The 71,312-nt window shown below is 34.9% G+C and overlaps 6 protein-coding genes and 1 long non-coding RNA gene across 7 annotated transcripts; 3 read left to right on the plus strand and 4 right to left on the minus strand.

Moving 5' to 3' along the window:
* Positions 1–11,058: 11,058 nt before the first annotated feature.
* On the plus strand, positions 11,059–13,375 carry LOC136806830 (uncharacterized). The gene is made up of 4 exons (XM_067063409.1): positions 11,059–11,122; positions 11,730–11,776; positions 12,046–12,105; positions 12,824–13,375. The coding sequence occupies exons 2-4, from the start codon at positions 11,749–11,751 to the stop codon at positions 13,069–13,071; spliced, it is 336 nt and encodes a 111-aa protein (XP_066919510.1). The 5' UTR covers positions 11,059–11,122; positions 11,730–11,748; the 3' UTR covers positions 13,072–13,375.
* A 2,742-nt stretch (positions 13,376–16,117) lies between these two features.
* On the minus strand, positions 16,118–26,964 carry LOC136806816 (uncharacterized). The gene is made up of 6 exons (XM_067063396.1): positions 26,735–26,964; positions 24,443–24,642; positions 23,945–24,114; positions 21,123–21,425; positions 17,031–19,591; positions 16,118–16,791 (listed from the first exon to the last, which is right to left on the minus strand). Exons 1-6 carry the CDS (start codon positions 26,819–26,821, stop codon positions 16,534–16,536), a joined length of 3,579 nt encoding a protein of 1,192 aa, XP_066919497.1. The 5' UTR covers positions 26,822–26,964; the 3' UTR covers positions 16,118–16,533.
* Positions 26,965–30,724: 3,760 nt separating this feature from the next.
* Positions 30,725–32,232, minus strand: LOC136806826 (tachykinin-like peptides receptor 86C). The gene has a single exon (XM_067063407.1). It carries the CDS (start codon positions 32,058–32,060, stop codon positions 30,972–30,974), a length of 1,089 nt encoding a protein of 362 aa, XP_066919508.1. The 5' UTR covers positions 32,061–32,232; the 3' UTR covers positions 30,725–30,971.
* Positions 32,233–35,712: 3,480 nt separating this feature from the next.
* Positions 35,713–45,745, minus strand: LOC136806822 (glutathione reductase, mitochondrial-like). The gene is made up of 14 exons (XM_067063403.1): positions 45,483–45,745; positions 41,980–42,006; positions 41,009–41,097; positions 40,646–40,715; positions 40,098–40,230; positions 39,594–39,648; positions 39,300–39,399; positions 39,019–39,108; positions 38,519–38,680; positions 38,307–38,348; positions 38,007–38,076; positions 37,528–37,659; positions 36,952–37,085; positions 35,713–36,051 (listed from the first exon to the last, which is right to left on the minus strand). Exons 1-14 carry the CDS (start codon positions 45,654–45,656, stop codon positions 35,902–35,904), a joined length of 1,428 nt encoding a protein of 475 aa, XP_066919504.1. The 5' UTR covers positions 45,657–45,745; the 3' UTR covers positions 35,713–35,901.
* A 1,146-nt stretch (positions 45,746–46,891) lies between these two features.
* On the minus strand, positions 46,892–48,539 carry LOC136806825 (protein phosphatase 1 regulatory subunit 12B-like). The gene has a single exon (XM_067063406.1). The coding sequence runs from the start codon at positions 48,477–48,479 to the stop codon at positions 47,316–47,318; it is 1,164 nt and encodes a 387-aa protein (XP_066919507.1). The 5' UTR covers positions 48,480–48,539; the 3' UTR covers positions 46,892–47,315.
* Positions 48,540–58,960: 10,421 nt separating this feature from the next.
* On the plus strand, positions 58,961–63,054 carry LOC136806840 (ZP domain-containing protein-like). The gene is made up of 8 exons (XM_067063418.1): positions 58,961–59,015; positions 59,426–59,496; positions 60,427–60,665; positions 61,007–61,175; positions 61,512–61,643; positions 61,685–61,718; positions 61,966–62,261; positions 62,703–63,054. Exons 1-8 carry the CDS (start codon positions 59,005–59,007, stop codon positions 62,912–62,914), a joined length of 1,164 nt encoding a protein of 387 aa, XP_066919519.1. The 5' UTR covers positions 58,961–59,004; the 3' UTR covers positions 62,915–63,054.
* A 2,434-nt stretch (positions 63,055–65,488) lies between these two features.
* On the plus strand, positions 65,489–66,839 carry LOC136806831 (uncharacterized). The gene is made up of 3 exons (XR_010846613.1): positions 65,489–65,644; positions 65,873–65,943; positions 66,579–66,839. It is a non-coding gene; the product is annotated as an uncharacterized lncRNA (long non-coding RNA).
* Positions 66,840–71,312: the final 4,473 nt, after the last annotated feature.

Here is a 71,312-nt window from a genome sequence, read left to right on the forward strand (position 1 = left end):
AAACCATGAGAATTACTTGAAATTTATTTTACGGTACGGAAAGATAACATTTCGCTGGCTCCTTGACCCGGTCAATATTGTTTCTTAGCGAATTGGAATCAACCAAAGTCAAAGCGAATGCGTTGCTTTAGTCCTGTTTTTAGCTCAGTAGATGGGAAATCAAGATGGGTAACTACATAGATGCAATTCTCTTAAGGGAAGGCTTTTTATGCTTTTGACTGGAAGTAAGGTGGATATTAAAGGTTGAGGTATGAGAAAGAGTATGTCAAGGAAGGTTGTAAAATAACATAAGATGCAGAATTCTTGATACAAAATTAGGGAATAAGAATTGGTGGCTCCTCCTTAGTGTTCACTTAAAATCTTTCGCTTTTTTTAAAGCGGAGCCACAACCATCTGTCTATATTGTCCAGCCAATTAGTAACTCGCTTAAGATAAACACAACAACAACAACAACAACACGACGTCATACAGCAAGAATCTTGAGATCACAATAAATGATTTGACGTTTCAAATCGATAAGAAACTCACTTCAAAATGACTTTCAAGTACTTTTTGAGAACATATAGCACTCTGGAAAAGAAAGCAATGGATAGCGCCAGTAAATAAAACCATTTTCCTCTCCCTCTGACTTTTTTTACGTTTGTTTAACGTCCAAAAGATGTCATTTAAAGATCTGACGTCCCTTGATAAACAAATCTGACTAACATTAAAGAGAGAGGTAGCTTTAAGCCTTTGGCAGACAATGTCTAGTCCCTTTGGCGTGAGTTACATTTTCTGGTAATCGATGCCAACAAATAATAATGGCAAATCTTTTAGATCAAATCGTTTTAAATGTTGATCTCCAATTTTTGTGTAATGACAACAATTTCATGTAACAACGTGAGAGGTTTTTGTTTCTACTGTTTGTAATAACTTCTATATTGTGAAGTAAAGAAGTGGTTAAATATGCAATTGTTTCCAAAATATTCAAAATTAGAATTTCTAGCATCTAATGGTATTTTTGTCTCAATCCTACGTCCAATATACAATAATCAAATTGGATTGAGAAAGTAGGAACTTCACTTTATGTCCATTTTCATAATCTCCAAGCAGATTCCGATTACTCCGCGCTGACACCGCATGCTTTCTATGACTCCATAAGATACACGTTATTCTTTATAAGGAACTTTGACTTGACTCCGAGCCTGGGATTCCCAGGGGTTTTGCTTTGTCATTGGTAGGCTGGCGGATTAAAAATAAACTCTGGCGATTTCTAGTTTCTAGGCCGGCGATGTGTTAGCAAGCGCAGTGTAATGATTAGTGTAAATATGTACTTGAGGTGGCGAACCGAACTTTCAAAACGGCGAATTGTAATTTTCTTCGTGCCCTGGACCGGTGAAATTAGATTGGATTTGCTAAGTATGTAACTCATGTATGAGTATGAGTATAACAACGGACTACAGTATAGAAAAGACGTTTATTGAATGTTGTTTCATCAATATTGTCATCTTTTTGGTTCGGGTTTTGTTAATGTGTGCAAGTCTCCAAATTTAACTCTGCTGATCCTTAATTTGTTTTCTTAATTTCAACATGAGCTGCTCCTTAACAATCCTTTATTTTTCGGACCATTTTCAGCCTCAAGTTCCTTATAAACATGTCCTTATAAAAAAACGTTTAATCTCTCCAGGTTAGAAGATTACTTTGATCTTTTTATCCATGTCTTGGATGAACATCAAATAAGCTTTCGAGCGCGGTGATTGGCTAAAGCAAAACAATCGTACCAAATCAAACTTCAATTATAAACATAAATATTAGAACTAAGTCTTAGTCGTTTTCAAGCATAAGGAAGTGTAAGGAAACGCGCCGTTTTTTTTTGTTTTTTTTTCATGGTTGGCAAAGGAGCGGAATTGGCCCTTTTTTCGGACAGAATTTGGCGAAAATTTAGACGGAATTACGAAATTGGGTTCCCAGACGGAGATGGAAAATTAGACAATTTAAGTGCTGAAAAACAAAAAAAAATCAAAATTGGCGGAATTTTTGACAAAAATCTTGAATTTTTTAAAATGAATTTTCGTTGGCAGAATTCTGGTTCATTTCTAGACGGTTTGACAGAAATTTGAGAAAAAATTGGCGGAAATACGGAACCAGGTACCTCCTGAAACCAACCCGTCCTTTTTGAACGTTCAAAGCGTTGAGAATACGAAGAGTGAAGACAGAATAGAGATGATCTGTAATGGAGGTTGAATTTATGTACAGGTCTTTATAACAGCCAGCACAAATCTGTTTCAAGGAAGATTACTCATTTTTGGAACACCCAGTATACTAGTTGAAAATATAGAATAAACAGAAACCCGGGGGGGGGGCACTCGTTCTAAAAACGACCATACGTTCGGCCCAAAAATTGAACTTCAAAATCGGACCCTTGCAGTGCAGAAATAAGCTACGAAATTTGACACAGATACAGATAAGAAATATGCACATCACGCTATTGAATAATTTCCTTTCATACGAAGGAAGAATTCATTTCATTTGAAAATTTTCATAAGAATAAGGTAATTTGCTACACCTACAGTGCAGGTGCAGGTAAAAGCATACCCTTACTGTGAATCAATGGTCAAAACATACCCTTACGGTGCACTGGCTAAACCTTGAAAAACCGACCCTTAAGTGCCGCACGTCTGCTAAGTCATTTACCTCGAGCTCGAGTGCCTCCCCAGGGTAGAAACCTGAGTAAATTCTGAATAAATATAAGTTCTTATTTCAAAAACTTGAGCTCTCACTTAAGAGCAAGTACTCGTGATTCTAAATCTGTTATAGTATTATGTCACCCGTCAGTTAGATCTTATTTAGGTCAAAAGATATTGGGGGTAGCGATAAGACATTGTAAGGGTTTCGAGACCAAAAAGAGGTCCCTTTAGAGGCTTACGTAATGACGTGACTATGGTTTTCTTGCGAAATTCCAATCTCCTTTTGCACGATGGTGGGATAGTACGGAGTTCTAAGATGTGAAAGATGACTTGGGCTATTTTTCGCTAATTTTGGCAATTTTCTTGATCGTGATGGCAGCAAAAAAAATGATACACGATAAGAGTACCATAATCGGGCCCTTAGATACTGAAAAATACTGTGAAAATACTAGCAACTGAAAATATAAAAAAATACTAGCAAAAGAAAAATAGTTTGACCTAGAATAATCATTTCGAAAAATGACAACCCATCCTGCTCAGATTTTGACATGTTTCCCAAGCAATTATTTTTTAGTTTAAAACCATCTGTGTAATATCTACCAAGACTATAAAAGTCATGCTTCAAGGATTTAGGTAAAGGTCAAAAAGTATCCACTAATGTGAGGGAGGTCCAATATTATTTTAGAGATAAGAGCTGTAACTTTTTTAACAGCTCAATAGATAAAGAAGAACAAGTAGGTTCTTACTTTCCGTCTCCATAGGTTGAATAAAGCTAAATAGTGTTTCTTGCATTAATGTCCGTCTCCACAGGTTAAATTTTAAAGAAGCCTAAATTGTAGACGATCCTATCGTCTATACATTATCACTGAAAAAGGGAAAATTCAGGAGGTGGGATAAATTTGAAAACGAGTTTAGTTCGGGGCGGAGGTGTTTACAGTGTAAACACTCTGTTCCAAAACTCTACCACCACTACTTCCCGTAAACCGCCTTGACGCCCTGACTCTGCGCATATATATTTCCCGTATTTACCGACCCTCTAAACGGACGATAGCATCGTCTACCCAAACCCGGGGTCATCGATGTCGGGGTCGATCTTTCATCAGCACCAAAAAGCAAAAAAGAATATATTTTTTCAACCCCAAGTAGAAGTTTTTACAATAATGACCAAAATATTGTGAGATTTTAGGAACATAAAAAAAATTTAGAATTTAAAGTTCGGGCCAGAATGGTGATTTCAGCATTCCCACTTTATTGGATATATCCTGTGTAAAAGTAAGCCATGTCATATTCGATTCTAAAACAAAAATTTAAAAATTCATGTAACAATCTTTAAATTTTTGGATGTTTCCAGTTTGAATATTTTTTTAGACTTTTAATCCCGAGAGATCAAAAGCTCATAAGTCTTTAGTTTAATAGAGTCTAAAACCCGTAATTGTAGCAAAATAATAAGAAGAGGTTTAATATCAGTAATTTACACGTTTTCGGAATTTGCTAAAATACACGATATTAAATGGTCACGGGATAAATCAAAATTGCTGATTCGCGAAATTAAATTACCAAAAAAGAATTCAAAGTTCTTGTTTGTTGTTTTAAGATTATTTGTGAAAATTGTGTTGATATTCACAGGTTAAATTTAAGAAAAAGCTAAGCTCACGAAGGTGCTCAGTTAAATTAATGCGTGTCCAAATTTTCAGTAATTTTTCGCACCCATTATCACACCTTGTTGTAAGATGAATCTGAAGAAGCATATTCCGATGTAAAAAATGAAAATAAAAGTGATTTAACAACTGGTTTTATAAATTCTTCGTTAGACACCACTTCTGCACCATATAGAAGAACTGGCAAAATGAGACTACGATAAGTAGCACCTTTTGCTTCATACGTTATCAATGGATTGGAGAAAAGAGAACGGCGTAACACACCAAATGCATTCCCAGCTTTTTTAATTCGGCAACATTCATCTTCATTATCTTTATAATCGTGTGTGATTATTGTGCCAAGGTAGCAAATCTTCTCAACTACAGGAAAGAATCGATTTCCACGGATGTTCTGAAAGATCAATGTTGTCGAAGGTAGTGGCACTTCGGTACGACTTTTCAGGGGCAGAGACAAAGAGAGCTTCTGTTTTGGTTGGTAAATCAGGATTTTCTAAGTCACCTTTATGGATTTCCAATCCAAAAAGACCGAAATATTTCACAAGTAACGGTGAAAACTCTGATAAGGTATTACGAGAATCAAAAAGCACCGCTGTGTCGTCAGCGTACTCGGAGTCTTCCACTGGAAATTCAATACACTTTATATTTTTATGCAGTTAAACTCTAACCATAGTATAAGAAAGCCGTGGCTGGAATATGTACCGCATTGTCTTTTCAGTTAATTGCTGTTCCATCTCTGTCTCCGAGCTTTATAAGAACATCAAGATGATCAGTTTGTTATTGGTAGATAGTTTTTGAAATTTTTCTCTTATTTTCCTTCACAAAAAGTTTTTTTGTTGCTAGATATCTTTGAATCTGTACCCAATAGAACACTTGAACTAATTTTGGACATATTTTAGGGGTATTTTGTGGAAACATAGTTTTTCGCTAAAATTGAAATTATAAGAACTATATTCAAGATGACAACTTTCCTGTCAGCTTAAATGGTAAATTTTGAAGGTGCTGGCTTGAAATTTTCACAGTTTTATCTTGATGTAGTTTTAAAGTTCTAAAGAGATTTCACTGAAATATTGCGAAGGCATTTCGAGGCACCTCATTAATTTTTGAGTTTTTTCAGCCCAGCCATTTTGTGCTTGTTTCAATTTCTTAGTGTTGATTTTTCCGTTACAATGATTTTATAATGCAAGTGTATTATCAAGAGCATATCATTAATGTCTAAAACGCACTGAGAAGTAATTATTAACGACAAACCAATAAAATTTACCATTAAAGATGCTACATTACTGATTTCTTGATCAACAAATAGTCATCAAATACGACAGAGATAGAATAACAGAAATTCAGATGTTATCATTCCAGCCGCGGCTTTCTTATACTATGCTCTAACTAGCTTCAATATCATTCATCAATACATTAGAATTTTCAGCTGGAGCTTAAAGATCAGAAAGTGGTTCGACCAAGACCAATATCTCATAACGATCGATGATTAAACCTACGCAAATGCTGAAACGAGCGAAAATTGTATAAACCACCGCAAACTAACAAGGCAACAAACATACAAATGAGATACATACGGACCAATATCTGTTACCAGAATTAGAACTAACGACATTCCGTTCACAGCTATAAAAGCTGCGGAATTAAACAACGAAGATGGAGACCGAAAGAGACATGATAGGAGTATGACCTTAGATATTTCATAGAACTAAACGCTGTCAAAATATTATAAGTTGAATTAAGAATATAAGTTGATCGATGGTACGAAACCATAAACCGTTTAGATTACTGATCTCTACGCTGAGCATTCTCCCCTCTTTTAGCCCAGTCTACAGAATCAAGCTTTCTCAAAGGGTTTTATCGTCTTGCAGTAGACTATGCTATAGTCTAAGACGAGCTTCATCTAAGAGGAATAAACATGAAGACGGGAGTTTATTCGGGGGTAGCTGTTGTCTTAAACACAGCTGTTGTCACAGACTCTGTCCGCCGCGCAACATATTACGTTTTATAATATACAAACTATGTTATATCATGATAATATATTTTTCGGACGATAGCATCGTCTAGTTTTGCAGATGCATCGGTAAAACGACGAAAGTCATGCTTTTCTAATATGATTTGATTTTTGCAACTTGGAGCGTGGTTGAGTCCAAGTTGCATAGTTTCGTATCCTGAAGTAGGTTGTTATTGTAATGAGGTTCATAGTTATAAGAAATGTTAAGAAGCGAGCACCAGCATCATTACGATGTAGTAAACCAATTTTTCTCAATGGAGGCTTTATCCTCCTCGGGCTTTCACTCATAGCTAACACCGAGAGACGAGTTGCAGTCGCATCCTATCAACATTATATCGTCCTTGGCCTTGTTACGAATAAAATGCTCAAGATTATTGAGCAATTCTCTCCAGTGTCTTTTTCTACACCAACGGGAGGGTAAGCAGCTTCAGAACAAAAGACCACCCGCGTCTGGGACGAATGTGTGTATTTATTTTGTTTATTTATTATCTATTATGTACAGTATATGGCCCTCAAAACGGAGGGGGTGGCCCCCAAAACGTAGGTTGTCATTAAAATGAGGATTCTGACCTGTTGATTTATCAGAATTAGACGATTTTTGCATATTTTGAAAGAATGATGGTCATACTTAAAAATGTGCCTGTTTTTTTATGGTTTGAGACTGATTCAAAAACATATTTGCGTCTGAAGGAAATATTTCAACACCAAAATTAGATAAAAATTGCATATAACTCTAGCTCCTTGGATAGTGAAAATAAGTTATAAAAATGAGGTATTGGAAACTTTCTACACCTAAATAATGCCTTTCAGAAAATACAGATATTTTGTGACTTTAGAGGATGGGTAAAAGATATTGCATTGTAATGTCACATTTACAAACGAAGAGGACAAGAACACAGTGTTGCAAGCAATAACAAAAGAAAAAGGCTTTCCTTACCGAGTGACAGAGGATTTGACCAAAAATGAAAGAAAAATAATCAAAGAATGGTGTAAGGAAGCCGAAAAAATGAATGCTAAAATCAAGGGAGACAACACAAAATGGAAAGTCCGGGGGAGCCCACGAAAAAAATTTTATTTCAAAAAGATCATTGTAAAAAGTACGAGCGGTTTATAGAGGCCCATGTGTCTTCACGGTTGCCTGCAAACCTGTAAAGCTTTATTATTATGCATCTTAAAGGTCAAGCAGTATCTTGGGGCCCGAAAATTCTAAATATGAGAAACAGCAAAAAATCTTGCAATTCCATTCCTATCAGCTTGAGTTAATAGTTTATAACAAAAAATTAACATTATATATAAAAAATTTCGCTGAATCAGTAAAAACGGCAAATTCTGTCATTTTTTTGCAAAATATAGGAGAAAAATAAACTTTAAAGCTTAATATTTTCAGTTTCAGTTAGGCTATTTTTCTAAAACTTTCACAGCATATTCCAAACATGAATGGAACTATTTTCAAAAAAGATTGGTTTTCAGAAACTTGATTAAGACGTTGTTCAATCAAAATTGTCATTTTGAAAATTTCTAAATTTTCAGTTTGGACTTTGCAACATCTAAAACCTTGAAATATTCTAAAAAAATCATAAATTTGCATCCATCGGGTCGTAAATTTAAGGGAAAACACAAATATGTTCATAGTTTCTCCCCTTATTACCACTGGGTTTAATAATTTGATTTTAACTTCACCTACGTTTTGGGGTCTCCAAACCTGCATTTTGACAACCAGGGGTATACTGTAAAAATTTTATCAAACAAATTTATGCCCAATACCCTCTAAATCACATTTCCAAACTATGGTCAAAATTTTGTATTCATACCTTAAAGATATCTCGAGAAATCGCGAAAATTGCAAACCTCCGTTTTGGGGGCCATTAGAAAAAAGCTACCTTTCTTTAACCGATTGAAAAATATTGTTGAAATTGAAAATTTTGAAAAAGAACTTCCGGGAAATAAAGAAGAGATGTTAAAGTTTTTCGTGCAGCAAAACTTTTTGTCTTTTTTCCTCTAGATTTGAGAGAAATTTTAAATTTGATCGACCTTTTGGGGGCCACATACTGTATGTATTCGTTACCATGAAGCCTCCAGTTAAAGTGGAAATTAAATTTTGATTGTTGTTTGTTTGTAGGTTGTTTGTTTGTTTGATTGATCGATCGTTTTTTAATTGAATTTTTATTACATGGGAATAATTAAGGCATATATTGGACCCCCAATTAATTTAATTGAGCTATATTTGTCACGGTAAAATTCAAAGCCAAATTTGCTTGCAAAGTTGAAAAATAAAATGATTTGACATGCTTAACTGTTGCCATTTTTAGAACAATTCTGAAACGAGTATGTTTGCCATAGCCTAATTTGGGAAACTGATTTTACTTTCATAACTGAACAGAACATAATTAAACATTACATCACAGTATAGTTTCTTACTGAATGTGATTGGCTATGTTCAATACAATATAATAGGAAAAATCTGTTTTAACGTGATTGTTATGGGGAGCTCACTCGTAGAGAGAGTGCAAGGTTTCGAGTTGACAGGTATTTTAGAGCCAAAAATCGAAAACGGAAAAAAATGGCGTTTAGAGAGACTTTTCCCTAAATGAGGCAGAAACAATTGACGTTTTTGGGACCCTTAGATAGAGACTTTTTTTCAAAATGAGAGAAGAAAGAAAAAATTTACTCATAGAAAGCTTTATGATGGTTTTTGTACCTTGTACCTCTTTGAGAGACTTTCGTGAGTGTCAAAAAGAGAACCTTATGGCTTGCACATGCCCGGAACCAATTTTGCCTAAGTACGATGTCTTTGGTACGACCCGGCCGGGGATTGAAGCCACGGTCTTGCGTACCGTAGCCGGAGCAAAAATTCGTCTCCTATAAAAGAAATACCCTGACATTTCATCGTAATTGGAACAACTTTAAAGCTTGTTGTTTCGTTATTTTTGCTTCCTTTGAATATTGGTACTACCCAGCACACAGGTGACGGTGGTAACTCCAAAGTAATCATGAAAATCTGTTTGACAAAATCTTGAAAAATCTTGTTAAGTGGGTTTGCAAGTTGGAATAATTTAGAAAAAATACCTTTCAGTTTCAGCCCAAATAGAAATTGACTTTGTTTTCATACCCCATTCAAAATTCCATTCAAAACTCAATGGGAAAAAATTGAACTAACTGGACTTTTCGACCCGGGAACGAACAATTTGTATTCCATTGGGATTTCAATAGACATTTTCATGTCAACTGTGGGAAGAAGTTCCATCGGGGCTGTGATACATGGGTTTGCAATAATTGTAATGAGACACCCTTTTCTCACAGACCCACTGGGACCACTTCCCACTGGAAAAATTGGAAAAATCGTCCCCGGTGGAAACTTACCCTTCAATATTTGTCCCCACTGAGAAAAAAAATTTTCCCTTTCAACTGAACTTTCTGACTTGAAAACAAAAGAATCTAAATACCCAGTCGCAAAAAATATGGGAATATCAATCCCTATCGAGTTTCAGTCCGTTATTTTTATCCTCACTGGCTGAAAAATTCCTACCGGGTCTGTGAGAAGGGGGTGTAGTGAGACTAGCCATTACCTGTCAACACCATTTGCCACATTGTGTCTTTTCACAGTCTAGTAAGCTAGACGACTAATTCGGACATGGTAGAAATAATATAAAGCAAAAAGAGTAATGAAGGAAACAATTTTAGTCGTCTAGAAACCTTTGTGCACTAACTCCAAACAAAAGAAAAGTGTCAATAATGCAATTACCGTATTACTTCGAATATTTGATTTTTCGATTTTAAGAGGGGCGTTTATTCGAGGGGGGGGCGTTTAAAAGAAGGGGTGTTTATTAAATTATCTTAGTCTAAAGTCGAATATCTAGAGCAAATTTACCGAATTTACCATTTGTTTTAGTTCTTTATCAGGATTTTGGTGCAAAATTTCTTTGGTTCAACGACTAAAATTGCATCCAAAACTGCTCTGGTTACAAGAATTGACTAAAATCTTCCTTTTCAAACCCAATCAACACTGGTACTGAAGTATTAAGGTCACAATTTCTTTTAGAGGGGCGTTAATTCGAAGGGGGCGTTTAAAAGAAGGGGGCGTTTATTCGAAGTAATACGGTATAATTCTTTCCCGCTCCAAAAAAAATTCTTGAAAAAAGATATGTGTGGATTTGTGTGTTAAAAGTTCTTCATTTGAGTTGATTTTGTTTTGAGAGTTTGTTGTTTGATAAAATTGTTTTCTCGCTACGCAAGTTCGGAACACCGGATTCTTCCAGTCGTTTATACAAACTAAATCCCATAACAATAATCGTATCATCATATAACGTCTATACTACTGTATTACACGCATTATAAACGACTCTAGTCTACTTTTTGCCACGTCTATACTACTGTATTACACGCATTATAAACGACTCTAGTCCACTTTTCACCACGTAACGTGCTTATTAGTTAAAGTCGTTAAGCTATGTTTTCTAAGAAAAATGATTGAATTAGGATAAGTCAAATCTTTATATTTTAAATTTCCTTTCAACCATAAAAAGTTACATAAGTCTTCCTTATCCATCTTACATAACATTAGATTTACTTTAGACTTAGAGTCATGGTATACAAAAATTGAATCAATAATACATTTTGATATCCGAACTAAATTACGTGAACAGGAAATGCCTCATTTTTGCTGGCAACACCAAAATAATCATCTTGACAAAAGGCAATTAGTGTCAAATTCGTATAAATAGGGCTGATTTTTGAAGAATTTCCATACGATCAATTTTGAAAACCTTTCTCAGAAGTTACTACAGCTACAGGTAAGAATGACTTAACAACTTCAGTGACCTTGATTTTGGTCCAATAGCAAATGGATACTAAAATTATTTTTAGCAGGGCTTTTGGTATTTTTCTGATAAAGAATGGTTGTAGAATCTCCAGCCTGGGAAGTGAATCTTTTACTCGAAACAATACTGTAGAATATGAACAGATATTTAGAATAGCGATTATCATACAGCGATTAACTCAAAGGGGGCGTTTATGAAATATGAGTACTAAAAGGGTTTTCGAGAATTTTTGTATACCACCACCCCATTTTAGAGAAGTGGTATTTTAGTACCCATGTAATAAAGTTTTAGGGTTATTTTGACACAGATACCACCCAATTTTGCTCTTCTCAGGATAAATTCTGTCTTCTCGGGACCATTTTTCTCAAGAGTGCTGATTTCTGCATATACCAACATAATTTTCATTTTTGCAAAAACTGATACTTCATAACAAAAAATCTTGACAGCCAAGGGAGAAATTTGATTGCGTTAGTCACTCAATACACTCTGTACTCGGATGATTCTACCTATTTGTGGTTTTGGATGTCTTGATAATGAACAATTATAAGATAAATTTGATTTTTCATATTTCACATTTCAGATCGACGATTAAACCGAAGATGCATTTGAAACTTATTGTTCTCACAGGTAAGCTAGTATATATTTGCAGGTGGTGTTCGATGACAAATAAGAGCCTTGTAAATAATGTTCATTACAAAAAAATATATGTTAAAAGTTTTTCTGTGAGTTGTCATAATGATAATTTTTGTTGTGAATTTATTTTTGTTGAAAAAGAATGGACCAATTTGTCTTTTTTTGTGAGTACGATTGCAAACTTCTTGACCTTAGCAAATTTGACAATTGTTTATTGAAAGGTGAAGAGGCTTTAATGTTGTATTGATTCTTCTTCACTTTAGTGTTCTTGGTGGTGATTGCATCCGCAATGTCAATGCCAGCCAACGAAAGAAGAGCTATAAGTATGTTTCATTTTCAACTTTCAATTTTACTTTCTCAATTACAGTGATTATGTTTGCGTCCGTAGCGTAGACAGGAGGGGAGCAAAATTTGTGTAGGAGAGCAGATTTTTATGACACTCTAATTATCTTTTTACATTACGAATATATAATAGCACACCGTTATGCAAACGTCATAATTATTACTTTTAACACTTGACCGAAAATCAATCCCACAATCCTTTTCGTCTTAATTAAAAAGTCGTGAAAGTCATTACTTTTTCTTTGTAGTTGAGTGTAATTTGCATGCAGGCGTAGTTAACGCGAAGGGTGATGGGATTGAATTTCGGTCAAACAGAAAAATCAATGTCTATTTTTAGATTCACTGCGGTATGCTATTACAGTGTCATAAAAATCTGCTCTCCAACACAAATTTTGCACCCCTCCTACTGTGCGTTTTTACATAAATGCATTTATTAACACTCATACCCTGATAAAAAGTAAAGAAACTGAGTAGATTTTGCAGCCTAAAGATATTCTTAAATTTATGGGTTTTTATCTAGTATGTTTTTAAAGTGTTCTTATATATTAGAGTGTTATGGTCTTATATCCTAAGAAATTACATATCATTAAAATATCCTTACAATATCTTAAAAGTTTTTCGTCTAGAAGCCTTATGATGACGTTATGTTGTTTTTATCGCTTTTGTTTATAAATTTTTGTTATCGTTTTCATGTTTCAGGACGAGCATGTAGACGAGTCAGAGCACGAAACAACCGAATCTTAAGCAACCCTAACCTAACACATGCTCAGAAACAAGAAAGAATTGCCTATGTTAGACAATGGAGATTTGACTGCACAAAATTTGTCCTGTGTGGAGCTCATCCTGGACAAGACTTTTTGATGTCATGTCCAGCAGGTCTTGGATGGAACAGATCATTCAACACTTGCGATTTTCCTAGCAATTTACCGGAATGTCCTGGACATTAAATTTTACACCATCATACAGTTAATTATTTATTTCTTTTGTAAGAAAACTGAAACTAATGTTTTTAATTTTCGGATAAATTAGGAGAATTGACTGTACACTTCTTGCACAATTTTATTTTTTTACATTTTTCATAATTTTTGTGTTATTTTTTTACCTAGTAAACTTTGTATTCTAAAATTTGGTGCATTTTTTATGTATTTTTTAACGTTTTTAACCACGCTTGTTAATATACAATACGTTTTTTAATAAAAAGAAAAAACAATGAACCCACAATGCATCAATGTGCAAATTGAGCAAAACTAATTACTTTTATTCTCTCTTTCACCCCTTCTCACATATCCGGTATGATTTTTTAGCCAGTTCGGGGTTAAAATGATGGACTGAAATATATGGGAATTTATATTCGCATGTTATTAATCAAAGGAAAATGTTCAAATTAGCCGATGTGTAGCGTATTATTGGATATTTGGACAATAGGTTAATTAGCCTAAACAAGATGATTGTTCATTTTTGTCGAACTATCAATTGTCGCGTCTTCTTTTTTTACAAATGAAGACTTTTTATGTGAGGTATGTGTGTGCCAAATTTTGTCTTCGGATCAACTCTGGTTTCAAAGATAGTAAAAATTCAACAAAATACATGCGTAAAGTCAAATATTGTTACCATCTCGGAAAATTTTATAGGCTATTTAACCGATCATCGTTTATTTAGACGATTTCAAATCAAAAATAATCGAGATTCTTTATATTTCTTTCCTGGGGAGTTGAAATAAACAAAATCTTTGTTGAAAAATGCGTACTGGGTTAAGGAAAGTCAGTTCAAGAAGAAATTATAACGCGAGACTATCTATAGTTTTTCTCCAATTGTATTTTTAATTTTTGATATAGGCTAAATAACCAATGATCGGTCAATTTACCGATAAGCTTTCGTCTAAATAACCGATCCGGTTATACAACCGACTTTCGGCTAATTTGAACCAAGGAATTATAAGAGACACTGGATAAATGACTTATAAAACGGTGGAGAGCAACCATTGTATTTCTTTTGTTTCAGAAAAAAATTGATTTTCTAGCTTTGTCCGTAAAGGACAACTGTCATGGCGGCTCGAAGATGTCTGATTTTTAAAAATGTTTATTAATCTCATGCATTTTAAAAAAGTTCTCTAGTGTTTTCTTTTCGTACATTTGCAGGGAAAAAGATTTTGAAAGTAAGGCTAGATTTTCCAGTGGGACGATCCCACCGGGTCTGTGAGAAAAGGGTATAATTCCTCAGTACCTATTTACACTATTTAAAAATTCACTCACCGTTGGAAAGATATTCCTTAGGAGAAACATCTTTAAGGATTGAAGATTTTTATAAATTCGTTGAAGAAAATAAAATGAAGATGACAAAAAATAAGAATATTTCTACGGTTTTAAGAATCATGACATCAGACTTTTTGGAATATTAGAGCCTTGCTGATTTCGAAGCTGTGTTTAGATTTTTCACTGTAAAATTGGATTACTTTGTGAATTTTGGCCGTTTTAGACCTGCTTCGAAGGCCTGTAACTTTTTATCTAACTTATTTTCTGTCAATAAGAAATATATAAGATTGGTTTCAAAGAAATTATATTCAAAATTGATATAATTGCTTAAATGCTTCAACAGAAAATTTAAAGCTAACGGTTCATTGACGTGGGGGTGATCCACGAAAATGTTTTGTCAAGGCACTTTTTCTTTTTCATGAGGCTCAAAATTACCAAAATAAGAACAATTTCACCCTATCAGAGGAATGTAAAGAGATGGAAAAACAGCTTTTCTGATTACTCAAAGTTCAACGATCACTTCTATTGAAAATTCTATTGTAAAACGTTGATTAGGTCATTAAATGAAAGTCCAGAAAAGACGGCTCGCCATACAAATCGGATGGTTTCTACATGATTCGACGATAAAAATGAAAATTAGTTTTTCCTTTTTTGCCGATTACTAGTTAAAATTTATAAGTATAAGGAGCAATATTTTTACCAATGTATAGCAAAAGAAATTCTTAACGCAATGATATTAAATTGGTTCTTGTAAAACTGTCAGAAGTCGAGTAAAATCAAGATTATAAGTTATAAGTTATAGTTTTCTCGAGCTCTAGCTTTCCATATTATGGTGGTGGTCATGATGCGGTTATATCAGTAGAATCGCTAGGAAATTCTGAGAAAGAAGATATAGGTACCTTTTCGTATACATACCCAAAATATAAGCCCTAGAAGTTTGCGCATAATCAGGCTTGAAACAAAAGGATTTTGTCACAACACGCTAATTTTTTATAGCGACAACAAAAGAAACCTATTTACTCGATATAAACTCCCTTAAGGGCAAGAGACCTGGTATATGACGAGCCGTTTTTCCATTGTTTTCAAAAATAGCTGTTTTCCATCTCTTTACATTCCTCTGACCCTATTAATAAGAACAAAAAGAATAAGATAAGAAGACTCAAAGTGCAAAAAAAAAAAAATAAGAGCAGACGAGCCCCTAGCCTGGATATCCAAGCTCAAAATTTAAGAAAAAACAAAATTTACCTCAACATACAAAGTTCTTAAATTATAGAGCTTGGTCTCCCTAGAGAATGAAAGTGAAAACCCATGTTTCCTAGCCAACCCAGGGCAGCAAAACAGAAATTAATAAAAAGCAGTCTTACAAGATCTAAAACTATTAAAAACATCCAAAGATTACACCAAAGTCCATAAAAAAGTTTGCATGCATTATCATGACCAACCATGTTTTCTTGGAAAATGAACTTGCCTCTGTTTTCTTCTTTTTCATGTTTTCGTGTAACAGAAAGCCCTATCTTCACTAGCAGCTGGAGGACTATCCTATTTTTGCTTTAGAATTGCTCAACACCGTGTAGATTGGCCCTTACGGTTTTAGCGAAGTGAGCGCAAGCAAGCGGACTGCATTCTCTTAAGAGAATGCAAATCGCTCTAGGGAGACCAGGCTGTAAATCAGAACATAAAATATCTAAAACTAGACTGTGAAATAATTTACAGCCTGGATATCCAGGCTAACGAGCCCCGTCAAAAACTTACTGGCTCTAATATAAAAAAGTGTAGAAGAAAGTCGAGATAAAAAGAAAATGTTAACTACACTTGCTAAAATCTAAAATATACGTGTTTTACATAAAATAATCAAATAAGCTAAAACTACCAGTGCAATAAAAAGTGAACTTAGGGTGCCATTCTATACCCCTTATCTTTTTCTGGCGTCGCTGCATCTGGGTAATGCCCTAAAGTTACACATAAAATGAAGATTGTTAAAAAATAAACTAAGCTAATAAACTCTAAATCAACCCCTCAATATCTATCAAAATGTTTATCAAAAAAAAACGATCAGATAATTCAGTTTAATTATATATAACCACAATCAAATTACAGTTCAAAATAAAACAAAAATGAGCATTAAATTTGTGTAATAAACACTGTAAGACCAAGTTCTCAAAGGCATTTTGAAGAATCCGATTTCTGATTTTGGGTTCCGGGAGGGCATGATTGGCAACCATACACGTCTGGACTGGGTTTCATACCGGGTGGGCAGTTCTCGCAGAAATAGCCACCCAATCTTGACATCCCTGCAGGACAAGGCTTACAAGGGTTGTTTCCAGAAGCTTTGATTCTCTCCTTAACATCAGAATACTGCTTGTTTGTGCAGCATCCTGGTCTGCTGGAAGAACGATCTCTTTGCCTTCGGTTCACCTATAAGCATTGAAAATTGTGGGTTATAGTTTCTAACCTGCTTGATTTAAAGGTATTTGATAATATTTTTATTTAGAAAGGATATAAAACAGTTTTCTAATGGTACCAAAGCTATCGTCTAGCCCTCAAGCTTTTAGGCTAAGTACTTAACTGTTTGTTATTAAAAAACAATTTGAAAAATCAGTCATTTTAAAAGCTTTATACCGTGAAAAGAAATAATACAATGTAATGAAATATACCTTTTTTGGTTGAGTAGAACAAATTTGTAATTTCGCTTGAAGATGAAAAGGAGTAGATGAATAGACATTTGGTAATTCATATTTGCTTCGAACACTGATTTTCCATGTCGAATCTGCCGATGGATAGTATGGTCCTGGTAAGGTTCCTGATTTGGTTATGCAAACAGAGTAGGTTTGATCGGTAGAACAGGTTTGGTATGGTGAATATCGGTGACCTCTGCACGATAAGAAACCGACGTTATCTTCGTAATCGACACCGAAAGACATTGGCTCGTCAAACATGTACTGGACCTTATTAAGTGTATTTTTTATCATTTCAATCTTAGTTTCAACTCTGTAAGGACCTCCTTTTGACGGGTGTTGCGGTGGCATGAAGATTTCAAATTGCTTGATAAAGAAGGGACCTGTATCTTCTTCTTGTATCCAACCATGATCTGATAACCATTTATGATCATTGGGAATCTTCAATAAAACTTCTCCTGACGTCTTCCAAAGTGTATCGTTAGATTTCTGGAGGAGTTGACTAAGATCAATTGTACCGTCTTTTCGTTGTTTACTGGTGATTGGAATTAAGGCGCTGGCAAAAGTTGGATTCAAACACATGTCCCGTTGGTAAAATGCAATCAGCCGATCGATATTAACATCATCAATGTTCTGTTTAATTTGAGTGCAGAAATCTTTCTCATGGCCATGATTCAAATACGTTATTTTATCACACGCTTCTTCAATCAGATTCCGTTTCTGGACCTTTATGATAAAGATTGATAACATTTGTTTGAGTTTGAGTTCCAGATCTGATTGAATATTATTTTCCAAAGATTTTGATAGTTCATAAGCACTTGATTCTTCTAGTTTAGCTTGTGCTAAATCCTCCAAAGCTTGTGCCATAGTTGCCTCGTTACTGTTAATTTCCTGGATAATCGTTAGGACGGAGTTCATTGTCTTTCTTGTCTCTGCACATAAACCGTCTTGAGCTTCTGATTGGATGGCATCTGTTGCAAGTATTGATCTCGATTCAATAATGACACCACAAAGCCCCTCAACAACGTTACTTAAAATGTCTCCAAGCAACGAAAACTCATTTGGTTCGATGGCAATCTCACCAACACCACCGTATCTGTCTAAAAATTCAGCTGCAGCATGAGAATCAAATCTCTCTTTATCCACCTTAATCACCAATAAAAACCTCCGAGCTGCTTTCAAATCCACTTTATTTTTCTCAAAATGTTGTCTGAACCTTTCAATAATGGGCGATAGTTTTTTAGTTTCACCAACAAGATATGCAACACGCTTACTTTCAGTTTTGGCTTGATGGATCTGACTGACGCCATCTTTGGCTAAAGAAATCAGCTGCTCAAACCAATCCTCGCCAATCTGAAACAAAGCCGATACGAAAGACAAAATGGTATCGATGGTTGCTTCAGCGAGCTCTTTTTCCTTAACGATAGTTGCTTCGTTCTTCAATTTTACTAGCTGCTCCCGTAACAAATGGTATGTTTGACTGTCAAATAGTAAAGCCAATTGACGTTCTCTTGGGACAAGGAATTCGTTGACTTTGGTTTTAATTTTTTCAGTTTTAAAGGTAGCGATTTCTTGAAAACGTTTTGAAACTTGTAATTGCGATTTAGTGATGCTCGTACTCAATTTCAGAATAGCTTCGTGTAATTCTGAGAATCGTTCTTCCCAGCGTTTCTCACGGACCATGCTAGTAGAATCATATTCAGTGTTTAGATAGACAAATTTGTTTGGTCTCGGCTTTAAAAGATACTTCAAACGTTGGAGAGCTGACCAGGTCACACAATAAGCATGTAAATGTTCGTTGGCAAAATAATCATGAGTGTAACAACTCCAATCTCCACATCGAGCTTTTAAATTTTCTAGAACGTTTAATATAGAGTTATATTGTTCCTGACGGGTTCCGGTTGTATTAACTTCACGAATAATATATGTGAAGTCATTTGCTCTACACGAGATACAGTCAATGGAGATTTGATAAAATGTTTCTGGACATTCATAAGGTGTTATACCAAACGAACATTCAGCGAGACTATCTTCGTATCCTTCACACTCAACATCACGAACAAGACAAGTCGTATTATTTTGGTCTTCCACTAGGATTTGTTCGTGTTTACCATACGGTATACCTGTTTCTTTATCACAGATAACTTTGGTATTGTTAAAAGTCCATTGAATTGGTTTGGTGGCGATTATAGGGATATCTATAGCCTCAAGCAAACCTCTCTCGCCATTTTTTAAACTGAAGCTATAGTAGCCACTAATACATACTACTCCAGCTTTGCTATGGCAATAACCTCCACGATTAGCTTTGCATTCAGAAAAACGTTGAGACGATCTATCACATTCTAGATCGGTTACGGTAGCACTAAGCCATGTGTCATTCACCAGAGCTGTAGCATTGAAGGGTTTCCCAATATAGAATCTTGAAAATTCCCGACAAATCGCATTAGCTTCGTTTTCACCCCACGCCTTCCAGGAGTTGTAGCAAATTGGTCTTCCCGATAGATAAACTGCACCAAATCTTCGATACCATTTACTTTCTCCTAAATGAAAATTGATAAATAATCGAGTATCTGTGTATTATTTAACCGCCCAAAGTGGATTTGCAGAGAGATTTTGCAAAGTTCTCCCAGGATACCAGATTGCATTCGACAGCTCGCATATCAGATCTCACTTTTCAACTTTTTGCACTCTCATTCAATCACATATCATAAGGCGTGAGTGTGGTTAGCCTGGATATCCAAGCTCAAAATTTTAGAAAAAATAAGTTTTATCTCAGCCAGACAAAGTTCTAAAATTATAGAGCTTGGTTCACCTAGAAATCAGGTGAACCCCTGTTGACAGATTTTCCTGCATGAATCCCATGGCTGCAAATAAATATATGCACATAATGACATGCATAATTTCAAGATGGTACCCCAGCAGTGATAAATCAATTTAGAATGGCGGTCATTTTAAAAACTAAAGTATGTGTTAACTTTTTAGCTTTCACCGCTTGTCAATGAGTCACGGTATATATATTTCTTGCACATCAATTTAATCATAGCGCAAAGTCTGGTATATCTCCCCTATCCCCACACTCTTGTATCAGAGTTGTGGAACCCTATTCTTCTCTCATGGTATGGGCTGACGCATAGATAGATAAATAGAGTCGATATTTTACGTGGATAGCCCAGTAATCTAGGACTTTTAGACAGTCTTTTGTTTGTTTTCACGGGGTCAACGGCCAGCCGGCTTCACTATCTATGAACTGAACGGAACATTGGAAGAAGCGGGGATTCGAACCACAAACCCCTGATTTGAGACGCTAACGCCTTTGGCCACTTGGCCAACGCTCCTTAAATACACCTGGGTTAAGATACAATGTCAAGCGATTTGAAATACCACAACGGTGTAGCACGAACGTGCAAAATATATTATTTATTTATAAGAAAAGCAATTAAAAAAAAAAAAAAATTATTACACGCATAGGTCATTATGACGTCATTTGTCAATTAGTTTTTTATATTTATCAATTAATGTCTCCTGTGAGCATTCGACAGCTCGCTCACTTTTCAGCTTTTTGCAATCTCATTCAATCACATATCATAAGGCGTGAGTGTGGTATGAAGAGATCAGAATGTTTTCAAGAACTCAGTGAATAAATTTGAATCAAGTTTTCTACATTCATTTTGAACATTTGCATTGATCATTTGAAAATTTACATTTACATTTACATTGAACCATTTGGAATTATTTTCACATATCAATTCACATTTGGCAGGCTGGTAAGCTAATATTTTCTAAACTTTATTTTATATCAAGGCTTTGTCAACTCAAATTTTCTAAAGTAAGTTTTTCAATCAAATTTGTAATTTATCAACTTAGATCAATTTGTATCAAATTTATTTTTCAGTTTGAACATACATTCAATATCAATCAATTCATAACGTTACGAACACCTGTGTCCGATAATTCCACAAACGGGAATCGAAATCGGGTCGCTTGTGCGAAAACCGAGAGTAATGACCACTATACCACTTCACCTATACCGTACTTTTATGAGACAGATAAATTTTATAAAGAATCTCTTACCATAACCTTTCCTCAAACTCAATGAATGTTTGTCATAACATTTAATCTCAGTGAAGCTCATCCAATCATTCTTCGAAGCCTTGAGATCATATTTACATCGCGTAAAGTCCCTCTCCGATCCTTCACATTTGATTGAAATATAAGTTTTGTCATTTCCACGGATTTTACGAGAACGTGTAGAGTATATCACCAACGCACTTCGAAACCCAAGACTCTTACAAACAACTTTAGCGGTCTTCTGATTTGATAATCTAAGAGGGATTTTTGATTGCCCGTATCGGATAATGACTGCCTTGTTATTTCCTGAAAAGATATTATAACAATAGCGTTCAGTTTGAGGTCGTTGTTGTTATTTTCTGCCCGCGTAGTTTGATTATTCGCCCGATAGTGTCATTTGGGCCCGACACGAATCGGCGGGCGGTATTGAAAGGTTTTGTGACTCAAATTGTACCCACGCTGAGGAAACTAAAGCGCCAGGCTTCAGAGGGCTAAAATATCATTAACAGCCCGGGTATAGGGTAATAACGTCATTTGCGGCCCGTATAAAATAGAAGATTTTGTTTGAGAAGTGCAATCACAGCGTACGCAAGTGGAGGCCGGGCCTTAACTAGGATTGGTTTCTATTTCATCCTATTTAAGATGGAGCAGAACTTTTTGATAAATTTCATACGCATTATCCTCTTGACTATATTTTATTAGGCAAAGTTGCAATAGAGAATTGTTGAAATATAGCAGCCAATGAAAAAAACAAGCTATTTCTGATTGGTTACCTTGTTGATTTATTCACCACTATATATTTTGCCTACAATCTAAGATGTCTGCGGCATTATCAGAAAAGGTCTATTTAGTGAATAATAATCACGATATATATATTGTTGTAAGAAAGAAACTAGGAGAAAAAAAAAAGGAGATGTGAAAACGGCAGGTTCAAAATGCATAAAACATAATGCATATTGCATAATGCATAATGCATAATATTTGAAAAATGTCAATTTTAGAGTCTATAATATGGAGAATTTGAAAGATGTTACTTTCAACAAAACAAATATACCGTTTTCTACCAAAAAATAAAGGATAGAAAGCTGTAAATCTGTATTTTAGATGATGAAGAAAATCCATGATCCACTGAAAATGCTTGTCGCCATTTTGATTTTCATAGTTGTATTTTACAGAATGTAGTATAGTGTAGAAAAAACACGAAAATATCTCCTCCGTATATCACTTTTCGAAAGCGAAAACTCGAAAACGTAAATTTTATAGCAAGATCTTTATTCTGGGTTTTCTCGGAGATCTTTTCGAACAATTTCTAACAAATTTCAACGGGTTTTCCCTCTTACAAAGCATTAACCATGTGAATGCTTTTTGTTAGATAACCCAATATCCAGCCAATATGAAGTAAAGAGCTTAATGCGAAAGCTAGATCAAAGAAAATAGACTTCGAATCATTTTACATTCGAATGTTTAAATGTGTTTACCTTTTTTTGAGAAAGAAGAAGGGGGAAACCTTTCTGATCTGTTGCATCTTCTTATTATTTATGCTGGCGGAAAAGCCTTTGTTGTTATGATTCGAATGTTTTCTCTTTTGTTCGAATTCGAAAAGTAAATATCATGTCTGGGGAAATCCCTCTGATTTGGAATGTTTACTTAAGAAACTCTTCTAAGGTTTCACGGTTTTAGCCTCTACAAAGGAGAGTTTTAGAAAATATAAAATCGTTCTGTAAATTACACAATACTATTATGCATTATGCAATATGCATTATGTTTTATGCATTTTGTACCTGCCGGATGTGAAAACCTGTAAGCTAATGATACCATAATTTTTGAAATATATTTTTGAGAAGCTTTTCCAGCTTTTCCTTAAATTTTATTAAATTATCAAGCTGCGAATTCTTCAAGTATTTTGTTAATGGAATATAATTTTTTTTCAAGTAAATCAGCCTCAATCAATCAACCAATCAACCAATCAATCAATCAATCAATCAATCAACCAATCAATCAATAATTAAATCAATCAATTATTCCTGATTATTTTTTAATGTTTTAATCTTTAAAGCATTAAAGCTTTATAAGTGCATGACATGATCTTTATGTGGGGGCATTTAGTGAAAGCTATGACTAGTATAATTTATCCTGCATCAGTAAGATTCTTGCGATTCCATTGGTCGAAAGACATCAGACATCGCGTGGAGGTGGGATATAAAGCGTATCTGTCTTCCTCACATTCGATTGAAAAAAATAGAAGACATTGCATATTGACGAATGTGCTTTCGAATGTTTTGGTCAAAATTCGAATGTTTTGTTTTGAAAAGACAGAAAAAATAGAATAAGAGGAAAACAGTGATTGAGAATGTTTGTGTCAATAGGATGCAGAAAATCTTTAAGTTATTTTGATTTTTACTTTTCTTTGGTTGATATGGATTGAGCAAGACTTTCAATTGCGATGCTATTAAATGTCACTTTCACATATCCCGCTTTTACAGTTTGCTCTTTATTGTAAGTATCTGCTTGGAGAGTTCTGAAAATTTTTCGTGCTTTTGGAACACATGCAAAAGGACTTCAACGGGATAAATCCGTTGCACGGTCGTCTCGAGGTGGGAAACGGGATATACAGGGTCAGTAAAAACCGTATTGGTGGCGAGGCTTGCCGAGACGACCGTGTAACTAATAGAATTAACAAAAAAAGCATTCCTTTACGGTTGGAGGGCTAGCTTTCTTACATTGAAACTGACCTGATAAAGAGCAGATCTAGGACAAGCAAGGCGCTATAATATTGGCCTATGACTGAAGTATCGTGATGGGTTTACAAAAAATGATGAACAAACCTAAGAGATGGCTATCAGCGTATTCAATTTTCAGATTTTTTGATTTCGGGAAGGAGCAATCTTTCTCATCTTCACAATTGCTTCCACAATCGATTCGCAAATTACATCTTTGCCACGACGAAATGGAATAGCCAGAATCGCAATACCAATATCGACAATATGATATTTCCCTGTTTTTTTTTCCAAGAAATAAGAGGACGAAAAAAAATCATATAATATAAAATTCTAACCCCGTTAGGGTTAAAAAAATCTTTATATTTTGTTCGCAAAAAAGTTTTAAATTATAGATAATACTTCTAGTAGTTAGGCTGCTTTGCTAAGCCTGAGCCTCAAACTCGAATCTAGTCCCTCAGTTCGCTTTTTTATGATTCTGAAAGTGCACGCGGACGATTGTATCACGTCCACCATAGAAATAAAAAAATGCGAGTATAGATCTGGGTACGATATTGCCTAAGCCTAAAACCTATACAAACTAGACCCAATATTTAATTTCCTCACCTTAGATACTTGATAACACGTGAGTTTGCATAGCTGTATTCATTAATTTCTTCTCTTGTGCAACCCCCTGATTCACTGCAGCATTCTTCGTAAGAGCTACCTAACCCCCGTCTCACTCTCGTAGATAGAAATTGAACAGCTTTTTTGGGCGATAACAAAACATCAGAAAGTTTGGAGTTCGAGACTTCCTTCTCAGGTGACTAAAGAAAATAAGAAATCATAAAAATGGTTATCCATAGATATTCTTAACTTTTTGAGGCAGATCATCTTGAAATATTGTCACAGTATTCTGAAGGGTTCTGACCATAGTGACTTTTTCATATTTCGTCGGGTATAAAATGTGTTTTTCTCTGACTGATCTACGCAGCAAAACCATGACATATTATAAATTTTCTGTTAGGCCAGCTATTCCTGAATCTAAAAAGATAAAAATCGCCATGAAAAAATTTGATGGAGAAGACTCTTGCGAAGAGCAGTACTTCAACTTTGAGGAGCTTATTTTTGGCCAAGAAAAAATATTTCGAAATCATTTTTGCACTAGATGGTGTATCTCCAAAGATGGTCCAAATTTCATAAAGTCTTAAGTATTAGTTCTTGAGATATTCGACTTTTAAAAATAATGACGTCATAAAAAAATGACGTCATAATCACGTTTTCTTAGAAAAACTCAAATTCTCCTGAAAGTAAATTAAGTTACACCAAATCCGATATTCTACATCCAAATACGCTTCCAAAAATGTATAACTTGTTATGGTTTATGTACTCGAACTGGGGCGGAAAAATTAATGTAATTCGGGACATGCATTAAGTTACCCGAGTCGTGGCAAACATAAAAATAGATTTTTGGAAATTCTTTGTCAAAATGCTTGAAAGTAGTGCTTTTTGACCAATTTTTTGTCAAAATTTTCGTACAAAAAGAGTCACAACTTTTGATACATCAATTTTGAAAAAAATTCTTTTGCAGACAATATGAAAAAAGTTTGAAACAAAAAATAACCCATTAAAACTAGCATTTTTTGTAAAAGAAGGTAATAAATCAAGTATATTTCCAAGTTAAAACCTATTAGTAATGTGTAGAAAATTTTTAACTTGTTAATGAAATATATTTGATTTATGGAAGCTCTATCTTTGATCTCATAACAAATCTTTTGACTATGGCCTTAAGTTAGGATTCAAATTCAATCTAAATTTAACATGTGACACACCGGAACCCGGCAGCATAAAATGGCATTCTTAGGTACTGTTGCCAAATTTCATGATGGTCTTAGTTTTTTGGCCAACTTCATCATGAATATTCCTATAAAATTAGTCCTTATAATAAAAAGCGTGTGTTTGACCTCTAAGACCTTCCAAGATTTCTTGGACTCCCAGGCTAATCATAATGTCAAAAATAATTTTCCATCGAAAGATATAGTCCAAAGTATATCAATGATTGACTTCAAAAATCATCAAAAAACAAAAAAAAAAGCCCTTTTTTAAGTCAACCAGGGCAAAGTTTTAAGCTGTATTTTTTGATTGAATGATGTTTTTAAATATCTTTTTTCGCATTTTGAAGAGTTTGGTTTATGATACAAAAATGAAGATCATAGTATTATTCTACAAGAAGCTGATTTTCATGTTCTTTATTTTTCATTTTTGTTTTTCCATATTTTCTTTTTTTTCTTTTTTGATAATACTCCACTCCGGATTATCTTTTTAACGAGCACGAAACCGCTAACTAATTCAAATTCTGTTGAAAGTTATTGAAATTTGAAAACACGCAACCAGCTAATTTGAAATAGACTTTAGTTCGCTTAAGGTCTTTGGTCAGGTGAAATTTTGTAATTGTGCTTTAACATTAGAAGTTTTGAGAGGTAAAACACTAAAAAAATCTCGAACACCTTAAAAATAAATCAAAAATAAATCAAAAATAAATCAAAAATAAATCAAAAATAAATCAAAAATAATTTTAGACAGGGTAATTTTCAATTGCAAGATTGCAGTGGAGAACAAAATAACTAAAAATGTAGTCATCTTTTGGAAAAGATTAGTCAACTTGGTGTTAATCAAATCAAAAAAGTATTGCTTACAGATTCAGGGTACCATTTCAGAACCTAAAAGAAAATTATTTCTGAATTTGGAAAAAAAGCCTAGCATAAAATTTCTTTAAGCGTATTAAAAACGTTAGTTTACGCATAGTCAATTATCAGTTTTAAGATGTGTGGAAAATATGACAGCTCTTATACCTTATAGATTTTTATTTCAGACAGATCCCCAATTGCCTCAAATCAAAAAACTAAAATAATCTTCTACCTTGAATATCGATTCACCAATAGCAATTCTTGCAAGGCAACCAAGAAAAAGCAAAGATGATAAGAGAAATATAACAGGATCCTTCATAGCTTTTGAAGCTCCAAAACATGAGTTACATTGAAATCCAAAATGGCGTAAAATTTCCAAACAACTAGTTTATCAATTTTTATTCACGACCTTAACAATATTTATCTGACCTTTCTGTTTGAAATTCATTCGTGAATACATTTTAGATAAAAGAGGTAGGCGTAATATAACACAAAAATAACATCTTTACCAAACTTGTTCCCAGTCTCTTTGTTTCATGATTCTGATAGCGTTTGCGAAAGGAAGGTTCGTATAACGTCTATCAGTAAAACCAACAAAGATACAAGTGGCTCTGGGTACAAGATTGTCTTATTGCAAAACGAATTCTGATTGGTTCAGTCCCGGGGTTCAGTAAACAAAACGCAGCACTTGAATACTATAATAATAGCCATATGTGTCTGAAGCCTTTTTTGCAGCGTTTTTGTTTTCACTAGCGATTTTTGATTGCCGTATATATCTTTTCCCAGGGGATATCTTCCAGATTTGCATCAATATTTTTAGCCTAAACTATAAGATTTTTTGTAAGCTTTGCCCCTGATTAGTACCCATGACTAATATAGAATCTAACAATAGAGTGCAGGAAACTTACGCATTCCTCCATATGGAATCTTGAGTAATCCTTTATTTTTTCTAAATTTACTATTACTTTCAAGCGTCTCTGTATTCTTCAGATCAAGGAATCCTCTAATTCTCGAAAGTAGAATCAAATTTTATTTTCACTTTTCACATAAAACATTTTCAAAGCTGTTAATGAATCTTTGTAAAAAGAGATTTTAACAACTTACTTTGGATTAGACAGGAGACCCGTCCTGTATTTTTATAATCTGATGTATACAGGACCTGCGTGAGGCAGTTTTCTGCCTCAAAAAATTTACAGTGGGAAATTCGAATATAGCGATGTCCTCACTTTCTAAAATAAAAACCAAATTTCGGAAGTTGCGTTTTCTCTAAGGAAGTGTGACCAGTAAAAGAATAACAAAATTTGATTGGCCATGTTTTCAACCGTTATTAGGATCTGGGAAATTCAAACTCTCAGCCCAAACCATGCTATATATTTATTTAAAATAAGAAATCATAGCATGGATCCTTAAGCTAACTTTGGATTTGAAACCTGACGCTCTACTGATTGCGCTATCGATTCATGTGTATCTTGAGTTTGAGTTTATTTCAGACGCAGACCTCTCACGTAAATCTATATTTACACGGAATTCAAACCTCGCTCTGAGCAAGGAAAAAGACCTTTCAGGAAAGTTTGACTAAAAATATAATATCGTGACTTGTCAATTTGCCAAAAAACATTTTGAGAGTTTATTTTCAAACTACGTAAAAAGATTTGTGAGATTTTGTAGAAAAATCCACTTAAATAATAATTCAAAAGTTTGTGGAAAGATCAGTCTAGAATAGAGTTGACCGCGAATGACGCAGATACCCCTAATGGCTCTTCAATATACATTGTGTTTTATTTTGTAAGAAATGCTAGGTCGTAGTAGACATTTAACATTGAAACTAATTAGCCTTGAGCTTACTTAAAACTAGCAAGTAGCAGACGCTAAGCCCGGGGGGGGGTACTAGGGTTGGCGAATGAGGGGTATGTGCGGACGGGACCTCCGAAAACCGACCCTTAGAGAGACTGATTTTTGCTGAAAAGGTGACCCTTAGAGAGACTTTATTACAATTTTTTCTCCGAAAATCAAAAAATTTCCTAAAAATCCTGAATTTTCTGACCCTTAGAGAGACTAATCTAAAACTTTCTGATTTTTCCAACCCTTAGAGAGACTTTGAAAGGTAAAAAAACCGACCCTTACCGTCTGCACATACCCATCATCCATTTTTGTCTAAGTGCCCTCCCCCCCCCCGGGACGCTAAGAAAAGATGATTACGAGAATCTCTGCAGCTAGCCAAGAGAGACTGAACGGTCTTCAACTAACCTGAATAGCGTAATCACCTAATAAATAATGTAACGTAAATACTAGCAGGAAATTCGGAGAAAGAAAGAGAGACTTATTACGCTTTTTTATCCAGGCTAAAAAAGTTGCCTGGAATGGTGGTTCAAGAAAAGACAACATTGAAGGTTGGTAAACTCGTATTCTCCATTTGCCTTGGTAACCTTACAGATCGTATCTCTGTCTCCGGACCCTTGACAGGACTAAAAAGAAGAAAACAAAGGAAAATTCTGGGAATTTTACGACCCTTAGTAGGACAAATTTGACCAATTTTGACCAAATTTTGATCTTTCAGGGGGTAAAAAGTTGAAATTTTCCTATTTTTCCGACCCTTAATGGGACTAAGATTAGATTTTCTGATTTTTCCGACCCTTAGCGGGACTTTGGAAGTCCAAAAACGGTACCCTTAAGGGCAGCACATACAGTACCCTCCATTTGCCTAAGTACCCCCCGGATACACAGTTAGATGCGGACCCAGCTGGTACACAACGTTGTTTCAACGTTCATCTAACGTTATATGGACGTTGTGAACGTTAGATAAACGTCAAAAAAAATTGTGTGCCAGCTGGGGAGGATGAAAATGACTTTTTATTGGAAAGATTCCCACTGATTTTCAACCATCAAAGTTCAAATAGGCCACTCAGCATATTGTACTTATCAGAGACAGTTTCATTGGTGGTTTTCAGAAAATTACTTTTCAAGTATTTATCTTAGTAATGGGGTATGTATATTTTCTTTTACAGTGTCTGACAAAACTTTTGACTAAGACTACACCACTAAAGTCTATTCACGATAAGTGTGCACTAAATTTAGCTTTGCTTGTTATTTCTCAACCAATGCTTCAATCTTAAAAAGTTTGGTATCGTTGGGAAGGTAGGAGGGATGCTTATTAATTTACTGTTAGTTTTTCCGTAAAGTTTGAAAAGAACATGAAGAAAAATGAAGAAGAAGAAATTCAGCTTTTTATAGATAGGTCGTACAAACGTTATTTTTACATCTTTAGAAATCTTAAAGCTTGGCCATTTCCAAAATATATACTTTGACTAGGAAATATAATAAATTATTAATAATAAAATTTGCAATATTCAACAAAATATAAAGTAGGCTGACTGCTCTTTCTGAAAAGAAATTTCTTACACAATGTAAAATTCCGGGGTTGACAAAGTGGTCTCTTATCTTATCTGTTGAATATTGCATATTTCAATAAATATTTCAAGACCTTTACGCTATTAGCCATTTAGCCCTCATTTAAACCCTGACCCCAGACTTAGTCCCTCCCTAACGTACATTGAATATCAATCAGAGTTACCCCGATCGGGGCTCAAGTTCAACAAAACTCATTTGACCAACTTATGTTGTTTCGAAGGTTCTTTGGAAGGACAATGAACGATTTGGAAAGCTCACAATACACGTTTTTTATAAAAACATCCAAAATTTTTAAAGCCTTCGGATGTTCTTAGCTTCTTGAGTTTTAAGCCTAAAAATGTTCTTAAAATGCTCTTAATTTGACCATTTTGTGAATATTTTTGACTATTTTCCTAAGAAAAAGGGTGTTTTTGAGTCCACAAAGCCTTATAATGTTCTTAACTTGTTCTTAACATTTTGGCCATCGAAGCCTTATGTTCTTATATAGTTTGTTCTTATATAAAAAACGTGTACAAACTCCCCGAACGTACGTCGATGTTAAACAACCCATTGATTTTTTTTGTGTTTTAAGAATAGAGTATGAAATTCATCCAGTAGTTAAGATATTCCAAAGTAAAGAATGAAGATTTTCATCAAATGTTTTAAATAAACTACTATACTATGTATAGGGGGGTTGTACTTTTACGATGTGACGGGATTGGCCCTTTTTTAGTACGGTATTACGGGATTTGACGAAAAAAGAGACGGGAAAACGGTATTTTAAAATCAGACGGTGACGGTATTTAGGTACATTTTTGCCCTGTTCAAGCCGGTGTGACGGTGTTATTATTTTTTCAATTTTCGGGATTCCGGGATTCAGCAAAAATTTTGACGGGAAAACGGTATTTCGAACCCCTACAACCCCCCCCCTGTATAGCAATGTGCCCTCCCTATTATTACCATAATGGCTTTATGGCAACTCCTGAACTTGGGCACAGGATGTACGGTTTAATAAAATACTATAAATTGGTAAAATTGGTAAACGGTAAATAAACTACATAAATTGCTTTATAATAAAATGATCACTCAGCAACATTCTCGATATGACTTTTAACTCGATCTTTTGATACGACTGTATGTTTAGACGATACTGTTTCATTGTTGTGTTTGGTTCGCTCAATGGTCGATTTTCGATTGCTCATTCGTTTAACCATTTGTCGAATACCTCGATTAAAACACATGTGAACGAACGGGTTCACGATCGAATCGATCATTGCGATTAACCAAACGATTTGAGTCAATAATCGATCCTTTCCAGCTTGATATATATTCAATAGCGACAGAATATTATGAATAAGCTGAGGTAGCCATAGAATAATGAAGCTAGCCACTATTATAATACACGTGTAAGTCGCTTTTGAATTTCGTTTACAAATTTCAGTTTTCTCTCGAACTAATGTTTTCCCAATCTCCTTAAAATGTTTACGAGCGATCAACAAAAGTTTGAAGTTCGTAAATGCTAAGAGTAAGATCGCAATTGAAACCAATGCTGTCGAAAACATCAAAAACACGCGGTTGTCATTGTTTTGGTGACCTGTTATATCCTCGAAATAGACCAAGCCGAGAGCAGTCAATAAACCAATCAGCAACCAGGATATTGATATTAAGATGTAATGATAGCGAGTGCTGCTCTGTCTCATCTTGAATGGATATATTATTGATAGAAAACGCTCCAAAGTCATGCATATTAAGCCCAAAAATACTTGAAGGAGTAGTAAATTAGCTATCATTATAGATTCGGTATAGCCTTTTGAGTAGTATACAAAAGAGTTGACACCAACAAGCACGTGTGTGAATTGAAGGTTCAGCAAAAATCTTGTCTCTTTCATGCGACGTGTCTTTCTTTTCAACAATATGCAAGTCAGAAAGAATAAATTCACCAACACAATAAATGCCCCTTCAAAAATTATGATGATTTCCATATTTGAATGCCCCCTTTGATTCGCCTCGGTGATATTGTTTTGATCTTCTTTGTTTGAAGGGAGGAAGGGTGGTAGATGTCCCGGCATGATGGCGGGTATACTAATTGGTATAGGAGGAGAATCGTCATACTTTGTGAAATTTTGTGTGGTATTGATCGAGCTATGATCGGTGCCAGTCATTGCTTCCATTTCGGCTAAAAAGAAGGGAAAAAATGAAGTTAGTTTACATATATTTCAATGTACGTTTTGTTTTTGTTTCGAAATGTTTGGGTGTCACACATAACTAGGATAGGAGTTTTTTAACTAGGATTTTTCTGTCGATGTAGACGGTGAACCGAGAAAAGTTTTCGGTATTTTGGTGTTCACGACCCCAGTGCAATCCCCCTCTCTTTCAAAAGATATACCGTCGTTTTGTATAAGATTGGCATTTCTGCAATAAGATCCCTTTGTCACTATTTTAGCAGAAAAGACCAGGACTTCGGGCGAGGGGCAAATCACTAAAATAAATCTCGTACACAATTGTATAAATCAAAAATAAATCAAAAATAAATCATAAATCAAAAATAAATCAAAAATAAATCAGAAATCGAAAATAAATCGAAAATAAATCGAAAATAAATCATAAATAAATCATAAATCAAAAATAAATAATGAATAAATGAATAAATCAGAAATAAATCAGAAATAAATCAATAAATCAAAAATAAATCAGAAATAAATAAAAAAAAAATAAAAAATCTTTCGAAAAAAAAATTTATCAATTTATTTAATTTTTTGACAATAATTTTGATTATCAGTTCGTTATAATTTGAAAATTTTTTTCCATAAAATTACTCCTATTCATAAAATTAAAGATAAATCAAAAATAATTCAAAAATAAATCATAAATAAATCATAAATCAAAAATAAATCATAAATCAAACATAAATCAAAAATAAATCATAAATCAAAAATAAATTATAAATCAAAAATAAATCATAAATCAAAAATAAATCATAAATCTCGTACACCATTTTTCGAGTGATTTGCCCCTCGACTTTGGGTAGTTGAAAAATAAGTTTCGGACAGTTAGGCAATATTTTAAGTAAACACAAGATTTTCCGTACCGTTAGAAACAAACCCTTTCTAATCCCATGCCGGTTATCCCGGGGTAAATAGCGGAAAGATTCCGGAACAGTGACAAGTGCTTAGTGCGGAAATGCGAATCTTATTTATATACAAAACGACGGTACCATCAACAGCCTCCTTCAAATAAAATTGTTCTGGAGTATATTTTTATCCATCAAAAACGTGTTCGAAGGAACGAAAAAATCTCCATCAAACTAAAATTATTTCTTCGTTTCTCTTCTCTTCCCTTTTTCGAAGAACTGTTTTAAAAAAGACGAACGTCATCAAATCTATTGCACCCCTGACTGTTTCATCTCATACAGACGTCCAAAGAAGAAAATATAGAGCGAACAGCGGGTTAGTAATTAAACTCAAACAACTTCTTTTTCAACGAAAAGTTCAATTATTTGAGTACACAACTGGGCTAATAAATAATATGTTTATGTTAGATTTAATTTGCAGGTTACGCTATAAATCATGTAACGGTTGTATATATTTATTCCAACCCCTCCCTAAAACCATAGCTCCCTAAAATCAGCAAACTATGTTCTAACTGGGCAGCAGCAGATAATTTCTTCTTCGTACACGTTTTTTTATGAGAACATCAAAAAAAATTTTAAGCTTTAAGCCGAATATTCTGAGCTTCTTTATTTTTAAGCCTAAAATTGTTCTTAAAATGTGTGCTTAACTTCACCATTTTCTGAGTATTTTTGCTCAATTTCCCAAGTTAAATGTTGTAGACTCCATAAAGCCTTAAAGTATTCTTAACTTGTTCCTAATATTTTGACCATTGAAGCCTTATGCTCTTATGTAGTTTATTCTTGTAAAAAACAGATATCCCGATTATCAGGCTCAAAATATTGTTTAAAGTTTCATTTGACTAAACAGTAAGGCGCCTAAGCAATAAAGGCTTAAAAGTTAGATTATACATGTTTTAACCTAAACATTATCATGAAAATTTGTCCATAAAACTAAAATAAAGATTTAGATTTTAGAGATAAGAAAGAATTTAAATGGAAGGTTGAACAATATAAAAAGCTTTTCAAGGAATGTACAAATTTTTCATAAGATTAAAGTCAATTATAAGAATAAAAGTTCCAGGCAAAAAAATCTAAGAATATTTTAAGAACGTTTTTAGGCTTTTGCAGACTCTTGATGTCCCATTTCTTGAGAAATTTCGAGAATAAGAACATTTTGAGATCACTTTTACGCTTGAAAATTCAAAACCCTAAAGCTTCAAAAAAATTTGGTGTTCTTATAAGAAACGTGTACTCTCGGGTACCTAATAGCCGCCCCCGCCCGCTAATTAATTTTTCGAAAATTTTCCACCCAGGACATTCTTATTCCAACCCCCCCACTTATAAATTTTTGGGAAAATGTTTTTGAAAGTTCCCTCTTTTGTCCTAATTCAGCTGTATTAGCCTCCTTTTCAAAAAATTTACACCCAAGACATTTTTATTCCAACCCCCCGCCCGCTTATTAAGTTTTGAGATCTTTTCCAATTGTACTTCTGAAAACCGAAAAATAAGGTAAATATAGGCTAAAATCAGGTAGAGCAAAGTAAGGGGCCTACTCTTTTACTGTTGAACATATTCTTAAAAATTAATAAATGAGGGGATAGGTCCTATTCAAGGTCCAGGGGGTTGGAAAATTTTCGAAAAATTAATAAGCGGAGGGGGCCTTTATTTGGAACCTAAGAGTACGTCTTTTCAAAAATTTAAGTAACTGACATTTTGCAAAAAGAATATCTACACGAAATTATCAAAAATTTGATTCTAAAAAAATGTGTTTCAATATTTTTATAATTTCCTGAAGTCTGTCTAGATATAATCTGCAGCGGAGAGAAAAATAGATAGATAGTGGTTTTGTGCTCGTTGAAAAGATAATCAGGAGTATAGGTATTAGAAAATAGAGAAAATTCAAAAGCATTGGGAAAATTCATATCAAAATAAAAACGACAATAAAACCAACTTCTCGTAGAATTGTGCCATTAACATCATTTTCAAATAAAATTTTTTCGATCTTTTAGAACGTCATCACTTAGAAACGATTTCAAAAGGCATTAATTTGTCAAAAAATACAGTCTAAAAATTTTTTCTGGTTGAATAAAAAAAGGCTTTCGCTATTTCTAATGATTCTATATATCAATCAGTAACTAACTGTGTGCTATATCTTTTCTATTTTTCTCGACTGAATAATTATTTTAAAAACCTTTTCACAATGATTAATCATCTTCCAAGATTAAAGAAAAGACGTGTAAATATTGCGTTCTTCTTCATTTTTTCCTTATTTATTTTTTTGAATTTCCAAGAACTTTTTCTATACTATGAAATTTTCTTCAAATAGGACAAACCTCCAATTTGATTCGAATTTTATCAAAAATTCTCAGCCTCTTTTTTCTCTGCAGTGAATGATAAACAGACTTTACATACAAAATTTATATGAATTTGTGCGCTGACAAAAAAAATCAAACATTTATCACGAAAATAAATATAATAAAACTAAACTGAAAATATGAAATAAATATATTCAAAGTATAAAAAAATTCTAGCAAGTGACCCTCACTTGTTTAATTACTCAATTCCACTACAATCTACGTTTCTAGAAGTTCTAACAACAGTGCATACTGATTTACATTTAAAAAAAATCTATTCCACGAAACGGTTAGGTTTGTTGCATAAAGCCCCTTTCACTACTCTTTGTGCTAGAAAACGAACATCGATATAGATAGATATCTGTGGAGTGCCGCCATCTTGAAAGCATTAGCGACAACTTGATTTTCTTAATCACCAAGTTATGTTAAATAATTAAAAACTGCAGCATCTAAACAATGCCACAAATAAATTTACTGATTATGCAACAGTCTGTTTAAATGCTTGATTTTTTTAATTATTCAACAATATTTCTTCATTTTTTCCATCTTTTATCTCATGGTAACAAATTCTTCACTCGAAGTTGGATGGATAGCAACAGTATTGTCAAAGTCTTTTTTAGTAGCCCCCATTTTCACGGCAACCGAAAATCCTTGCAGCATTTCGTCACATCCCATGCCCATACAGTGTAGGCCAACAACCTAAGAAAATTTTGAAATACAAAAATCACATTCTTATGCTTTGAATACGGATGCCACATTCGAATAACTAGGGCGCCGTAGTAGTCTACAATCTTGATTCCTGATCCTATACGGGTGATAAACGCCAAGGTTTGATTCCCACTTATCAATAAAAATTATTACCTCGTTTTTCAAATAGAGTAAAATATTACCTAAACCGGCTTTAATGTACTTAATTATGTTTTTCCAAAAATCCGTTATCAAAGCGTCGAAACCTGGTCCCGCTAATGCATCTTAAGAAAAGTTTATTTTAAATTTGATAAAGAAAAATAAACGTGGAAAGTAGAAATCTCATGACATATAACACAAATTTCGGATTCTAAGGATTGAACTTTGCGGGGCTCGGATTCAAAAAGCCAGACGTCTAGAACACTGTCTGCACCTCAAAATGTGTGTTTTTCAGAACCTTCTAATAACTTAGAACCTACCAACCCACAATCAGTGACAAAATACTTTGCACAAAAGGGAAATTCACCGGGGTGTTTTGAAACCACAATCGATTTGTAAGTGCTCTAAAGTAGGTTCGAAGGGTAGAGTTTTAACTCTGAGTTTCAACGCTAGACTTATGGCTTAGGAGCTTGGGATCTGAGGATCCAAAAGTTCAAAAACGGTCTAGTAGGGCTTGAAATATAGCCTAGAAACCAATAAATCCCTCCCACCAGATCGAAATAATCGATGAAATCAAGTTGAAGGCCTAAAAATTGACATTCTCGCTCGAACTTCAATTTTCGAAAAATGGTAAATTAGCCAAAAGTGCCAATATATTATGGCACTGATTGTATCTTGGGATGGAACAAATGTATATTTTATGGCGCAGACAGTGTAATAGACGTGAGGACTTAAAAACCCTTCACACCGTACCTTTTCAGTTGGCAATTGACAAACTAACTTCAAGACTGTTTGAGGTTTGTTTTCAGCAAAGGTATAAAACATGTTGGTAAATTTGCTTTGATAAATTTTGATATTCTCTTCTCCGTATTTCTCTCGTGCTTCTCCTAAAATGAAGAATTACGTAAATAGATAAGAAAAGGAGTCTTCAGCAAGGTTTAATTGTATGGAATGATTAATTCTCGATCCCAAATAATAAAAGGTTGCAAGCTAGTTTTTGACATTCGGTAAAAAATTATTTACAGGGGTCTTATTTAGGCCCGGCGAGCGGCGAATTTCGGAATTTCGCCCATCTCAGACACGAAAAAAATTACAATTCGTTGTTCGAAAAATTCGGTTCGTCGCCTCAAGTGCATAGCTTGCCTAGGAGTTAATTTTTCATTCGCCAGCCTACCAATTTCTAGTATTTCCACCTAAGCAAGAGCTAAAAAAACTGGGAACTAACCGGGCCACTCGATCGCGCAATTCATTCAATAAAAATGCTTTAAGTGGACTTCGGACTAGGTTGGTGATGGTAATACTATCATACACGCTAAGATATTTACTTACGTTCGGTCAAGCCAATAGTTCCGATGGTGGGATGACTGAAGACGACAGTAGGGATATTATCATAGTTCAACTTCGAATCCAGTTCGTTATTGAACAAACGGTGTGATAAGCGACGGCCTGCTGCTATGGCAACTGAAAGGGATAAAGAAATACAATATTGGACAATGCCCGAGCGAATTTAATAACGTTTTCCCCCTATTTTTCTGATCATTCCTATTTTCATTTGAAGATATTCAGCAAACTTTTTAGAGCTTAAAGTATACTTAATTTACAGTTAAACCTTCAGCCAGACATGCTAGTAGTCAAATGAAATTACCTGAAATACAATATTGGATAATGTCCGAGTGATTTTAATAACTTGTTTTTCCTATTTTTCGGAATCCTATTTTCATTTGAAGATATTCAGTAAATGTTAAAAGACATCTTTGAATAATTCAAAGTTAAATCTTCAACTAGACATGCTAATCAAATGAAGTTACCTGGTGTGAGTAGAGCCTTCCCACAGACATCACCAAGTGCGTAGAAGTTTGGTTTTGACGTATTTTGGAACTGAAACAAATTACAAATGTCAATAAATATATTTTTTCACTTTAAATTTTTCAATCAAATGTTGGAATCACGGTAAAGATGGAGCTCGAAAATTTTGCTGTTCGTGTATTGTACCTAGTAGTCATAATAGTGAGTGAGTTTTTTGGATTGCTCAGCAAATCATGCGAAAGGCAGCTAAATAAAATCTTTGAAAGTATACAAGAATCGGTAAAAAAAGAAAAGCTAATTACTTCATCAACTACGATTTCTTGCTTTTCATTCATTTTGATGCCCTAGAGATGGAAATAAAAACTAGTGTGTGAAAAATTATGATAAATAATAAGAAGCTGAATAGTATACAATACAGACTTGATTTGAACCTGCAACACAAAACTTCATAAAGACTTCAGATGCTAGTAGGGTATTTTTAACGTTAAAATTTAAACGAACAATCTATACTTACCAATCCTTCCAAACCAAGGTCAGTGGTGTTTGGAACTCTTCCTACAGCCCACAATAAACATTCAGCGTCATTAATTTGCAATGTCTCTTTGTTTGGACCGGCTAATGTTTCAATAGATAGCAAGCCAGTGTTGTCACATTTCGTAATTTTCATTGATTTACTCTAAAATACGAGAAGAAAGTTCAGAAATTGAGCTTTTTTTATTTGAAACAGTATCGTCACTTTTCAAGTTTATAAACGGATTAATACATTGTCAATATTCCAAGATTTTCATACGATATTTAGTTTGTTCATTAAATCAAGAGTATAAATACTATAAAAACGTTCTGAAAAATGTTTTTTATTATATAATAAAAAAAATAAAGCTGAGGATGAGAGAATTCCATTGGGCCAAAATGTTTTCGCCTGAAACCTAACAATATTAAATCCAGAATCGAACTTTCCAAAGTTTTAAATTTAGATGAGAAAAATCCAGATTGTAAAATAAAGTCTTCGCTTACATCAACAAATTTGTGCAATTTAACTCCAACATTATTTTCATGTTCGTTAGTGATCGACTCGCTGATCAGAGAATCAAAATTACGAAGAACCTTAAAAAAGAATATAATGCAATAGAATCGTTTGTTGAAATAGGATGGATGTCATCATCATTAGTAATCAAAATTCTCTCTCGAACATAACCATGGAAAGACTTTTTATAAGCTGTTAAGAAGAATCTAAAGAAGAATAAACAACGTCAGCAAAATCAAAATTCAAAGATAACATTTCTCTATATATATACCTTATCATTTCGTATGAAATGATGAACCTCTGATCCTAAGGTTTGTAAAATAGCTGCCAATTCCACAGCAATATAACCAGCACCTACAACCACAGTCTTTCTGCAAAGAGAAAACATTACAAATTTTATATCGAAAATTGATTAAAAAGACACAGTCAAACACAGTCGACACAGTAAATTTTGAAGTAAAATTCCAAAAATTAAAAGGAGCTTTGTAATTCCAATATGAATATCACTGAGTCGAAAAAAGATTCAATGAAAGTCTTAAAAATTTACCTTTGAGAAAATACTTACTTTGGAAGTTTTTCCAGTTCAAAGAATCCATCACTTGTTATTCCGTACTCTGCACCTAAAACCAAAATGAATTGCAACAATGATATATGATATGGTATTAGAGTATTAAAAATACTACTACCTTTTTGGAATACAAAACAGAAATAATAGTAAATACCATTGAAAGACAATGAAAAAAGAGAATTATATCATATATCTTAGTAGAATTTAAAATGCCTTGTCTGCAAGAGGTAAAAAATAGTTCTTAGGACTACAAAATGCTATTGCTTTTGGACTACGAAATGCAAAGCGACGTTTAATTTTGATTTTGTTGTAACCGGTTCTTTCAAACAATATTTCTATTGTGCATTGAAAATGCTTATTATTGATCTATTTAATTATGTTCAAATACAAATTTTCAAATTTTTAAGAGCTAAAGTTTGACTTGAAATAAAAAGAAAACGCATACAGAATATACAAACCTCTGTATATGTGATGTGGGGAGTTGGACAGAATAATTTTTACCTGGAACATTTGGGACAAGGGGTTTTCCACCTGTAGCAATCATAGTATGTTCGCCTTGCAACTGTAAGTCTCCAACATGACATACACCATCTGAATCAAACTTTGCATGTCCATCGATATGTTCAACTTCAGCCTGTAAAAAAAGGACATGTTTGAAAGTAACGTATTTGAAACCAGGTTTCAGAAAAATCTATGCCCAACCATTATTAAGTAATGCTTTAACGAAGCTGTTTTGTTTGATTTATATTTTTGTAATTTGAGAGTAGTGAAAACTAGAAAATCCTTTTTTGAAAAGGACATTCTAGAGAAGGAAATTTAATGAAAGTGTAAGTTACACCAAGGCTCTTAATGGATGATTGTGGTATCCAACAAGTAAATAAGGGTCTAGAAGCGCCATAACCCATTGACCATTTGGATAGCCCCTTCCAGCAAATATTTAAAAGAGGTTCTATCTCCAATCATTTTGACATTTTCCAGAATTGGCTATCTGGCGTAGATGGTTAGATACTAAAGTAAAAATTCAAACCATGATAGATTTGATATCTTACTTTATCGAGGTTGGTTGCAAACATTCCATTTAACCTTTTAACATAGGCATCTCTCTTTGTTTTCACATGGCTAAAAAGTAGATTAATCATTGCATTCAACAGAAGCTTTTTTGAAGACGTTTTGTCTGTTTCGCGAACTCAGATTAAATGAAAACACCTGCCTCATCTGTTGCAGTATTACGTATTACAATTAACCAATGAACTAACGCAACTCCAACGCAAATTCAAATGATAAAAAATGGAATACCTGAAATAAAAGGCAATGGAGCACTCTGTATCTTTCTTCGAATTAACAATACTGAAATTTAGGAGATATTTAGATTATATCTTTACTGTAGATATAAATTTTTTACAATGTTATACCTCCAATCAAAGCCATTATATGTGACATCAAAGCCATAATCTTTCATATCATGGAGCATTTCAGCATGAAGAGCAGTGTTGAACATCACCTGAAAATTAATGTTTATTTTTACATTGCATGAAATGAGTCAAAAAGAAGATCTTTCACCTTTTTGCTGTCCATTAATAAGAGGTTTCTTCCACAATCAGAAAAATCTTCCTGTTTTTGGTGACTGTCATTTCTATTTCTATCCATTTATTTGCATAAGCCTAAAAAAGCTAACATCGCAAATAAAGATGTCAGACTGTGTTTGATACTAGGTAAGAACTAATTTTCGTAATAAGAGGAAAATCAATTCTTTTGTACGCAGAGACTTGTATCGTCAACAGGCTTACTTTCATAAGCCTGGGGGTAACTTTCATAACTTCCAAACAGCTGAATGTTTTGGTCTGCAATTTTGTTAATTTAGCTAGAATTTAAATCAGTCAAATCATGACTTTTGAATTTACATTGAAGACCAGAAAATGTTGTGGTATGTAAATGATGAAAGTTACCTCTCACTCATGAAAGTAACCCTAATTACTAATAACAAAGTTAGCTTGAGAGCAAAAATGATATCATTGATTGGTGAAAATGAAAAAAGATTTATGAACTTTTTGAAATTATTTAACCTTTCCAGCACGCAAGGTTTTTTGCAGAAAATGCTAATTTCACGATATTGGTCTTAATTTTTTTTTAATTAAGCTTCAGGAAAAAAACCCATACATTTTTGGAAAGCCCATACATTTTTGGAAAACCCTTACCTTTTTCCTTCTTAAATATGTTTAACTGAGTACACAAATTAGATTTGAACAGAAATATGAAGCCAGACATAAGGTATATCAGGACCTATGCATGCAGGACGTAAGAGATACCTCTTTCGGGTCGGAAAGGTTAAACCTCATTTATCTAGGTGTAATTGCACTCTTTATTAAATTGTAACCAGTTTTACCTTTTTGGGTACGCAACCAACATTGACCTAAAAGAGAAGATAGGAAAATAAAAAATAAATGAAAAAAAAGAATTCCGACAAAGAAAACGTTGGGTCTTCTACAATCCTACCATCATTCAAAGAAATTAGTTTACTCTAATATCATTGTGGTTTAATGAACCTCGCCCACACCCTTTTTATGGATATACAACAGCACTCCCTGCTCAAAAAGGGGCTGCCAGGGCCGGGCGGCGGAATTTTGTAAAAGGTTTTAAGACTTTTGCCTAATAGTGGCGTGGCTTGGGTAAGGATAGCCTGGGAATCCAATCCAAGGTAACTCGCCTGCAGGGAGATTTTTCCCTGCAATGCAGATTCGGCCTGATTGGCCAGCTTTTGGCGTATTACTTAGCAGTACTTTTGCGCGCATTTAGATATTTTCGATGCGCATGTATAATTTATGGAAAAAGCTGACTCTGCAGAAAAAAAGTAGATAGATTCATTTCAAAACAAAATGGCTGTTTGCTGGAAGTTTTTTGTTTTTTCTAAGATTATGAGCTTGGATTCCCAGGCTAGGGTAAGGACTGCATCACTAAAGAGCTGCCAAAATAGACCTTTCTGCCTTTCCATCTGCCATATTGAATTGTATGCAAAAATTATGGTAGCTGAATTGCCGTGGTGAAATTCCTTTAGAAAGTATGCAAAACATATGCAAAAAGAAAGTATTAATATAAAACTTACATGCATAATTGGCATTATATATATTAAAGTGTAATCTTGGGCGATGGGAATTTGATATTCTGTTTACCGTCGCGTTGCAAAAAATATTTGATGTGGCAAAATCTCATTATTCATTATTCCTACCTGGTGCTTCCCATCTCCAACGAAGTTGAATTCCACCGTGAAATCGAGCTGCTTTCACTTTCGGAATCAAATTGACATGCGCGAAAATTCAAACGCGTTTGAGACGCGTCTAAAACGTGAATTTCTAAAGCGCCCTTGTAGCCACCCACTGCTTAAAAAAATGCCTGTCCCATTCGCGGACGTGATTGGAACCATGTCTTTTACTCGAGGCGCACATTTTGTTAGCGAAGATGTTATTTTTGATTCACGTTGAGTGTTTTAGATAGCTTGGCACAGGAAAAGAAGAAAATAATGAGTTTTTAAGAAATAATGAACTTATTTGAGCGGCGACTCAAGAGCTTGCGGGCGGTCGACGGTAAACAGAACATCAAATTCCCATTGCCTTGTAGAAGAAAGATTATATTTGCTTCTCTTGAAAACTAAAAATAATTATATTCGCTCGTCTCTTAGAACAAGCACTTCAAAAATCAATAACATAAGACATAAATTCAAACTGAAAAATCATCAGCGAAGGTAAAAAATAATCCTTATTCGGCTGACGGTAAATTATTCTCCTGGGAATAGAGCCGCCAAATGATCAAATCAAAACATTGATAATGTGTGACGTCATAATTACTGCTTTTCAGTTTGCGTGTTTTGAAAGTTTGATGTGTGTACTCCGTCTTCGTGGAATTTCTTTTTTAATGGCATGAAAACAGAATATGCTACCTTAAGGGAAGAAATTTTCGCGAGAAGAAATTTTTGCGGAATTTAATTTCGCGAATCAGAGTTTCAAAATGGCAAATTTCGCGGAATTTAATTTCGCGAATGAGCCGATTTCAAAATTTTCACGGAATTTAATTTCGCGATTGAGAAAAAGTTATCAACTTAGATTTACTTTTGAGCATCACGGAGTTGTTTATATTTGTTTATATTTGATAAAAAGTACACGTTATAATGCTTAAAAATCAATTGTGTCCATCTTTTTTGGTAATACCTGGTCAAAAACTACAAAATAAAAGAAGAAGAAAAAAAATCGAATTTCGCGGAATTTAATTTCGCGATTTAACAATTTTGGTGTGTTTCGCGGAATTTAATTTCGCGAAATTTGCCATTTTGAAACTCTGATTCGCGAAATTAAATTCCGCGAAAGTTTCTTCCGCGAAAATTTCTTCTCACGAAAATTTCTACCCTTAAGGTATCATGTCTTTAAGAGCAAATTTCTAAAAGCCTTTTGTTGTTCTGTGAATATTTCTTTTTGGATTGAGAAATTCCATCTTTTATTGTTCTAATGATTATAATATTTATCTATAAGATTCATTGTTGTCTTTTTAATCTTTGTGTAAACTTGCATATGTTTTGCATACTTTCCAACAGTATAGACCTAACTCTTCACACAAAAATTATGGGAAACGCATGTTTGGACTTTGTACCCTATGCTGCACTCAAGCACTTGAGCCAAAATCCCGCAAAGGCGGGACAAAAATCAGTTTTTTGAAGTTTGCAAAAAAACGCCACATAGAAGATCTTTCAAATTCAGTATGTGAATAGAGCAGTAAAAAATACAACTTTTCTATTTTTCCTTTTTTTTGCAAAAGTTCTAGGATTGAAAATAAAGGGATAATGATAATTGAATACTATCCATTGATGATCCGCGGCACTATCGTAAAGCTAGAATCGCTTCGCGTACTCTTCGCTTGAGAAAATGATTGACAGATTGAAGTTTTTCACCCGCGCGGGAGCTCTCGGAGCGTTCTCGGCTCAATCCTCGGACCGCGCTAAAAATGGTAGACTATGCTATGGTAGGCTATGATAGATCATTTCGATGAAAGTTGTTGGAATGTTTACAAGGCTCTTGACAGAAAATCGTTTGTTTTATTGTCAATGATGACAGTGCAGTTATTAATTTTGTTAGATCTGACAAATTGATGTTTGTAAGTGCACTTTATAGTTTTGATTCCCATTGAAGAATCATATTCTGGTTTTCATGTTATTAGATGCTGTTTTAGAGCTTTAGGGGTCAGTCACAAATCGATTTTAAGTTAGAAGAACGTCAATTGACGTATATGGGTGGGTGGGTTAAAGGTTGTTGACGTTCTTCAGAAACATCGATTTTTCATTCCATGCCAAATATTACTTCTCGCCATGTTTCTGTTTGATCGCTCGTTTGTTTTGAAAACCAAAACAAACGGCCCGATGTTTATGTCTTTTCTTTGTTTGACGGCCCGAACGGCCCTTAAATTTTTGCAGATGACCGTTCTTTCTGTCGCTTACATACTACGGAGATAATTAATTACGGGAATTTTGTGAACAAGTTTAGAAATTATCTCCGTTTCTTTTTTTTTTCAAATATAAACTATGCGAGCCGTAGTGAAAATCAAGATGGCTGACGAAACAGCAATGAAAAGGCAGTTTTTATCGATTTTCGGGGATATCAAGGTGTTTGACGTTTTTGGGTGTGGGTGGGTGGGTCAGCTTTTAAAACGTCAATTGACGTTCTTCTAACCTAGAATCGATTTGTGACTGACCCCTTAGGTCTACACTGTCCAACTAAATCCAACCACGGCTTTTTCGTTCCTCTATTTTTGCATACAATTCAAGATGGCGGATGGAAAAGCGCAAAGGTCTATCGAGCCTTATTCACAGTATTCAGGAAGAAAGACTAAAAAAACTTGAGTACTTACACATGTTCCTCCAAGTCTTTTCTCCTCGATGACTGCAACTTTGAGTTTTGATCCATCACTTTTGCAAAATTCTGTCGCCCTGCGTGCACTAGCTATTCCCCCACTTCCTCCACCAACAACAAGATAATCAAATTTCTTAACAGGAGCCATTAGTCTTTGCGATACTCGAAGCATGAATGATGGGCTGATCTGCTTTGAGATTAAATGTTTAGACACACCTCCTCCTGTGACTTTTTATAGCAAGATCACAAACCAAAATAATCTTTTCAACTTTCACTTTCTATTTCAATCCGTGGTCACATAACCTTTAACAAAACTTAATTGCGTCGCAGACTGAATATTTCAAGAAGGTGCGGCCAAGTCCTTTGTTTACAGATTGATTTGTTTTGCTGAATCGGCATAATTCCGATAATTGAAAGTCAGCATGACTCGGCAGCCAGAGAGTAGTCCTCGATCGCAAATAAGATGGCAATTTTTTTGGTCACGCGATGTTGTTGTACGCAATTAAAATCTGTCCCATCATGATGACGCTGTGGGATAGCATATTAAACTACACTACAAAAATCATCAATCTCGTATCTTTAAAACTAATCATGCAATGATTTTAAAAATATCAACATGCAGGATCTTATGATGGTGCTTCCCCGACAAAATCTCAACATGGTTACTTTTGTTCTCGCTGAGTGTGCATTGGATCATTGGATGAAATTGGGATCTGTCTTTCTTAATCTTACTTAAGCCAAATCAGGGAAACAATTCTGATTAAGAACCTATGTAGCTGTTTCTGAAATATTTCCCATTTGATGCGCGATATGCTTTTCGGAGGTTCCGTCCGATCCGTCCGCACATACCCCTCATCCGCCAACCCTAGTACCCCTTCCCCAGGTGGTTTATTCACTAAAGATAAGTTTTGTTTTTAAATAAGACTGAGATATCGTTTGCTTACACGTTTATTTTATAAAAACGTCCAGAGCCCTTTGGATGTTCTTAACTTTTTAGGTTTTAAATGTTCTTAATATGTGTTTATTTTCTCCTTAATGTGAGTGTTTTTGGTATTTTTGTCCATTTCCTAAGAAATCGGGTGTTTAAGAGTCTGTAAAGTCTTAAATGTTTTTGACTTGTTCTCAATATATCGGCGATCGAAGCCTTAAATGTTCTGTTCTTATATATATAGTTTGTTCTTGTATTAAAAAACGTGTACTCGTCAATTTTAATTTAAAAGCTTTTTCACATTGAATTGACCAATAGGGAAACACCGTCCTGATATGAAATATGTGTCTGATATGAAACGGGAACACTTCTATAAAAATAAAACCTTTGAAGTTTTAGTAAAAGGTTGAAATTAATATGAAATGGCAATATTTTTAAAGTGTTTCATTTTTGATTTTTCGTAAAACGAAAAAAAAAATTATTTAAAAAAAAACAGCACAAGGATAGTTTTCTAACTTGCTAGTTCTATTTGACCAGCAAATAAAATAACTAGATAAAAAATTTCCTAACAAATAAATCAATAAAGTAAATTCAATCAATAATTTAGCAAATAATAAGAATGAACTAAATTTCAAAAAGTTAAGTGACAAAAATTCTTTAAATCCTCAAAGGTTACGAGATTTATCCAAAATCTTACGTAATTTTAAAAATCTTTTTAATAACTGTCTGCTTTGTAAAGAGTTTCGAAATCTTAAAAAAGAACAGTTATAGATATTAAAATATTATTAAGCAGTAAAAAATAAGACTTCTACTATATTTACAGAATATACAAACAAAAATATTATAAATGGTAGAAAACCAATATCAAATTTTAAATGATAAAAAACCAAAGTTAGTATGAGTTTAAAGCGTGCTGTTTTTCAGTTTCATCTTGAGGTTCGAATGAACATGCCCTTCCAATAGGCTTTTGATTTCTTGATTGTTCGTCATGTCGAAAACAGTCTCACCACTATTGGTTACGGCGTATATGCGGGAGTCACATTTCAGTAATTGACGTACACATTCCGTTTTTTCCGTAATAACGGCGGCGTGAAGGGCGGTCCACCCATTCGGGTCCTCAATATCAACGTTAGCACCATGTTTCACCAAAACACGGATACATTCGTCAAATCCATGCATAGCAGCCCAATGAATAGAACTCAGACCTTTACGATCTAATTTGTTGATAATACCAACTTTATGTTCATTCAATAACTGATCAAGAAGTTCATGCTCATTTTCGTGGACATAGTTAAGAAATAAAGTATTTGTTGGGAATTGAACAGAAAGTCCACTGCTTGTTGATGATGATGAACTTGATGATCGAACACTTCCTGTTTCCGATTCATCCGAAACGGTTGACGACCACGAACATCGGGTTTCATCATTTCCCGATACAGTTTCCGATATTTGACTCGGTCGTCGCTTTAAAATTGAACTGGATTGTTGTGATGTATGTTGTCGATAAACTGCTGGTTGAGAATATCTTCGATTTGTCTTGAAAACTTCATTTTTCTGCTCCTCTTGTTGTTGTTGTGCAACCTCGTACTTTTGTTGCGCTACAGCTCGCGATAAATGAAAACGCGCTAATCCAATCTGACCTTTCTGCTGCATAACTTCAACCAATAAATAGGTAATCACAGAATAATTAGATAAGTCAACAGGCAGTTCCTGTTTTGTTGAATAAACCAACGGATCAGCTCCTTTACGCAATAAATATTGACATAGTTCAAGGTTACCTGTGTGAACAGCAGCGTGTAAACATGTCCATCCGCGGCGATCGATTGCATCAATATCAGCACCCGCGCGTAGAAGAATAGATATCATTGGTTTATTTCCTTCAATCGCACACAAATGGATTGGTAATACTCCTTCCTGATTGGTTAATTCAATATCGATAGCCTCTCTTTGATGTTTTAACAATTTTCTCACTGTCTGAGTATCATTCATGTTAAGAGCTGCACGGAAAAATGCCTGGACTTGATAAGTCAGCTGTGGAGTAATTCTTGTCTCTGTTATCTGCCCCATGTTAGTATGCGTCTTATGTAAGCAACTAACAGACCACTAAATGATTGGAGCTTTCATCGCTGGGAGCTCATATTTATACAGACATCTTATTGTTACTTTATCCTTTGTTTCTTTTGCGGTTTTTAAAATTTTCTTTCTTTTTGATAACAGAACATTATAAACCAAGGAGGGAAAGGCTTTTCTACTTGTCAAAAACCAAAATTGTTAATGAGATAACGCGCGGAGATTATATCTCAAGAATATAAGAACCAGTGACGTAGATGGGTTTTATGATGTCATTAGACTACAGATGGTCAAGCATGCTGACCTTGTGTGCAAAACGTTGCTCGCAGTGCAAAAAGATTCGATTGGTAATCTCGCCTCTGCGAAATTTATTTTTAGATATGCTATGCAATAAAACAGTTTTACTTTTTTATATACCGCTATAAGCCAAAGCGTGGGTGAAAAACTTATCAATGTTCTGAAATCAACACTGGTTGCACTTAAAGGATAGAAAAAATCCAATTTTTTGCTCCTAAAAGCATCGACATTTGGTCAAATTAGTTCCAATAAGGGTCGTAAAAATCACAAGATTTCCCAATTTTTCCTCCTTTTTTAATTTCGCTAAGGGAACGAGGATCGAAAGACGGGCAGCACCCCCACCATCCTGTAAGCCTAGCATCCCTGGGTGTTTTGGACGAGAACAATTTTATTACTTTTTCTATATAAAGAACGCGTCACTTTTATTACTTCGAATGACCAATTATTAAAGTATCTTATAAAAACTCCATCTCATCTGGGGTGTTTGTCTATCTGGGTCACAAACTAGAAAAATTATAAATTTAATACGGGGATGTCTTTGAAGCTCATTAGTAACTCTTGTCAACTTATAATGTCTACAAACGTAAACAAAATCAATCAAAAATTTCATTTAAGCCATTTTTTAAACGCCTCATGATGACTTTTGTAGGGTAAAAATATTTGAGAATTTCAAAACAATCTTTCGAAACTGTTCATTAAAATGACATAATTTTAGAGTTCATTAATTCATGATCAAGTTTAGCATAATTTTTGCTAATATTATGCTCATAAATGTAACCTTTTTTCGTAAACATTACGTAATTTTAGCATAATTTTGCAAACATTATACTCTTAAATGTAATTTTTTTTGTCAAAACCATGAAAAATTGAAGGGAGTCACCAATAAGACTACTCGTCATGCGTTTTTAAGGCGGATGATAATTTGTGAATCATCTATTATAGATGTAAAGGATTTTTCATAATTGTCACATTGTAACCTTATACACCCCCTTCTCATAGATCCATTGGGACCCCTTCCCACTGAAAAATTGGAAAAAATATCGTCCCCGGTGGAAAATTATCCGCCAATTTTTGTCCCAACTGAAAATAATCAAATAAATCAATTCTCACTGAAAAGTATTTCGCTATTTTCCCCATCTCTACTGAATTTTCTGACTTAAAAACAAAAGAACTGATAGCCCCAGCCATAAAAATATCAATCGAGTTTCAGTCCGTTATTTTTATCCCCACTAGCTGAAAAAATTCCTACCGGGTCTGTGAGAAGGGGGTAACCTTATTTTATGTTAATGTATTTATTTTTGCGACTCTCCAAACAATCGAAAGCCCTGACGAGGAAAATGAAAGCATCTGGAATATCCATTATCCAAGAACTTTACTCTATGTTTCTTTCAGTGTTATTTCCCAGGCCCGGGGGAACAACCGTACAATTAGGGAGGCAAAAGGCTCAAAATGAAATAAAATTCGCTAGGAATTCGAGACTTGTCTCACCGCTTCCGCTGGGCCTGTTTCCATTTGTATTTTTCTATGACTGGACCGTTATTTGTGATTCGAACTTTCCTGAAATATATTCTTTAGGTAATGTACCCAGTATTGTCGCCCACGTTATAAAGTTTAGATATTTCTATCTACCGTTACGTTTTGCAAACCATACAAATAATATTACAAAGAGTTTTGCGGTTTGCACATTTGACATGTGATCGCTCAAAATCTTGGTGGTCAACAGTGTTTAACCACATTTAATGTAAGGATTCCATCATGGTAGTTGGTAAGGGCATTTAAAGCTCGTTTAAGAAGCGCGCCTAAGGTATAGTGTTTTTTGTCAGAAAGCCGATCGTGAAATTCATTTTAATGCTCAAAAAAATTTAAAATTAAATTTTGAAAATCAAATTAGAAAGAACTTTATTTTACGGTCCTTAGCACATGGTTCGGGAATCGATAATCGTGGTCAAATAAAAGGGATGACATGTATAAGTGGTTTGTGTGGTTTCACTTAATGAAATGAGTGTGACGTCAAAAACAATGACGTCATCAGTGAAAGAGTGGCTCTTTCTTTTGAAGTTGTTCAACTAAAGCACGAGCCATTGAATTTACTTAAGTCAGTTTAAACTGCTCAGATGAGATGGAGTTTTTATAAAATACTCTAATAATTGGTCATTTGAAGTAATGAAAATGACGCATTCTTTTAGAAAAAGCAACAAAATTGTTTTTATTACTGCAATCTCGGTTAGGGGTTTATAGACTTCCAGGCTATATTCTGAGCCTTATTGGACCATTCTTGGACTTTCGGATCCTCAGATCCTAAGGTCCTATGTCTTAAGTCTAGCGTTAAAACTCAGAGTTAAAACTCTACCCTAATTTAGAGCGCTTCCATTCGTTTGTAAGATTTCGTGGGAATTTCCCTTTTTTCTCAAATAAAATGACTTTGATTGTGGTTAACGTGGGGGGCGTACGGCAATCTGGAATCCCGTCATCCCGTAAATTTTTCGAGGAAATCCCGTCATCCCGTGTTTTTTTTTCGAAAATACCGATCCCGTGAAAATTTTTCGTAAAACCAAGAAAGTTCCTTGGTCAAACTTGATAGTTTGGTAGTGTGAACTCCAAAGATTTATATCATGACCCTTTATTTGGCAAAAGACGTTTAGCTCACCCATCAACCGTATGATTATGATTTTGCTGAAAAACAACGAAAAAAGTGAAAATTAGTTCCCGGCAAAATTAGCTCTCGACTTTTCAAAATTGTTGGACTGTACCAAAAAATTTAGAGGTTTTCCCGGACCATAGACGAATATATATATACAGACAGTATCTTATAAGGCAATATCCTAAGACAACAATTTAGAGTTAATTTTGATTGATCGACGAAATCTCGAGGAGAGACCAACAAGGAAGAAAGATCCCTCGTCAAGAGCATCGTCCATGTTGATGGGTTCGTTCATCACTTCGTCCTCATCGGCTGAATCATCAAACTTATCAGGTTCTTCTGGTTCCTCTGGTTTTTCTGATCGCGTTGTTTTAATTGGTTTTTCTGATTCCACTGGTTTTTCTGGTTCCTCTGCTTCTACTGATGATGACTCCTTCTGTTGATCGTCTTGGTTACGCTCAATTGTTTGATCTTTTTCGACTCTTTGATAAGCTTTTGTTGACTCTATCACTTCACTCAGTTTTGTCGTGTAAATGTAGTGTGGTAATGTCCCCATTTTCGCCATGGTTGTTTCTTGACGTACCATTCTTTGTCGAACTGCTTTCGTATAATTGTTAGCCCAAGTTTGTAATTTTTCAACTTTCTGTTTATCCATTGGGATAGGAGATTTCTTTTTCGGAAGGAGCGCTGCCAACGTTTTGAAGTTGAAACTTCCTTCTGGAGGAGGATACCAACTCCACTTTCTACTGGTAAAATAATGAACCGACCAAGGGTTTGTTCGCTTGAGAGATTCTTTTATTGCACGCATGAATTCTCTTGCACATTGAAGCTGACTCATTAGAACATGTTTCACGTGTGTGGTGGAATGAAAATGCTCCAAAGACAGGGTCATCATGCTCAGAAAGATGGCGTTGTTGAATTTAAACGACGAAAGATTCTCAATCAGTCTCGTAATGGACCATTCCGTCTGCTGCAATGACACGAACGACTTTGTAGACACGAACCCTTGAGCACCAGTTAATACAGCTGGAACATTGTTTCCGCTGGTCCGAATATCAAGCTCGAATCCAGAAATGATATTAAGTGACTGTGAAATCATTTTTAATCCATTCGGAAGAGCTTTGAGTTCGTCATCACTTAGAATATGTGGTGTTTTCAGCATGAAACTATTATACTTCTTAGAAAAAAAAAATACTTTAAAAATATTCGACTAAACGATACGTGCATGGAATGGTAAATCATAGTAACAGAAGGATCGCTCCCCCTTCAATGGGTCAATCTGTTACGCCGATCCCCTTTGCTTATAATGTACGGATGTACCTGTCCCAAGAAAAATGCCTTTTTTCAAGAACTTTCGCCAAAACAAATTTTGTACATATAATGATGCAAGTTATTCCCTAATTTGGGTGATGTTTTAAATACTTACCAAATTACAAGTTCTGTCTCCAATCGTTACAAATTTCCCTTTAAAAACCCTTTACCCCGCCTCTTTATGAAAATCTACCTTACCTTATTATTTGTACCTTCCCATTTGGCACACAACGTTGTTTCTACGTTTGTCTAACGTTACATATGGACGTTATGAACGTCAAATGGACGTTGAAACACCCGGGTGGCACTCGATTTTGAAAACGACCGTACGTTCGGCCAAAAATCAGGTCTCTAAAATCGGACCCTTACAGGGCCGGAAAAATTTGACTGAAAATCGACCCTTACAGTGCAATTTTTTGAAATTTCTCAAATTTTACCTCAAAATTTGGTATTTGCTCAAATTTTACACCCTTACAGTGCACTTTTTCCCACTTGCTCACAAATCAACCCTTACAGTGCACTTTCCAAAGTCCAAAAAACCTACCCTTAAGGGCCGCACGTCCGGTAGGTCACTTACCTGGAGTGCCCCCCCGGGTTGAAACAACGTTATGTGCCAGCTGGGTTACATTTTTGGGAAAGCTTTACCCCTCCCCCTTTCTAATAGGTTCACACTGAAGATTTAAAAGAGGAGGTTTAAGATTGCACAAACAAACACGTCATACCTTTCTTCTCATGAATAGAGAATGCTCTCAACAATTTGCCAATTGCCTCCAAAAACGTTGCTGCGTGGACCATTGTTGATGCTATCTTTATACAAGACTTTGTAGTCCACAATATAAAGAACATTGTCAAACAAGTATTCGAATATTTAAAGCCCTGTTTACACTTTAACTCTCTGGTTGTGGTGAGAATTGCGTACCGGCTGTAACGTCCTTCTACGATTTTCACCGAAATACCGTAGAGTTTTACTCAAAATACCGTATCCCAAGATTGAAATCTGACAAATACCGTCACCGTGGGTCATCTGAAATCCCGTCATCCCGTAGTTTTTTTTCACAAATACCGTTATCCCGTGTTTAAAAAAGCCTTATCCCGGATACCGTGAAACTGTACGCCCCCCCCGTTAACGACCAACTAAATCAAATAAGAGCTTGTAAAAACTCCATCTCGTCCCAAACTGTTCTTGTGATAGACGTGGCAAGAGACGTGGCAGTCATTTTTAGTAAGTTCAGCCATAAATGAATGAACCGTTATGAGTGGTTGAGAAAAACTTTGAGCCTTGAGCTCAAATGTGTAGATGTAAAATTGATGAATATTCATTCTGACTTGAAATAATTTATTCATACACTCCCTCCTAAAAATATAGCATGAATGTGATCCCTTTTTACAAAGTTATACTTAATCACGGAAAAAGTTAACTATTAGGTTAAAGTCTAGACAGAAAACCGCATTGAAAATTTTGATTGATTTGACCTCACACAATTGTTTAAAGAAACGTGGAGCTGGAAAGTAATCCAAAACTTATGAACAAAGATTAATTACCACAGATTTTAGAAATTTCTAAGATAATTTTAGCCAATATAAATTAAAATAAATTTAATAAAATGAATAATAGTTTATCTATTACTTAAAATGTATGAAAGGGATGACTAATTAGTACTAGTAATCGTATGGTTTGGAGTGCAATTAACGATTAATCACGAGTAACAAAGGAGAAAATAGTAATTTGCACGAGTCCGAAGGACGAGTGCAAATTACGGTATTTTCTCCTTTGTTACGAGTGATTAATCGTTAATTGCACGACAAAACATACGATTCCGAGGTAATCGTCAGTAAATAGTTTTGAAAAAGAATCTTTTTCTAACTTTTATATTTTTGTAAACATTCGAAAACCTCCTTTTTTTCTTTTGTTTAAAAAGAAAACATTGCAGTGTAATTTTTCTTTGTTTTCAATTAAAAGAAGCTATTGTAACGTAAAATTTCTTTGTTCTTTTTTATATTGAAGAAAAAAAATGTCTTTGTTTTTTATTATATAGTAAAAAAGTCTCTGACACAGGACTTGGGAGAGAAAAGAATAAGGGGACAAAAGTGTCCCCCCGCCGAAGAGTGCAAAAAGTGGTAATAGTGCAATTAACGATTAATCGCACTCCTCTAAACCAATCAGATTCGAGTAATTTTGCACGGCTGACGATTAGTTAATAAATTAGTAAATGGAAATATAAAGCTAACGCATCCAAACAGTCTTGTGTGCACTTAAATTGCGGTATGACGCAACCGTTGAACTAATAAGATTTAAATGCATTGAGCTTGAAGCCCGAAGTGCTAGAGTAGAGTCTCTAACCTATCCCAGGCAAGAAAAAGTTATTTCCCATCCAGAACGCGCCTCGAGCGCACCGCACTCATGACGACGAATTGTATCTAGCGGTTTCTTTGTTTTTGAGAAACTATTTTTTGAAATCTTTAGCAATAGATTTTACTTTCAATCCGGCGTTTGTGTAAAAACCAGTAGCTTTATTTCCCATCCAAAGGTTTCTACTTTAGTCCCTTCGGGGCTTTAAGCTCCATGTTTAAATATAAAGTTAGCTCAGTAAACCAGACATAAATCAGAAGCATCCGAGGCTAAATTCCAGTTCAAAGTCCTTGTTGTTGCAAAGTCTTTATTAGTTACAACAACAACTTTCAACCATCTTGCCAATGATGTACTGGAAAAGGTTATTAATGGGCAGTTATTGAAATAATGTACATAGGAACACCCCCTTCTCGCAGACCCACTGGGAACCCTTCCAACTGGAAAAATTGTCCAAAATATCGTTCCCAAGTGGAAAATTATCCTCCAAATTTTGTCCCCTTTGATTATAATCAAATAAACCAATCCTCACTGCAAAATATTATGATCTTTTTCCCCATTGAATTTTCTGACTTGAAAACAAAAGAATTGAAATCCCCAGCTATAAAAAAAATGGGAATATCAATCCCCATCGATTATCAGCCCGTTATTTTCATCCCCACTGGATGGAAAAATCCTAGCGGGTCTGTGAGCAGGGGGGTTATAGGAGAATAGCATCCATTTCTCGGTGCTCTATGTCACTCTAATCTGTTGGATCTAACGGATTAGTGCTCCTTATGTACTAAGGTTTTGTAGACCTCGTTGTAGACATCGACAGCGTTGTCTCAGTGACCTTGAAAGAATTCTTTAGCAATTGGAATAAGGATTAAGAAGCTGAATGTCGGCTGGAGCTTGTCTTTAAACACCCTTGTCTCACAGCCCCGGTGGAACTCTTTTCCTCAGTGGGGATAAAAGTTCCTATGGAAATCCCAATGGGGATAGAAATTCTATTGTTCAAAGGCTAAAAAATCCAGTTGGGATGGTTTTGGAGTGCAATTTTTAAACATTTAATTTCGAGTAGGGATGAAATCTAAGTTAATTTCCCGGTGGGGCTGTAAAGGAGGAATCTTAAATATTTTCCTCGGACATAAAATTTTTGGGTATTCTTTTATCAAGACGAATTATTGAATAACCACTGGGTCTATTAAATCCAATGCAATTAAGATCCCAAAGGAGTTGCTGAGTTGTAGGCTAAAAGTTCGATGGGAGCTTGCTCAACTTTTACCGTTTGCTGTTTGCGTTTACCGATCCTGTCGTCTACACAAGGTCTAAAAAGGTAATAAGTAATAAGAGGCGGGATAGAAAGCATCATGTTAACACTTTTGTTGTTATTATCGGTTTTGTAAAATGGTCATTTCTAAAATTTGCATGCATAGAAGTCTTTGATGCACATTTACAATTTGTGCTCCTCGTAGAGTTTGCAAGAGGCAGAGACAACCAGTCACAAAGAATTACAAAAAAACGAGACATTGGTATAACTTGATAAGTTTGAACAGCGGTTACAAAAAATTACTGAAACTTTATGACGGAGAGTTGTTCTAGTATATATTATTCCTTTTAAGGAAATATCACTCTCCATAAACAATTCAGGGTGCGCCTTCGATAACCGCTGTTAAGATTATCAAGTTCTATACTTTGATAAAAAGAGCTCACTATCATAATTTTGTGGGATTGAGAAAACCACCAAAGTTCTCACATACAAAATGAAAGAAAAAATTAAAAAACCAAAGATAATGATTATGATGATGATATTTAAACTTTGAACTTTTACTACTTTATAACGTAGTACACAGGGAGCTATATATGGTGCAACACTATCCTTACTAGGTACTAGACTTAGCATAGGGAAGGTATCTTATCCCAGTTAGATTACAGTTTGGTGCAATGTCAAACTTACAAGCATCACTTCTAATATTGGAAGTATCTGGTCAATTTCATTATTCCGCAGTACCATAAACATCAGTGGAACCTCTGTAACGCGTACGGATGCAAATTTGTTGAGGAAATTTCGAGTTTTGAAGTAAGGTTTATAAGGCATTGTTAACTGAAGGGACCATAAAACTTGTTCGAGTTAAGGAGTCACTCGAGCTATGGAGGTTCGAGTTAATCCATTGTACTCAATACTGTTTCCTCAGATAAAAAGACATCAATATAGATGAGTGCAAAACGTTATCTACCTCGTACCAATTTTGAAAACTTTTGATGTCACAATTAGTACCTGGCTTTATTTTGAGTCGACTCTATGTCCAGCAGAACAAATTAAGTTCAGGTAACTCGGTTTTAAAATCTGTTCAAACCCCTGTCTCGGTGGCACGGTGTGAATACTTTATCAATTTGGATTGAAAAAAAAAGAGCTAATTACTCTCGGGTACCTGATAAATGGGGGTTTTGGAAAAAGCGGGGTGGGTGGAAAAATTCTCAAAAATTAATAAGCGGGGGGGGGGCTGGAATAGAAATGTCCTTTGTGGAAAATTTTCAAAAAGGAGGCTAATACAGCAGAATTAGGGCAAAAGAGCGAACTTTCAAAAACATTTTCCCAAAATTTAATAAGCAGGGGGGGTTGGAATAAAAATGTCCTGCGTGGATAATTTCCAACAAGTTAATTAGCGGGGGACGCTTGGGTACCCGAGAGATCAATACTGTATCAATTGCTTTGAACAAGTGGGAATTTCATTTGCATGCAGCTGAAAATAAGTCAAGTTGAGATTTTAGAAATCTTATCACTTTGAGGTATGTATAGTTTGCCTGGGTATTCTTTCACCAGAATAATAGTTTTGCTGATTTTTCTATGATGGGTAGCACGTCCCACGGGTCTCTTATACGAGAAAGAATGAAAACATAAAGCGTGAAACCAAAGAAAAAAAACAGTTATAACTAGTTGGCAGATTTAAAATGATTAAAATTACGAGCACCTAACAGGCCGCTAAAACCTCCAGGAGAAATAGGGGAATAAAAAAAGCAACCCATGTAACGGTCGGACAATGACCGCTTTGTTTAAAGCAAAAGACGTGTTAAGCATAAATTTTCTTTTTTGGTCAATGACTCGAATCAAGTCAACCACTTTCATTTCCAAATAGAAATACTGAGGTTAAATATCAGGTTGATAATTTTTTCTTAAAGATATTTTAGGATAAGCACTTCGAAATGAATATACGTGATACAATGATCTTTATTTTAGCCTTTTAAGCTGCTTGTGCGCTTGTGTCTTGCAAAACTTCACGTAGAGTAGATCAGATTTGTTACGTCATTACTAGCAATAGTATACTTTTAACATAGCTCAACTTACTTCTGTAATTGCATGGTCCATCCAGTTTTCTAGCAGGAGGATCTGGCTCCTTTTTTCGTCATACAGTTGGCGAAGTAGCCAAATAACACCTTTTACAGTCCTTTCATAATTTCATCAAATGAGACAATTAGTAATGTTACTGTATACATATCTTGAATAGGCCCCTCTTCTAAGCACGCCATCACACTGCAAAAAGTCTTTTATCTCGCCAACAATCACGCCTCACGCTTTTTGATTCACGTAATCACGCCATTGCACAAAGCACTAATAGGCTCTTTAAAACAAAAAAGTGTTTGGGCGATCATTACCAAAGGATACACACGCTGGAAGATCTTGTGGGAATTAAAATTGACCATTCTAATCAAACATTTCAAACGATTTACATATTGAGTCAATCAATCTCTTGGGGCATCAAAGTAATATGGATATGATGAAAGTAAAACTATAAATTCGAAATGTTTAAAAATGTCATTCACAAATACAGACGCAATTGCGGAACAGTGGGACGTGTGGCAATTTCTAACTTCTTGATCGAATAGTACAGTAAGATCTGTGGTGTGAAATACAAAAAGCAAAATCTGTGATCCAAGTTTTTTCTACGATGCATTCAAGGTGAGTACTGTACTTTGAGATTTTTTTTATATAATTTTTCATAATTATCAAGAAAATTTAGAAATTGCAATCTAATAGAACACCCTTGTGTCACATGTTTAAAAATTGCACTCCAATACCATCCCGACTGGATTTTTAACCCTTGAACAATGTAATTCTTATCCCCATTGGGATTTTTATATCCGCTGGGGAACTGAGGAGAAAAGTTTTACCGGGGAAGGCTGTGAGACAAGGGTGTAATAGAAGGTTCTGCAATAGACAAAACTTATAAAGCAGCAACAGTTTAATGTTTCATGGCTGATTGGCTGATTGACGGAAACCATACCGGAACTCTAGGGAAATTGCAAATCTGGATTGCTGAACTTATCTTATCACTTAAGGGGTAAGATATTTTGTGCCTGTTTTTTTAGGGAGATTATGTTTTTGTGGTTGTCAATGATTTGTATCTCGTATTTGTCGATGGCCGTTCAAGCTGAATCAAGTAAGAATTTTATTAAATAGTAACAGTTTTTATTTTAACGGTAAGATTTAAGGGAATTTTTTTTCTTCGAAAATTGTTGATATTTGTGAAAGGGTAGCCAAGGTTCTAAGCTAATAGTATGATTTTGACTTTAAAAAGATCTGTATAATATTAGCTTAGTTGCAAACAAACTCGGTAAAAACTTGCACACTTTTCCCAAAGACTTTTCATATTCCCAAGGCAATAAATATCTTTGGGTTATCAAAGGCAAAAATAATAACATCTACATTATTCCCAAGAGCAATTAAAAACGAGAAACATTTTCTCTTTGTTTCGAACGCGTTATTTTTATTAAAACAATCAGAAACGACAAATTTTCCTTTTGATTGAGGGAAAAATACTCGGATGCGACATGAATTTTGAAATTAGCCGTAGATATCGGGTCTGTTTACAGCTCACTTCGCTAAAGCCGTAAGGGCCAATCTACACGGCGCGGAGCAATTCTAAAGCAAAAATAGGATAGTCCTCCAATTGCTAGTGAAGATAGGGCTTTCTGTTACATGAAAACATGAAAAAGAAGAAAACAGAGGCAAGTTCATTTTCCAAGAAAACATGGTTGGCCATGATAATGCATGCAAACTCTTTTATGGGCTTTGGTGTAATCTTTGGATGTTTTAAATAGTTTTAGATCTTGTAAGACTACTTTTCATTAATTTCTGTTTTGCTGCCCTGGGTTGGCTAGTAAACATGGGTTTCCACTTTCTTTCTGTAGGGAGACCAAGCTCTATAATTTTAGAACTTTGTATGTTGAGGTAAATTTTGTTTTTTCTAAAATTTTGAGCTTGGATATCCAGGCTATAGCGAATGGAGCTTAATTTTAAGTTTTTATAGTGGGGTTTTGTTTCGATGTGTCGTTCAGCTTTCTGAAATTATAATTTTTCACTATTATAGATACAACCAAAAAGGATTTCTGGATCGAATGTGACACTGAAAAGATGACGATTTACATTCTGAAAGACGAAATTTCAATCCCTGAAAGTGATATTTCCAAATACAATATTTCATGGAATGATCCTACTTGTGGACCAAGTGAACAATCCAATGAAACATATTTGGTTTTGGAAGCTGGTTATTCGTCTTGTGGTACCAAAGCTGTAGTTGAAGGCGATCATGTTATATTCAAGAATAAGGTAAAGCTTTGATTTTATTACGTGAGTTCTTTTTTAATCCCACTGGAAGAATTGGTCAAAATATCGCCCCCAGTGGAAAATTATACTTTAATTTTTGTCTCCGCTGAAAATAATCAAATAAACCAATCGTTATACACCCCTGTCTCGCAGTCCCGGTGAAACCTTCCTCAGTGGGGATGGTTTTGAAGTACAATTTTTAAACATTGAATATCGAATGGGGATAAAGTTTAAAGTCAATTTCCCACCGAGGATGAAATTTTCGCCGAACTTTCTAGTGGGGCTCGGATCTCAGCGGGTCCGTGACACAAGGGTGTCTTTATTGAAGAGAATTTCTCTTCCAGGTATCCATCAACTTGAACAAAACAAACGGATACCAAAATGATTTATTGGAGAGGATCGATACCTTCGCCACATATTCCGTTGAATGCAACGTCCCACAAGGTGTGAATGTAACACATGAACATGGAGCCAATATCACCAGAGATTCTGATTTGGTGGAAGGTGTATCAAGTGAGTAAGATTTATGAGGAGATGTCAGTAATTAAAAAATTTTTAAAGAACAACTACTTCGCAGCTTGCCACAAATCCTTTTAGAGGAGAAATCTTATAAGAACAGGATCATTTTCCTGAGAACTTGAGACCAAATTGAGATTAGTTCCAGACTCTACAATCAGAAATAGCCAAAGAATGTTAAAGGCATTTACGCCAGTAAATTCATAAACTACAAACGTTTTCGAAATAAAGGTTTTTGTTCTTGAAAGTTAAGATTGGTCGAATTCTCCATAATTCTGTTTACAGGCTGACGCGACGGGCTTTGAAATTACCAACATCTATTCATCTTTCTAGGTTCGACTGACGAATTCACTGTCTCGATGAATCTCCATAAATCATCAAACTTCAATGAAAGTCTTGGATATCCCGCAGTTATTGATAGATTGGGACGTTTCAATTTGGAACTTGAAATTGACACTTCATTTTGTATATCATCCACGAGATTGTCATGGTACTTCTACGTCGAGATGATGTCATTCGGGAAGCTATTGTCACGGACGGGTAATTCTTTTTGATTGCATTTTCAAGCTTTAAATCCTGCTCTATTGAATAATGCAGGTTCCATATGATTTGACCATATTTAAAATTTCATCAAAACTTGTCATTTTTGCCCTATTAATCGATATGTAGTGAAAAATTAGGTAGCGAAATTTCAGCAAATAGCTAGAATCTTTACCCCGTAAATATTAATACAATTTTTTGCCATTTCTTACATTCTAAACAAATTTAACAATTTCTAACTTTTTAGATGTCCAAATGCTGACCACGTTTTCAAAAAAGAGTCTACCGCTGACAATGGAAAGAAATTCCGATTTTCATTGAACGTATTCCGATTCAAAAACTCAAACGGCATGGTCTACATTCATTGCTCTGCACATGTCTGTTTGGAAGGAAGTAATACCACAGAATGTCAATTCGGTTGTGATGTTAATAACAGAAGACGAAGACGTTCAGTGGAGGAGAATGCTTTGACACTAAATGATGATTTATCCAAAGATTATGACATTCGAACTGGATTGATTATTGTAACAGAAAATTCTAAAAGTGAGTTGAAATTTATTATTCTTGACAAGAAAATACTAAAATACAGTAACTCTATCAAAAATGTAACTCATCGACAGTCCATCCGAGGAATTCATAGTCCCTCTCTTATGGCACCCCTGTGTCACAGACTCGCCAGGACCCCAGCCCCACAGAGAAATTTGGCAGAAATTTCATCCCCTTTGGAAAAATACCCTTTGATTTCATCGCCACTTGAAATTGAATGTTAAAAATTTCCACTCCAAAACCATCCATCCCTGCCGGATTTTTTTTAACTTTGGAACAATCAAATTGCTATTCCCATTGGGATTTCAAAAATAAGTTTTATCCCCACTTAGGAAAAGTTCCACCGGGACTCTAAATCGAGCAGAGAGAGTCGTGCGGACGTTTTCCTTTTTGTACTGCACAGGGAGCTTATAATCATCCAATCTTCAATATTCCTAGGTGACGACGACTCATTCCAACAAGTCACCCAAGAATCATCCAACAATGCTAAATTCTTTCAAACCACGACCAATATCATTCTCATTGCAATCATTTTAGTGATGTTGACTTTTGTATGTTCTCTCTTGGTTTTTATTGGTTTACGCCGCCGTCGAAGTGGTTCTAAAAGATATGGTGTCCCTGGATCTCCTTCGAAGATGGAAATGCATTAAATTGAAGTGACAGTATTTTATCATGCCGTTCAATATTTATTAAGTTGCTTCGCTTTGTATTATGTTACAAAAATATATAAAAATGGATTTTAAAAATTGTAAATTTTTTGTAAATTCACAAATATGAAAAAGATTTTAAACTTCAAATTGATTATTTTATTACACCCTTCTCAAAGACTTATTGCAACCCCTACCTACTGGAAAAATTGACCAAAATATTGTCATCGGGGGAAAATCATCCTCCAATTTGAAAATAATGAAACAAACCAATATCACTGCAAAATATTATGCCATTTTTCAAGTCCCCACTGAATTTTTGTTACTTGCAAACAAAAGAATTGAAATCCCTAGCCATAGTATATATAGAAATATCAATCCCCATCGAGTTTTAGTCCGTTATTTATAACTCTTCACAGGCTGAAAAATCCCACAGGGTTTGCGAGAAGGAGGTATTTTATTCGATCATGTTCGATATTCAAGACCTGACGTTACCCAAATTATAATGAAAATTAGATACTCTCACTACAATCGATGATGTAGGAACTTTCATGGGGGTTGATTGATACTGTTGCAAATTTAGTTATAAAAGTTTTAAATTGACATCAGATAAAAGAAATGAACTTTGAAATTTGATAGATTGACTAGATAGACAGTAGAGTCTCCATAAGTCAATGAGAATACGGAAAACTTTGTGAAAAATCGTAATTATTGGATTTAAATGAGTAATAGGGGCAAATAGATTGACAGTTTCAAGAACTAACTTTGAAACTCACAAGTCACTCCGGTGGGGTTTTAAACACCACCCACTGACACAGGGGTATTTTATTGATTGGTATATATTTTATTAAATATATTTCAACAACGATTTAGGTAACTCGGTTTTCAAATCTGTTCAAAGTGGCACGGTGTGATGAGCAATTTGGAATGAAAAGAATGTCAGCCGGTATACTAGTACATGAAAAAGGCAACTATTGCCTTAACGGGAAATATTTCCCGAACGGGAAGGTTAAAATAACCCGAAAAGGAAACTCTTTCAAGATTGAAAATTCCATCACTTTTCTGTTTCCCGTTTTGGTCAAGAACTTTTCATCGTCCCTGAATGGGAAATAGAATTTTTCTAAACAAAGCAGATTTTTGTTTCCCGATCGAGAAAAAGAGAAAATAATAGGGAAGATTTTAATTAGGAATGGGGAAAGTATAATTAAGAGGCGATTACCCGGTGGAATTCTTACCTACCTATTGAATATTATTTATTTTCCCTCCTTTAAAAGAGGGACAAGTTATAAACTTTCCACAGGCATTTCCGGAGTACTCAGAGGCCACTTTCCCGATCGGGAAACTGGTGAACTTCCCGATTTGGAAAGTCTAGCTTTTCGGGAAGTTTTCAATCTTCCTATTCGGGAAATTTCCGTAAAGCAAGATAGTTGCCCTTTTCAATGTAGTGGTCTCGACTGAATGAGCTAATTATCAATATAATTGGGAATTTCATTAGTTACATCTGAAAATAAGTCAAGTTGAGATTTTAGAAATCTTATCAATTTCAGGCATATAGTTTTCCTGGGTATTCTTTCACAGGATTTTTTACAGTATTTTTTTCTATAATGGGTAGCACATCCCACGGGTCTCTTATACGAGAAAGAATGAAAACGTAAAGAGTAAAACCAAACCAAAGAAAGAAAGAAAAAGTTATAACTAGTTGGCAGATCTCAAATGATTAAAATTACGAGCACTTAACAGACCACTAAAACCTGATCCAGAAGAAATAGGGGAATAAAAAAAGCAATGTAACGGTTGGACAATGACAACTTTGTTTAAAGCGAAAGACGTGTTAAGCACAAATTTTCTTTTTTGGTCAATGACTCGAATCAAGTCAACCACTTTCATTTCCAAATAGAAATACTGAGGTTAAATATCAGGTTGATAATTTTTTCTTAAAGATATTTTAGGATAAGCACTTCGAAATGAATATACGTGATACAATGATTTTTATTTTAGCCTTTTAAGCTGCTTGCGCTTGTGTCTTGCAAAACCTCACGTAGAGTAGATCAGATTTGTTACGTCATTACTAGCAATAATATACTTTTAACATCGCTCAACTTACTTCTGTAATTGCATGGTCCATCCAGTTTTCTAGCAGGAGGATCTGGCTCCTTTTTTCGTCATACCGTTGGCGAAAGAACCAAATAACACCTTTTACAGTCCTTTCATAATTTCATCAAATGAGACAATTAGTAATATTACTGTATACATATCTTGAAGAGGCCCCTCTTCTAAGCTGCTAAGCACGCCATCACACCGCAAAAAGTCTCTTATCTCGCCAACAATCACGCCTCACGCTTTTTGAATCACGTTATCGCGTAATTGCGAAAAGCACTAATAGGCTCTTTAAAACAAAAAAGTGTTTGGGCGATCATTACCAAATAATACACACGCTGGAAGATCTAATGGGAATCAAAATTTGCCATTCAATTCAAACATTTCAAAAGATTTACATATTGAGTCAATCAATCTCTTGGGACATCAAAGTAATATGGATATGATGAAAGCAAAACTATAAATTCGAAATGTTTAAAAATGTCATTCACAAATACAGACGCAATTGCGGAACAGTGGAACGTGTGGCATTTTCTAACTTCTTGATTGAATAGTACAGTAAGATCTGTGGATTGAGACACAAAAAGCGAAATCGGTGATCCAAGTTTTAAAAGAATTTTCTACGATGCCTTCAAGGTGAGTATAGTACTTGGAGATTCCTTTGTGATAGTTTTACATAATTATCAATAGAATTTAGAAATTACAATCTAATAGAAGTTTTTGAGATAAACAAAACTTTTAAAGCAGCAACAGTTTTTATGTTTTTCATTGGGACAACTCTCGTAAAATTGCAAATCTGGATTGATGAACTAATCTTATCACTTAGGGAGCAAAAGTACGATATTTTGTGCTTGTTTTTTTTAGGAAAATGATGTTTTTGTGGTTGTCAATGATTTGTATCTTGTATTTGTCGCTGACCGTTCAAGCTGAATCAAGTAAGAATTTTGTTAAATAGTAACAGTTCTTATTTTGACGGCAAGATTTAATGGAATTTTTATTCTTAGAAAATTGTTGAAATTTGTGAAAGGGTAGCTAAGGTTCTACTTCAGCTAATAGTATGATTTTGACTTTAATAATATTAGCTTAGTTGCAAACAAACTTGGTAAAAACTTGCCCGCCTTTGCCGAAGAATTTTCGTATTCCCAAGGCAATAAAAATGTTTTGTTATCAAAGGCAAAAATAATAACATCTACGTAATCCCCAAGAGTAATTGAAAATGACAAACTTTTTCTCTTTGTTTCATACGTTTTTTTTTTTTATCAAAACAATCAGAAACGACAAATTTTCCTTTTGATTGCGGAAAAAATACTCGGGTTTGTTTGGATGCGATAAAACGAGCCGTGACGAGAGTTGTTTGCAATCAAGCGTTGTGTAGTAAAAACTTGCTGAATGGTGGTTAGACATCACGTCTAACACTTGCCAAAGTGATAGTGATAAGCTTCAGTATATATATCGTAAAGAAAACCCTTTTGGGCGAATGGAGCGCAATTTGAAGAAGATTTTACAGTGGGGTTTTATTGTTTCAATGTGTCGTTCAGCTTTCTGAAATTATCTTCTTTTTTTATTAAAGATACAACCAAAAAGGATTTTTCGATCGAATGTGATACTGAAAAGATGACGATTTATATTCTGAAAGACGAAATTTCAATCCCTGAAAGTGATATTTCCAAATACAATATATCATGGAATGATCCTACTTCGACCAAGTGAAAAATCCAATGAAACATATTTGGTTTTGGAAGCTGATTATTCGTCTTGTGGAACCAAAGCTGTCGTTGAAGGCGATCACGTTATATTCAAGAATAAGGTATAGCTTTGATTTTACTACTAGAGTTCTTTTACACCCCTGTGTCACAGACCCGCAGGCAGAATATCCTATAATTTCATCCCAAATTGGAATTGACTTCGATTTCATTCTCATTCAAAATTCAATGTAAAGAATTGCACTCCAAAACCGTTCCCGCCGGAATTTTTAACTAATGCAAATATAATTTTTTATCCCCGTTTGGTTTTCAATAGAAAATTTTATCCCCACTTTGGGAAAAGCTTCACCGGGGCTGTGAGACGGGGGTGTAAATGAGAAGATACCGAGGAAACACCAGCGCTTGCAACTAGCATAAAATTGTCTTTTCATTAGTAAAATTATTCCGATAGCAACTCGTCCGAGGGATACTAGGCTTGCCAGGTGACGGACATACCGAGCCAAAAATCGAAAATCGACCCTTCGAGAGAGAAAGAATTGACGTTTTTGACCCTTAGAGAGACTTTTCTCAAAGTTTTTGTCGATATTTACTCAATTTTTGTCCAAGTTTTTGAGTTTTTGAAAACCACTACCCTTTGAGAGAGGAAATTTCGATTTTCGTGAATTTTGGATCCTTACTTAAATTACGAATTCACTGTCATGGTGCTTCTACTTCTGATCGAGATGACGTCATTCGGGAAGCTATTGTCACTGGCGGGTAATTCTTTTTGATTACATTTTCATTCTTAAGCTTTAAATCCTGTTCAACTAAATAATGCAAGCACTTCCATATGATTTGAGCATGATTGATGGAAAAATCACTGGCCGTATTGAGTAATTGCATCAAAAATTGTTATTTTAGCTCTATTAATCGATAGGGAGATATGTAGTGAAAAATTAGGTAGCTATATTTCAGCAAATGGCTAGAAATCTTTACCCCGCAACATTAATACAATTTTTTGCCATTTCTCACGGCGATCTGAGTTTGAATCTTTGATCCGCGCGGCAAGCAAAGTAAGACTGTATCGGTGCCGGTTTAAAACCTGCTTATCGGAACGCAATCTCAGCAAAATTACGGTTTGTAGCTGTTCCTAAGAATTTGCGCTCAGTCGGACTCAGCGAGGCAAACCTTTATACTCTCTAACCAGTTCCTTGGTTTCCGTATTATATTATTATAACAAGTCCTCGGGCGTTCGTCGTTATGCGATGTTACGATGCGTAGTTAGCAAATAGTACAGAATGCGGTTTTCACATCTTTACATGTGAATCGGACNTTGCTGCTCTTCTTCTTCACTGAAAATAAATAGAACAAATTTAATGCAATGAAGAAAGGTCAAATAATTCACAGAACGGCTCTAATTTTCTTTCAAGTGAGGAATCCGCAACATTAAGTTCCCGCCAAAAATCTCAAAACATCGAACCGCAAAAATTAGTTCCCTTAAGGTACATTAAAACAACCTTACACTATTGTACCAAGAAAGTGACTACATACAATTAGTATGTCTTTCCTTTTTGAATTTTAATAATGTGAAGTTCTCTTTCACCTGCCTTTCCCTTACCTGTATCTTTCTGAGTAAGATCTTTGTAGAATGTATTGAACTTCGTGAGCATTGATGTTGAATTTCTTCTGCATGAAGTAGGAGAAGAACACTGGCAATATTACATCAAGATGCAGATTTGGTGATTTACGATTGATCTCTCGTTGAAATCTTTTTTGTAAACTGTTAGAAACAGAGGTAATTGTTTTTTCAAACAAAACATCAACAGTTTGTGTGTGGAGCGTTAAGTCATTGGGTGTAACTATTCTTCCTTTGTCGTCAAAATGCAGTTTTCCTTTCTGCAAGTATATGTTTAGTCGGCTCGAATAGATAGAGGGACAATTTTCAACAAGAATGCCATAAAATTTTTCCTCAAATGCTTCAAAAAACATTTCTATATCAGTAAGTGATACCAGTTTAATTTTCATTTGAATTTCTTTGTATTGAGCCTCTGTCACCGGTAAGGATTTTAAAAAATCCAGGCAATGTTTTGGCCCGTAGAAATCTGGGTAACGTGATAGAAAACTTTTGATTTCTTCCTCAGTTTCACCAACTTTGATCTGTTTCTTTTTAACATCTATTTTGAATCTCTTGTTTGGGTCAACAAACTCATCGTCACTGGGGCGGTTTTTGATGACTTCACCAGGAATAAGCATGAAATGGTATTCCATTAAGTCATCACTGACTTCCCTAAAAAAATAACATTGTGAAGTCAAAGATGACATGGAAAATGGTAAAATTACAAACAATATGCTGAATTGACCTACCTGATGAGAGATGATTAAGGAGATAAATCCTATATTGACGAGAAGAAAACTAGCTTTTCGATGATGTGCTTATAAAAAATACATGAAATTTGAGCCGGTTTCTTATTAAAACAAGCTGATATGTAAATCATCAAAAATCTAGTTTTCTTCTCGTCAGATGGTTTATTTTTGTCTGATATTTTACTCAATGATGTTTAACTACAAACTCTTGAATGTGATTGTGTTTTTGAGCCGAAAATTTTTTTTGACAAAATCTGCTTTGGCCATCCTTTATCGGGCCATTCAAGGGGTCATGGTTACGCATCTTTGAGCAAAAAATCAGATAAATCGAATGAGCCAATCACAAGGAAAACTCATAACTAACGAAAGAACGAACTAACGAACCAGGGGTTAATTTATAGGACCTCCAGGCTGGTCCAAAAATCAGAAAAAACTAATGAGCCAATCGTGAGAAAAGCTGGTAACAGACAAACAGACGAACATGGGTTAATTTAAAGGCGGACCTCCGAGGTAGGTCCAAAAAGCAAAATTGAGACTAAACAATGAAATAAAAAAAGACTTAAAACAACTATATAAACCACTCAATAAAGGTGTGAAATTTTCTACTTGATAAACAACTGAAAACTTACTTGCTCTCCAAGAACAATGTCTCGGATTTATTAGTAGGCCCATTTGGTGCACTGGAAAGTCTTCCCAGCATTTCACATGGATTTGTCGATTTATTCATCAGTAAATTTGTATTATTTGTGATGTATTGGAAGCCTCGCGATGGTGAGTTCACCAGCAGTAACAAGGAGGTTCCCGGAGCATCATGCTGCATCTGAAGAAGATTTCTCGTTATTTTCTCTGGCCACTTGTCTATTCCGACTTGCTTTCGTCCCTAATAGAAAATGAACAAGCAAACTGCTGAATGAACCTACCTGATGATGAGGAAAAATAGGAGAAATAGCAAGGGAGAAAGAGAGTGTGAAGTATATGAAAATCTGTGGAAAAAGGCAATTTTCGATAGAAATATTTTTTTCCTCGCAAATCGGACTAGGTCAATATGTACATTTTTGAAGAAGTCAGTCACAGCAATTTTTGGCCCTTCCGAAACTTACAGTTTGACCATAGTTTGTATTTGTATAAAACAGAGCAAGGCAGAAGATTTATTAGTTCAGTTTGCTTACCTCCTCAGTCACTTCTTTTCTTTTCCGTTTCTTTTTGCCAACTTCATCTGCAATATCATTGGTTGCAATATCATTGGTTGACTGAAATAAGCGGTAGAGATTCAGAAAGTCATAATTTTCAAGCTAACCTGATAACAGATGTTAGTAATTTTCTGACGCCCATTCTGAACCTCTGGAAGGCGCTTGAAAATTATACATCTGAGGAAAATAGTCCCGAAAAAAAATTCTACCTGGGATTCTTCGGGCGTGGTCACTTCTTTTCTTTTCCGTTTCTTTTTGCCAACTTCAGCTGCAATATCATTTGTTGCAATATCGTTGGTTGCAATATCATTGGTTGACTGAAATAAACGATAGAGATTCAGAAAGTCATAATTTTCAACCTAACCTGATAACAGATGTTGGTAATTTTCTGACGCGCATGGTGAACCTCTGGAAGGCGCTTGAAAATTATACATCTGAGGAAAATAAAATTCTACCTGGGATTCTTTGGGCGTGCCAGAAAGTCAAAAACTAAATTTTCCTGATAACGGCACCCTATATCAACTTTGTCTCGCAACTTTGATGTCATTACCAGTCCTCTCGTTGTTATGCACGGACCTTCGGAAAATGAGACTGGATATTCTTCAGATCGTTTGTTTTCACCCAACCTTTAGAGTCGTCAGCGCGGTGGCAGAAAACAATGACAATCTGATCTTAGCTTAAAGCAACCCTTATTGAACAATTTGTCTGACCACTGGAATCGATAAGATAAAAAGTCGGGTAAATTTTTCATATGCCGCCCTGTTTTTTAACCCCGCCCAATAAAAAAACTGAGTCCAAAGCGACAAAATTTCCTTAGTTGGGGTGTGAACGCGCATTTGAAATAAAAAAATATTATAAAATTTGAAGTTACGCAGTGCTGGCATTTAACAAAAATTTGAATTTTGAGCTCATTTTGATGTTTTTGGTACTAGTTGTTTAACCCATTAAGTGCCACTGGCATCATATGAGATCGGCCGATTTTTTCGGTCCTGTAACGGTAGGTCTGGACCTAAGGAGCGCCGCGACCCATGCCGCCCTGTTTTTAACCCCGCCTGATAAAAAAATTAG

This window comes from Clytia hemisphaerica, unplaced genomic scaffold (assembly GCF_902728285.1).
Source record: "Clytia hemisphaerica strain Z4C2 unplaced genomic scaffold, Clytia hemisphaerica genome assembly, whole genome shotgun sequence".
In the NCBI taxonomy this organism is placed as follows: domain Eukaryota; kingdom Metazoa; phylum Cnidaria; class Hydrozoa; order Leptothecata; family Clytiidae; genus Clytia; species Clytia hemisphaerica.

Excerpts from the sequence above, each read along its gene's own strand:
- LOC136806822 (XM_067063403.1), bottom strand. The coding sequence starts at position 45,656 with ATGCTTCGAGTATCGCAAAGACTAATGGCTCCTGTTAAGAAATTTGAT. Across the intron at positions 42,007-45,482 it reads AAAGACTTGGAGGAACATGT|GTCAATGTTGGTTGCGTACC; the intron begins GTAAGTACTCAA and ends CTTCTCTTTTAG. Across the intron at positions 39,109-39,299 it reads ATTTCATACGAAATGATAAG|GTTCTTCGTAATTTTGATTC; the intron begins GTATATATATAG and ends TTCTTTTTTAAG.
- LOC136806840 (XM_067063418.1), top strand. Across the intron at positions 60,666-61,006 it reads ATGTTATATTCAAGAATAAG|GTATCCATCAACTTGAACAA; the intron begins GTAAAGCTTTGA and ends TTTCTCTTCCAG. Across the intron at positions 61,644-61,684 it reads TGAAATTGACACTTCATTTT|ATGATGTCATTCGGGAAGCT; the intron begins GTATATCATCCA and ends TTCTACGTCGAG.
- LOC136806825 (XM_067063406.1), bottom strand. The coding sequence starts at position 48,479 with ATGGGGCAGATAACAGAGACAAGAATTACTCCACAGCTGACTTATCAA.
- LOC136806826 (XM_067063407.1), bottom strand. The coding sequence starts at position 32,060 with ATGGAAGCAATGACTGGCACCGATCATAGCTCGATCAATACCACACAA.
- LOC136806816 (XM_067063396.1), bottom strand. The coding sequence starts at position 26,821 with ATGAAGGATCCTGTTATATTTCTCTTATCATCTTTGCTTTTTCTTGGT. Across the intron at positions 19,592-21,122 it reads GAGTTTGAGGAAAGGTTATG|GAGAAAGTAAATGGTATCGA; the intron begins GTAAGAGATTCT and ends ATTTTCATTTAG. Across the intron at positions 16,792-17,030 it reads GTTCTACTCAACCAAAAAAG|GTGAACCGAAGGCAAAGAGA; the intron begins GTATATTTCATT and ends CAATGCTTATAG.
- LOC136806830 (XM_067063409.1), top strand. The coding sequence starts at position 11,749 with ATGCATTTGAAACTTATTGTTCTCACAG. Across the intron at positions 11,777-12,045 it reads GAAACTTATTGTTCTCACAG|TGTTCTTGGTGGTGATTGCA; the intron begins GTAAGCTAGTAT and ends TCTTCACTTTAG. Across the intron at positions 12,106-12,823 it reads CAACGAAAGAAGAGCTATAA|GACGAGCATGTAGACGAGTC; the intron begins GTATGTTTCATT and ends TTCATGTTTCAG.